Source organism: Magnolia sinica, chromosome 4 (assembly GCF_029962835.1).
Source record: "Magnolia sinica isolate HGM2019 chromosome 4, MsV1, whole genome shotgun sequence".
NCBI classification, from domain to species: Eukaryota; Viridiplantae; Streptophyta; class Magnoliopsida; order Magnoliales; family Magnoliaceae; genus Magnolia; species Magnolia sinica.
This window is the reverse complement of record NC_080576.1, coordinates 72,486,883-72,558,971: the sequence shown is the minus strand read 5'-3', so window position 1 is coordinate 72,558,971 and position 72,089 is coordinate 72,486,883. Positions and strand designations below refer to the sequence as shown.

Genomic DNA, 72,089 nt, shown 5'->3' with positions numbered 1-72,089 from the left:
AAAGGCCAAGGAATTTGCCGCCAGGAGATTTGAGGAACTCCAGGCAACCCACTTGTAACTCAACCAATTAGTCAAGAATTTTTCTTTTTTTTTTGTGTAATCAACTGGCCTCTATTTCAGGGCCTTCTTTATTAAAGAAACACAATTTTCCAACTTGGCTTGTTCCTTGATCTCTTCCCACAACAAGGGGATGCGAGGTTTTAAGAATCAACCATTAATTGGAGCTTTTACGATCTTCTCATTGATATCCCTTAAAACATATGCTCCTCTTTTAAGAACTTGGAAGACCACTAAGATCCATCCTATCTGGGAGACCATTTCTTACCGAGAGCCCAGTCTTTCTAATCTATAGATAGTATCATATTCCATACCATATCTCCTACCCCAAAGGATTTTATTTTCACCTTTTTGTTATAAGTGTTGAGTGTCAAATATTGCATATTTTCCCTAGTTTATATCTTGGTTTTATGAACATGATAATGCTTAATGGGTATATTTTATACATGTTTGTATTGTTAGGTGAATCTGAGAGCTTGGATTGAAAAGAATGTTAAAAGCATGGATTTGATGCTCAAGAATCACCAAGGCAAGGGATGGATCTTAGAAGACCAATATTGAAGATTTCAAGACCTCAAGATTCAAGGAAACCAAGTGGAGAATGAAGGAAGTTGAAAGTGCAAAGTGCAGAAATTCACAGAATTTGAACTTCACTCTCTATGTCATCGACTACCAGTCGATGACATCGAAGCAAGTGTTCGACGACATCGAACACGGGTCGATGACGTCAAAGAATTACATGAAAATCGAGTTTGGTTTCTAGACAAATTGGATGCATTTCTCGATGACATCGAAGCCATGTTCGATTGCACGAAGACCTATTCGATGACATCGAAGGCAATTCTATAACAACAAGATTCTTGCTGATTTCTAGAGCAACTCGCTAGAACACTCTAGACACATTCTCAATTGATCGAACACCCTTCGATGACATCGAAGGTCTGTTTGATGACATTGAAGGTATGTTCGATGACACGAAGAGTTACATAGTGCGAAAGGCGTTACGCAGTGCAAAAAAGGCACGACTTCTAGTTTTGACTTACGCTCGATGACATCGAAGGTGTGTTCGATGACATCGAAGGTGTTACGCAGAGTACATAAATTTGAGGTCGTTTCCAAAGACGGTCGAACTAAGGCTATAAATATGGGTTCTTTGAAGAGTTTTATGGATGAATGAGGTTTCCAAGAGCAAAGAAAAAGAGTGGAGCAACCTCCCAAGAGTTTTTTCTTCTTTCCTTATTTATTTTTAATGTTTTGATTAAGGGTTTTAGTTTCAACCATGTCTACGGTTAAGTAAACCTCTTAGCTAAGGCTAAGAGGTGAAGCTTGTAGCATGTTGGGATGTTTATCTTGCTTTGATTCTTGTTTATGTTGGACATCATTGATTTCTAGTTTGATATTAAAGGAATATTTTCAGTTTTCTACGATTTATTGTGACTCAAATTATAATAGATGTTGTAATAGCTTTGAATATTTTCTTTCCTGTTTTGAGGCTGTGGAGATTGGTAAATCCTGTTATTCACCATTGTCTCCTGGGCATGGTAGGATGACGGAATCCCTTCCAATCAATGCAATGGATCTTCATGTGTGAACTATCTCAATGAAAGTTCAGATTGTGCTTGAATAGTTTATCTTCCATTGAATAGGGTAGGACTCCAATTCCAGTTGTGTTTCTTGAATCAAGTAAGGTAGCATCTTGATAGCTACAAGTGGATCCTTGGCACCCTAGTTCCCACATTTTAATTGATAGTTTAAGTCAACATTATTCACAATTACTCCAACTATTCCAGATCTTATATTTATTTCCGATTCTAGTTCTACTTCTAGTTATTTTCAGAATACATACAAGTTTAGTCCCTATGGATTCGACCACGATCTCACCGATTTATAATACATCACGACCCTGCACTTGGGGTTGTAAACAATAAGCACGAGCAACAACCGCTTTGTGGGCGACGAACAAGTTAAGGGTTTTCATTCGAACTTCATCTAGTCCTTCAAACTTGGCCAACATCGCCTCTGTAAATTCAAGAGGGGTTAATCTAGCTTGATAAACAGTCCGCAAAGATAGCACAGTGATCTCCAAAGGCACCACTGCATCATGTCCATATGTCAATGAAAATGAACTAATTCCAGTACTTACATGAGGTGAATTTATATAGGCCCAGAGAGCTTCTAATAACTTCGTGTGCCATTCTCGAGAATTCTCTTCAATCATTTTCCTTAGGATATTTTTAATTACCTTATTACTATCCTCGGCCTGGCCATTAGCTTGCACATAACATGGTGTTAAGTGCAAATCTTTATTCCATAATCATCGGCCATCGCCTGCACTTCCTTGGCCTAGAAATCTACACCTCAATCCATCATAGTGGATTCTAAAATTTCAAACCAATGGATAATAGTATTATCAATTAATTAATAATTTCTCGATGGCCGACCCCTTTCATGGACTTTACCTTTGGCCATTTAGTGAAGTAGTCAGTCGTAACAATTATAAACGAATCCATTCGCAATAAAGCTGGGTGGATTTGTCCTATCAAGTCGATTGCCTAACCTCAAAATAGCCAAGATTTTATTATAGAATGTATTTATGTAGCAAGTACGTGTTGGACTGACCCATTCTTTTAGCAAACCTCACAACCCCTAGCATATTGAACAAATATCAGCTTGATCCAAAACTTCGATGGCCCTAAAAGATTTCAATGTTAAGTGCTTAATACACGCTTCCTTCTTTTGTGTGGTTCACCTGAACTTTGGATCTACATTATTTTTTGGTCCGTGTCCTAAAATATCTAACAAAATAGGTGAATTGTGAAGATATAACACATACATCATGGCGGCACCACAAAACTTGATAACGTTAGAAAAGAAATAAGAGCAATAGTTGTGGAAGGGATGTCACGCCCCAAACTTGGGAACCGGGCTCACAGAATTCCCGGCTGCCGAATCTAGTGCCAACAGCCTCTGTAGTACCCCATTATTGGATCCTAGCTTCCATAGCCAGGTTCTAATCCTGGGATCCCACAAAGAGAATTTTTAGGGTGAATTTTTTTTTGTAAAGGAGTATAACCACAAGTGTACCCAAGTCACAAACATCATCACCACATATCCACTAATATAATCTTTTGAGTACAGTGCTGAAAGGAAAATACATGATATAAGAAACCTCCAAATGATCGCACAAACTCTACCATATTCCATTCTTCTATCATCAGCGGAGCTGCAAATGTTATAGTCTTCTTGTGGCTCAATGCGTCCGCCATAAGGTTGGCCTTGCCAGGATGGTAGGAAACATCGAACTTGAAGTCCTTCAAGGTTTCCATTCACCGTCGCTGCCTCATATTTAAGTCTCTCTGTGTGAATATGTATCTGAGGCTCTTGTGGTCGCAAAAGAGCTCGAACTCCTCTCCGTAGAGGTAATGTCTCCAGAGCTTCAATGCAAAGATGACTGCTGCTAATTCTAAGTCGTGCATAGGGTAGTTTTTCTCGTGTTTCCTCAACTGTCACGATGCATAGGCGATCACTCTGTCCTTCTGCATCAGAACACAACCTAAACCAACACGAGAGGCGTCTGTGTATATCGTATACTTGACCCCTTGCTCTGTCAATACTAGCACAGGGGCGGACGTCAGCTTGTCCTTCAATTCCTGAAAAGCTGCTTCTGCCTTCTCATTCCAAGCAAATTTAAGATCCTTCCGAGTCAGCTGTGATAACGGTCTGGCCATCTTGGAAAAGTCTTTAATGAATTGACGGTAGTAACCTGCCAAGCCGAGGAAACTCCTCACTTCAGTAACCGAACCGAGTTGTTCCCAGTCTTGAACTACCATCACCTTAGCAAGGTCCACAGCTATGCCTTCCTTGGACACCACATGTCCCAGGAACTTGACTTCTTCTTTCCAAAAGTCGCACTTCTTATACTGCGCAAACAACTGGTTCTTCTTGAGCGTATCAAAGACTATTCGCAGGTGCTCCTCATGATCCTTCCGACTCTTGGAGTATATCAGGATGTCATCTATAAATACAATGACGAATCGGTACAGATACTGCCGAAACACCTAGTTCATCATATCCATGAACACAGCCGGTGCATTTATGAGTCCAAACGACATCGTAAGGAACTCGTAGTGCCCAAAGCTGGTTTTAAATGCTATCTTCTACACATCCTCATCCCTGACGCGCAACTGGTGATCCCTGACTGCAAGTCAATCTTTGAAAAATACTGTGCCCCTTTCAACTAATCGAACAGATCATCTTTCCTGGGCAAAGGGTACTTGTTCTTCACCGTCACTTGGTTCAACCTGCGATAGTCAATACACAATCACAGTGATCCATCCTTCTTCTTCACAGACAACACGAGTGCTCCCCAAGGAGATACACTTGGTCGTATGAAGCCTGCATCCAACAGATCATCGATCTGTCTCCTCAGTTCCTCCATCTCACATGGAGGCATGCGATACGTCGGTAGAGATATAGGTGTCGCACCAGGCACTAGATCAATGGTAAAATCGATCTCACGTTGAGGAGGTAATCCAGGTATCTTCCTGAACACGTCCGCAAAATCTTGAACTACTGGCGTGTTCCCCAGTGCCGGTCCATCAACATTCTCCAGTAAGGAAGCGTAACAACTCATGCGATAGGGCAAACTGACCTAAACTGGGAAAGTAAAGGTCGTGCCCTCAAGTGTACGGGCTGTCACCACTCTGGTATCACAATCGATCTCTGCCTTCATCTCGGTGAGCCAATCTATAGCGAGGATAACATTGTAATGGTATAATGGGGCAACGATCAGGTCAACGAGTACTGTCCTGCTTCCTAAGTCTATCGAGCAATCCTTACAAATCTTGGTAATGTCTGAAAAGGTCCCTGTGGCGGTAAGGATTCTCACCCCCTTCGTAGGAGTTGTTTCCAACACTAGTCGCTTGACTGCTACGCATGATATGATCGAAATAGTGGACCCGGTGTCCACCAATAAGAAGACTGGTGTACCTTGAACATGTGTTGTGACTTCGAAAGCATTAGCGTTGTAAGTGCTGTCTCGGATGCCTCAGCTGAAAGCGAGTGCACACGAGCTTGTTGAGAATGGTTCGGCTCTGGTGCCATAAGTCGTTGAGGCGGCCTAAATCGAGGTGCAGGTAGCCTGTAAAAAGGCTGTGCAGGTAGTACAAAACGTAGAGGTGGAGCTGAGATAGCTGGTGGCATCTGCCGGTTGATCCTCTGAGAAGGCATAAAGCCGTTGTCCCTCATCCTGGTGAAGCAAGAAGTGTTAACATGGCCCGACCTCTTACAGTAGGTGCACCATATATCAGGTCGCCTCGGCTGTGTCTATGGAGCCATAAGCCGAGGAGGAGAATCTGTAGGTGGCCTCTTGCCGAGGAACGGCTTGCTCAGTAAATCTGGTTGAGGCCTAGGAACCATAGGTACACGTGTGCAGGATAGCCTGTCCCTATCTTGCTCAGCTCGCAGAGACATGTCCACTAGCTCAGCATAGTTGAGTATGCTAGCGCAACACATCTTCGAGCGTATCTCGGGTCGCAGACCCTCAGAAAATCACCGCATTCGCATCGGCTGGTCTGCTAATATCAAGGAAGCATATCTGGCCAGCTCCATGAACCTGTTCTCGTATTCCGCCACAGTCATTCCTCCTTGTCGAAGGCAAAGGAACTCTCCCTCCTTCTCGTTACGGTAGGTGAGAGGGAAATACTTTCCGTGGAAGCGCGTCTCAAAAGCCTCCCACGACGACACGTAACCAGGAGCAACAGTCCTAAGGACGCTGTCCCATCAGAGAATGGCCTCCTTCTCAAATATGTAGGTGACTAGCTCTGCCTCAATGCAGTGCAGCGGCTTCAGCATCTTAGAGATGTGGTTAAGCCAATACTAGGCCTCCTTAGGTCTGTGAGTACCCGCAAATGTAAGAGGTCGAAAGCGCTGAAATCATTCAAACAAGCCACTAGCACCCACGTTTTCAGCAGGGTGCACATGTGGTGCAGGTGGAACCGCACTCATGTTCTGGGCAAGGGCCCCAGTAATAGTAGTCCAAATCTGCTGCTACTACTGCATAAGGAGTATCATGTGCTCCAGCCTATCAGGAGGAGAAGCCGCCAGAGGCACATAAGGCGTCAAAGTAGATACACGGTTCTGCTCTGGAAAAGGTGGTGCAACAGGTGTCGGCCCATTCATGGGGTCAGTGGCCGGCTGAGAATCCGGCATAGTGTCACTGTCAAGGCCCAAACTGGGGTCCATGTGGCTATCGCTTTGGGGAGGTGCCCCGTCAAACGATCCGCCAAGTGCAAGACGTGTTGTAGTCTGAGTGCCTTTCGGAGGCATTCCCTATACACAATATAGGGTACAACACGTGTAAGATTTTTGCATAAAAACACGCAATTTCTCAAGCATTATATACATTTCATAACAAAAGGAGCTGCATGCATTTCATTTAACAAAATTTGTCACAATACATGAGATATGGCATTACATGAATTATGATAGGAAACACATGTGAGTTAACCTAATCAAAGCCTTAAACACCAAACACACCATCAAACCTACCCTACTACTAAGCTTATCAAGGCTATAACACAGGAAATAGGAAAGCAAAGAAAACCCAAAGACGACTACAACGTGGGACTAGTCGTCAGAGTCTGGTGATGGAGGAGGAGCACCCTTGTCCTGCATACAACACAGGATAGCCTTCAAGGTGTGAGACACCTTGAATTTTTGTTTCATGAAGGCCATATTCTCCTCAAGCTTGGCCCGGGTCTCACTAACCTCCTATCGCAGGGCAACCTGGCTCACCTCAATCTGAGCCAAACGGGCTTCTAAAGCAGCCCGATCACTGTCACGCTTTCGTAGCAGGAGGAGAGCCCTCATCAGTGTCTTGGGCCTCCTCTTCTTCCTCTTCCTGTTCTTCCTATTCCTCACTTTCTTCCTCTATCTCATCTCCACCTTCTTCATCACTCTCTTCTTCTTTACTTCCTGTCTCACCCTCACTCTTATCGAGCCAGGCTTGACTTGTCATGGCCCAATATTCATGTTGTTGAGAGTAGTGTTGTTGATGAAATGGATCGGCGCAAGCCTTTCTGAGCCAAGTCTGTAGCCGAATTCATGAGCAAGCTTGCATATAAGTCGACCGAATGGGAGTGAAATGGTCATCCTAGGATAGCGCGTGGTCTGAACTATCTGTAGTAGTACATACGTGGCAGGCACAGCTTGTCTCCTTGCCTGGCTCGGTATAGAAAGTCTACCATCAGACGCGTGCATTCGTTGTTATTGCTCTACCTAGGATACACGTTGTGTGTGAAGATGTAGTAAAGTAGGCGGAAGTCAGGAATCATCCTGGACGCCAAGAGGCAATTGCCTGGATTCCAGTGGACCAGTCGGCCATAAAGAAATCACGTGCAGTGATCTTTTTCACGCGCACTCCTGAGGTTCTTCTCGCTGGCATGAACCTCTCCACGCGGCATCCCCATGATCCAGGCTATCAGGTCCACATTGACAATGGCTTCTCGCCTTCCCATGAGGATAGAGAACTATAAAGGCTTCAGCAGTGGCTCTCATATATGGGTGTAGAAAGCTCGGACAGTGCTCTCATTCGCACGAGACTTGACCACAAATATGGGACCCACCCGGCATCCAACAAAAGATCCATCACCAGATAAAGCCCAAATAGTTTCTCGTCCACGTGTGCTTCAAAGAGGATCCTACGGCCTTAAAATCTTCCATGTGCCATATCCGCCAGTAGAGCTCTCTCGAGAGGAAGTTGGGGATCGAGATCCCGCTTCATCCTGATCTCTCGATTGACACTTGAACTTGCTTCGGTGCCTTTCTGCCTCCTCGAACGGGTAGGGCGGCTAGGCCCGGCTTCATCCATGGAAGCCCTCTTCTTCCCCATGAGGAAAAGGAGTGTGAAAAGGGGGAAAATCGCCGCCACGAGCTCGAAAAGAGCCATTTGAGTGAAACAAGTGAAGGGATGGGATGCATTGTTGGGCCTTGAGATCTTTCAGACACAAAGGAGGGTCTGTGTGATCAAATGGGAGGAAATGAGGGAGATAAGAGGTGGGTTTAAGAGGAATGGTGGGAAGTGTGTATGGAATGAAGAAAATAAAGAAGATATGAAAATGGAGGAAGGACTAGAGAAATAAAAATGGGATTTTCAGAGGCTTGGAAAGCTTAGAGGGGTAGGAATGGAGGAAAAGAAGTAAATGGGGTGATATAGGGGTCTCCACATGATTTCATGGGCCCCACTAGCATGTACACCTATTGGCCCGACCGGCTCGGCACGGCCCGATAGGCCCGTTGTCCGTGGACGGTGAGGCCTCGCCGTTGGGGCCATGCCATCGCCATCCACTGCACACATGGGCGACGATGCTATCCCCCCCCCCCCCCCCCAAGGTGTTAAAAACATGCAGGGTCCACTTTGGATCCCCCCGATTTGCACCATTTAGGCCCCCGAGTCCGCTTGAGGCATTTCGGGTCTAATCCCACACATATTCACGCTCTTCGAGTTATTTGAGCGTGGAATACGTCGAATTATGGTCTAAACCCATCGATTGGCGGTCTGAAAAAGGATTGGGCCATCCCATATGATCACAGATGCATACGGGTCCCATTTCTAAGGTCAGTTTCGCTTCAACGGTCATATGATCACTGACGGGTGAACTTGGAATCCTACGACTGTTTCTACATTTCATCGCTCCCTCCTAAGTCAAAGTACATCAATGTGCATCGTGTGTCCATAACCCAGGTCCAGTTTAATCCAAATCATGCTTTAATACCAACTTGTAACACCCTGAAAAGCGGGAGTCGAGCAAAAGCCCAGCTCCTGAGTTCCAACGCATCACTTATGCAACATAGATAATGATAATTAAATGTTGTCTGTATTAGCACATTAAACATGAATGGGATTATACTAAATCAGCATATCATACTCCAGAGACAATTAGATTACGCAAGTGGAAGACTGTGATAGATATATAAAGCATATAAGTGGTAAGTCCCCAGAGTATCAACGTGTTGCCAAGTTAAATAATTACATGAATAGTTTCAAAATATACAAAAATGATAAAGTGTAATGTCCTCTAATCCATATCCCTGTAGCCCTGGTGACGCAACTCTAGGTCTATATAGACCCGCTAGAGAGTTGCAAATAGGAGAACTCCTCGTCATCATAGAAGTCAAGCTATGCCTCGTAAGCCTCGACATCACCTGAAACTACAACAGAGTCTAATTGGTGTTTTAAAACACCGTCCCAGAATGGGAGTGAGTGATCAACTCAGTGGAGCTATAAGGCAAAGGTTAACATGTTATCAATTTAATCAAGCAGTAATGATAAAGTAGTATAACAATCATATCTTAAATACTCTTGTTAATGCAGGAATAATATGATGTGATGATGCATGCCCTTGCCTGCACTCCCTCTACGACATCATCTCACGATCGCGGCATGCAACACTCCCGCTGTACTCAACTCCAATGCCAAAGGCACATGCAATGCGGTGTATATGTGTGATTAGCCAAGTTCTTACTTAGACTTATTCATACAACAGGTTTGGGAAGCTAAGATACCTCCCTTTATATCATTGACCCAAACAATGATCCATCTAGGGTCGTCAATCCCAGTTAGTCGCATACGATGGCATTTTCAGGTCGCTACGGAGAGGCTCATCACCTCAGCGCAGACTTAGTTTATATTCAAAGTCACTACAGAAAGGCTCGTCACCTTAGCGTAGTCCCAATGATACTCGAGGTCACTACGAGAGGCTCGTCACCTGATCGTAGGCCGACAGCTCGAATACAGTTTCTCATACTACCGTATTCGGCTCACGAGTTTGGTTTGTTCACTGGACACTACAAGGAGGCTCGTCACCCCAGCGTAGGCTGATAGCGCGACCATGGTGTCCCATACCACCATGCCTGGCTCATGAGTCTTAGCGGATCATAGTATCAAGGTTAAACGGGCTTTTCAATAGTAAGTTGGTACCTTAGATTCAAGCAGTAGCGTCCATATATGGTGAACATACATTAAGCCAATCGGGTTACTTGACAAGCTCGACTGGTATGAGCGCACATTGAATTAATCGACATGGAGCATGTGAGCACTCCACATGGCCTAACCATTGTCGACAAACAGTGTACGACTTGAATTCATCGAACGTGTCCGTGATGGCTAAACTGATTCAGCCACTCGATTGGAAGTCGTTACCGATCACCTGGACTACCTCGTAGCCCCAATCACACTCCAAAACAATTTCATTCACATATGATAGTCAAAGACAGCATGTGACAACCAATTTAAATATAAATCTCATTTGAGCATTTCAACAAACACATGGTGCACATGTTATTATATATAGGCATTTCATCCATAAATCACGTAGTAGTAAGATAGGTTACATAAAGGAAACTGTAACTATAGATAAGGGAATTGAGAATCCTATCTCAATACCCTCATTAAATACATTTCAACAAGCATTTTCTCATTCAGTCATTTTATCAAACACTTAGACTATACATATCACATACATGTAATAGATTAGTTAAAACATATATTATAGCAAATCCTTTCACAAGGGAGTTGCCACACGTACAACAATCATATATTCTCAATCGATAATCATGGCAAGCACAAATCCTAATTCCATATTCATTCAAACATTTTAACAAACACATGGAATGCATTAAAATCAACATAGTTTACATATATGTGTAATATAGGGAAAATCGTATCAAAGCACATGTGATAGCAATCAAGTCAATCATAAATCATTAACTGACATTAAAAGCCTTGAAAACCATAACCTAAACGTTTATAGTCTGTACCTTCCGTCGGTAAACTCGTATCGAACTCAGTTCGAACACTATGCTTTCATCTACGGCACAACGGCTACCTGAATCACGAAATAGGTTAGCTATTTCATCGATTCTTCTACCTGGATATGTAAAACAGATTAGGGTTAGGGCTTCTTACCCAAGAACGGAGTCGAAATCACCGGTATAGCGACACGGGTAGGATGATTCGGCACGTGGAGAAGTGGGAATGAATCCCAGCAACGATCTCTCACTCTCTCTCTCTCTCCTCCTTGCTTTCTCCTTCTCTTTTCTCTCTTCTCTCTCCTAGGGTTAGGAATTTCGTATGGAATGAGAGAGGGGTGGATTAAGGCCCTTATATAGGCCCAGAACTAGTGTCAATGGCCCCAAGGCCATGGTATACTTAGGTTATAGCCAAAGGGTGGCTGTTTCGGTCCGACGGAGCTCATCTGGAGGCCCATTTTCTACATACGGTTCAGAGAAAGTTCCCTGACAATGGATCTATGTCAGGTTAAGTTTTCAGTCCGATTGGGTTTGTATATTGACCGCGGAGGACCTATTTTAGTTCAACGGTCATCGTCTCTCGATCAGGGCCACAAGTGCACTGACATGTGTAGGGAAATTTTCCTGATCCAAGGGTGTAATTGGGTCAGAATCTGACGGTCTGAAACCTTAAATTTGACCTGCAAGCGAACAGCCCAATTCACTTAAGTTTGCGTCTATTTTCTAAAGATATTCGCGTTTCTCACATACTTCGCTCCGGGCTCAAGTTGTGCGTTTCTGGATATTATTAGGACTTGATTCCTGCGATGGTTGTCAAGCCCAATAAGGCAGTCATAACCGTATAATTTCGCATTACTCGGACTTTCGACGTGCGGTACAAGTCCGATACGGAGTTTCAAGATGCTCCCGAGAGCAACTGGGTTTTGAGATTGATCGTAGGTTTTTTAGGTAATGTAGAGTTAGCGATTCTACTGGTTTTGGGTCTTGCAGTTCATATAGAAAGCAGTTCAAGCTAATCTGTTTATCAATTCAGTTTAATAGTTAATTAATTTTTGTCTAATTTCTAAAGGATTTGGTCTTTAGTGATTTCTGCCTGAGGTGGTACTCAGGTCTTTGTACGGATTTTTCTGAGACGTTACACATATGGCCAAGCTAAAACACGCAGCAAGCGAGCCACCTGGTGAGATAAGACACAAGCATCATGTTAGGTCCATGCCTGGACAGTATGGATACAAACTATGTACTATGTACATTTGAGTGGGTCCAAAGCATGGACGGTTCGGACCAAGCCCAAAATCAAGGCGGTCCGAAGGGACGACTAGAACATGTGCAAATACCATGGTGGGCCGTGAGAAACATGGATAACACATGCATATCAAAGTGGACCCAGGGGTTGGGGATGACCCTGCAAGCCAGGATGGAAGGCACATACATCAAGTGGGCCCAACAGTTTGGGACCAAATCCAATACTGGTGCATTCCCTCTAAACATGAGGAAAGGCAAAGAAAACACTATGGTGAGATCCTCAAACTACATGTGTGAGACCCACCCACATCTGTGTGACCCTATGAACAAGTAAGATGGCAAATAAATATTACAAATGGGTCCTAAAAAGGTTCAACGGTAGGTGTCTAACCACCACTATTTCTGTGGTGTGGTGCACCTGAAATTTTGGATCTTCCTGGTTGGTGGGCCTGTCCAGACCTATCCAAGAAATGAACGGCCTGGATAGGCCATCTGCGCCACCACGAGGGCCCAAAGGAGGTTTCAATGGTGGACATTCAACACCCACTGATTCCTGATGTGTGACCCACTGGAGCTATGGATCTACTTCATTTCGAACCCATGCAGTAAAATGAATTGGGAAAACTGATGGACAGGTGTGAGGGCCCCACACGACACATGTGGGCCACACAAAAGATGGCTAGCGTAGATATACCATTCATACAACAAGGTGGGCCTGCGACCAGCTGAACGACCCACCTATACTGCTGGATCTGATTAAATCAAAACAGATGGACGGCTTGGTAAAACACATCAATCACAGTGTGCCCCACCTGGGGAAGGTCCACAGGGGGGTGGCACCTGTCCTGGGTGAGCCCAACAGTGAGTGGACCAATTGAATAAAAGATAACATCAAGGGTGGCCCAGTGGCTACTAGAACTGGGTCCACCAGGCGATGGATCTGCCTGGATTTTGGGCCTCCGCCACGGGCAACATGGGTGAAATACGTACATCATGGTGGATCCCACAGGGATGTGGCACACCTGGGAAGTGGACCCAGCCCAAGTGGCCCCAAAACAGATGGCCATCGTGGATAAAACACACATCAGGGCGGGCTCTGCCAACCGGACAGACCCTCGGCCCTAAAGGGTGCATGGATCCGTCTTCCCCTTTTCTTTTCTTTTCTTTTTCTTTTTTTCTCTGTTTTTTTTTTTTTAATGCCCTTAACTGATCTGATAAAAATAGATGGTTGGTGTGCAATACACATACATCTAGGTGGGGTCCAGGTGCGTGGCCCACCAAGCTTGGAGATCAAACTGATATTTGCATTTTCCCTTCAATCGGGCCTGTGTGATCGATCAGTCACATAGGCCCCGAAATGGGCAGCAAGGTGGATCCACTTGGTGGACGGAATGGATAAACTACATACATTATGAAGGCCATTCAGCAGGAGAGAGAAAGAGACGTGAAATGGGAGGGCCCCGCCACTATGAGCCCCCCTTGCGACGGAAGCACGACATGGATATACAACATATACATCGAGTTGGATCCCATCCTCGTGTGGACCCTCGAATCATAATCAAGGGTGGGAATCCCATCCCCACCAAAACCAAAGGTCTACGTGACCTTCTACAAGTTGGATGGATATCAAATAAACATCATGGTGGGGTCCATGGTTAATGGCCCCTCATGGATGAAGCATACATCACGGTGGACTACCGATCACACCTTGGGTCCCAAGTAGGATCCATACCATCAACCAGTGGGCCCCCACTTGAGCCCCAGCTCAATTCCAACACCTAATTCATATGGGACATGTACACCCACCTTTCCTTCTCTTCTTTGGCTCCTTGGACTCATCTCCTCCTAAGCTAGCTCTTTAAGGGAGGATGATGAGGTTTGGTTGGTTGGATTCAGAGTTTTGGTAGTGGGAAGATGGTTCCTCTTCTTAGTTTTCTTTCTCTCTTTTATCTTCTTCTTCTTCTTTTTTTCTTTTTTTTTTTTTCCTTTTTTTTTTTTTTTTTTTTGCTTGAAAGATGGAAGGAGAATGAGAGGGAACCAGAGAGGGATGGAAGTTGTAAGGATGGAAGGCATAGGGGGTTATGGGTGAGGAATGTGGCTTGTTGACTTTATGGGCACGAGGGGACATGGGGCATGGGTAGCATTACATTGTTGGCATCAAAGGCATGGGAAAGGTATGGGCTTTGTTGACTAGGTGGAAAGAGATGTGTGGGTTAAAGGCATGATACAAATTCCATTCTCTCAACCATGAATCTTTTTGGAATCGGTGCATACGTTGCACACGGTGTTTCCTCGATTCACTCTCGAGCCCACAACTCCCATTCTATGTATCGCATTGGGGTGCAAGATGTGGAATTGAAACCGCGAAGATGATGCGATCGTGAGGGTATAACTTTCCGGCTGAGTCGACTCAAATTTTTAGGGTATGCACTAAGGTCGTGCGCATTCACTTTCTTCAGGTCATGGGTCACCGGAATTCAATGGAAGGATACTCAACAGGAATACGAGTTTTACAAGGGAGCACCGCACAAGTCCCCTACCCTAGGATTCATAGGGGAGCATTATATATATATATATATATATATAGAGAGAGAGAGAGAGAGAGAGAGAGAGAGAGAGAGAGAGAGAATGCTAAGCTGTGCACCGGTTTCCATGAGAACTCTTTGAGAACTCATTTATGGTAATATGAATCCAAAATTTGAGCCACGCACCGGTTGCAGCACCCCATGAAACCCCCAAGGCCCAACTTTTACTCTGAGTCAAAACTTTGGTGGTATATGACAAAAGAGAGGCAAATCTTTTAACCATGGCCCACTAGAGTTTTAGATCAGGGTAAAATTTGGGCCTTAGTAATTTCATAGGGTGCTGCATCAGGTGTGCGGCTTAGATTCTGGGCTCGTATCATTGGAAATGAGTTCTTAAAAAATTATTATGAGAACTCGTGAGAAGCTAAGCACTCTCTCTCTCTCTCTCTCTCTCTCTCTCTCTCTCTCTCTCTCTCTCTCTATATATATATATATATATATATATATATATATATATATATCCATGACCTCGTGTAGGCATATATTAACTCAAATTAAAACTAAATTACACAACCCGTTGCTACTAAGTAATCCTCTAAACGATAATCATGTTTGAACAAACTTCATTGAAATATTACCCTTGAATATTTCTATTTTAACCAAAGAAAAATGTCCCCTAATTTGATATTGAAACGAGCACAACTTTGGTCCATAGTACATCTAAATTAGTACCCATAGTTTGAATAGTTTCAATTAAATTTACATGCAGGTTTCAAGTCATTTTTAAGTTCCTATTTATCATCCACCTTGCACTGCCAAAGTATCAAAGATTTCTCTCAAGCCAAACAAACCTAGTGTCCTGAAACTAGAAACTATTAAAAACCTAAAAATTGCGAGTGCACACCCTAACGTATCACTTGCACCAGTCATGACTCGCCCGAGTTTTGCCACTCTGAACAAGTCTCAAAGTCAAGAATTTGGGAGAACTCGTTCGAGTTGCTTGCTTTGATTCGTACACATGACCAGCACAATCCAATCCAAAAATAGTTTTTGGCTCGAATATAATCGTTCACGTGATGCGTGTGTTGGACATGTTAGAGCCGAATGTGACTTGAATCGATGTGTGTGTTGGACATGTTAGAGCCGAATGTGACTTGAATCGAACCTAACTCCTTGTGACCCCAGGCACTAGAATAGACTAGTCAATACCGAAGTTGTGAAGATCGACCATCTATCCAACCATCGATTGAACAAAATTAGACAATTTGCAAAGGAGATGGTTCATCTTGTTTCTTTTTTGTTTTTCTTTTTTTTTTTTTTTTGAGTTAGCTTGTTAGTACACACCCATGTCAGTACACACACTCCATGTTAGCCACCCCCTCTAGGGTTAGCTTGTTAGTACACACCCATGTCAGTACACACACTCCATGTTAGCCACCCCCGCTAGGGATCGATACCAAGACCTCAAGTGTTGAAACGAGGAATCTCCACACTCAATTTGCCAGTTGAGCTATGGATCTGGGTGTCATCTTGTTAAGTTCTTTTTACCTTTACAGAAAGGACTTTCAATTAAGCATATAATAGCTTATGCTATTCAATATTAAAATAATATAACTTAAAATAAGTAAATTAGGGTTAAGCTGATAATATTAATAATATAAATGTATTAACAATAGACTAAAAATGAAAATAAAAAGAATAACTAATGACAATTTACTCGCTATCTATTAAAATACTAGGCTACATAGGCAACAAGGTCATTAGGCATGAAAGCAAGATGGCCCACATAGCTGCTTTAAAGCAAGACGATCATTGGAAACGAAAGTCCATTCATTGTGTGGCTAGGATTCATTATGTGAGACAATCATGATTCGCGTGAGAGATGGTCGTCCATTTGTCTCTCAATTGGCTTTGTAGAAAAGCAGTCATTAGAGACAACTGCTTGATCATTATGTAGGTCCAAGTTCCATGGCAAGATAGTCGATGACAGGCATATTTTTTATGGCCCATTTGTCACATGGCTGGGCTTCATGACGAGACAATCATTTGAAATGATAGTCCATTCATTAACCTGCATAGTTGAGCTTTGCAGGCGAATCGATTGTAGTTAGACGATCAACGACCGTTCGTCACTCAACCACGTACTTCATGGCTCTTAGGAGTTTGTCATGGAACGACTAGTTGTTCATCGCTCGATTGGGCTTTGTAGCAAGGCAACCATAGTTAAACAATGGTCTGTTCATTACTTTGATCGAAATTCATGACAAGATGGTCGAGCGAAATTTCTCTTCACATGGCAGTATGGCCCTATTACAATTTGTTCGAGACTTAAGGATCTTCTTAGGTCTAATGATGTAATCATGGGCATAGGATGGTGAAGCTAACTAATTCTAACATAATTGACTTGGGCTAATTTGCATCATGGCGATGACCAACAATGTAGTTAGATTGAATAATAATTATTATAAGTGCCCATGGTGAATGAAGGATCAACAGCATGGTGATGAAAAGAGTAGTATTGGAGTGATGTGGGCCCTAAGCTCTTCATTCTCTGCTGAATTTATAAAAGTGTAACATTGTTTTCTAGAGACTCATATTGGAATCAACTTCCACAATCTTCTATAAGTTAATTGGCTAATTAGTAGATATGACCAATTATGCTTCTAACTCAAGATAAGTCTTTGAGATCTTTCTTTAATTGGCTAATTGTCTCGCAAGCATAACTGTCTTTCTATCCAAAGAGGTGTCTTCGTGGTCTTTGCATAATCAACTTGCTTTCAGATATCGCATAACCAATTATATCCTGCAACATGTTATTAGTGATCATCATCGCTAATCATGCATTTTAAAACAGCCCACGTATGCACAATCACTTGTATTCTGTCATGTGTGGTGAGAAAAATCATTGACAGTTAAAACAATGACGGTCAACATCCTCGCTATCCATTATGGAGCCTATCGCCTTTCTACTTTTGTCACGAATCGTGTGACTGCTTTTATTCAAACGTGTTGACATGTGTCTCATTGTGACAATTTTCTTTGTGCTTAACGATCTACTTTACCAATAGCATCAGTTGTGAGGATCTTGTCTTTATCTTCCATAATGGTACTGACATGTGTTAGCTTAGTTTTCTTTCTCTCTTTTATCTTCTTCTTCTTCTTTTTTTCTTTTTTTTTTCCTTTTTTTTTCTTTTTTTTTTTTTTATGCTTGAAAGATGGAAGGATAATGAGAGGGAACCAGAGAGGGATGGAAGTTGTAAGGATGGAAGGCATGGGGGGTTATGGGTGAGGAATGTGGCTTGTTGACTTTATGGGCACGAGGGGACATGGGGCATGGGTAGCATTACATTGTTGGCATCAAAGGCATGGGAAAGGTATGGGCTTTGTTGTTTAGGTGGAAAGAGATGTGTGGGTTAAAGGCATGATACAAATTCCATTCTCTCAACTAAGAATCTTTTTGGAATCGGTGCATTCGTTCCACGCGGTGTTTCCTCGATTCACTCTCAAGCCCACAACTCCTATTCTATGTATCGCATTGGGGTGCAAGATATGGAATTGGAACCGCGGCGATGATGCGATCGTGAGGGTATAACTTTCCAACTGAGTCGACTCGAATTTTTAGGGTATGCACTAAGGTCGTGCGCATTCACTTTCTTCAGGTCATGGGTCACCAGAATTCAATGGAAGGATACTCTACGGGAATACGAGTTTTACAAGGGAGCACCGCACAAGTCCCCTACCCTAGGATTCGTAGGGGAGCATTATATATATATATATATATATATATATATATACTCTACTTGATGTATTTATTATATCCACAACGTTCATCCATATCTCGAGATCATTTGGGAGCATTATATATATATATATATATATATATATATATATATATATATATATATATATAGAGAGAGAGAGAGAGAGAGAGAGAGAGAGAGAGAGAGTGCTAAGTTGTGCACCGGTTTCCATGAGAACTCTTTGAGAACTCATTTATGGTAATATGAACCCAAAATTTGAGCCACGCACCGGTTGCAACACCCCATGAAACCCCCAAGGCCCAACTTTTACTTTGATTCAAAACTTTGGTGGTATACGACAAAAGAGAGGCAAATCTTTTAACCATGGCCCACTAGAGTTTTAGATCAGGGTAAATTTTGGGCCTTAGTGATTTCATAGGGTGCTGCATCAGGTGTGTGGCTTAGATTCTGGGCTTGTATCATTGGAAATGAGTTCTTAAAAAATTATTATGAGAACTGGTGAGAAGCTAAGCTCTCTCTCTCTCTCTCTCTCTCTCTCTCTCTCTCTCTCTCTCTCTCTCTATATATATATATATATATATATATATATCCATGACCTCGTGTAGGCATATATTAACTCGAATTAAAACTAAATTATACAACCCGTTGCTACTAAGTAATCCTCTAAAAGATAATCATGTTTGAACAAACTTCATTGAAATACTACCCTTGAATATTTCTATTTTAACCAAAGAAAAATGTCCCCTAATTTGATATTGAAACGAGCACAACTTTGGTCCATATTACATCGAAATTAGTACCCATAATTTGAACAATTTCAATTAAATTTACATGCAAGTTTCAAGTCATTTTTAAGTACCTATTTATCATCCACCTTGCACTGCCAAAGTATCAAAGATTTCTCTCAAGCCAAACAAACCTAGTGTCCTGAAACTAGAAACTATTAAAAACCTAAAAATTGCGAGTGCACACCCTAACGTATCACTTGCACCAGTCATGACTGGCCCGAGTTTTGCCACTCTGAACAAGTCTCAAAGTCAAGAATTTGGGAAAACTCGTTCGAGTTGCTTGCTTTGATTCGTACGCATGACCGGCACAATCCAATCCAAAAATGGTGTTTGGCTCAAATATAATCGTTCACGTGATGCATGTGTTGGACATGTTAGAGCCGAATGTGACTTGAATCGATGCGTGTGTTGGACATGTTAGAGCCAAATGTGACTTGAATCGAACCTAACTCCTTGTGACCCCAGGCACTAGAATAGACTGGTCAATACCGAAGTTGTGAAGATCAACCATCTATCCAACCATCGATTGAACAAAATTAGACAATTAGCAAAGGAGATGGTTCATCTTGTTTTTTTTTTTTTTTTTTTTTTTTATATGAGTTAGCTTGTTAGTACACACCCATGTCAGTACACACACTCCATGTTTTAAGTTTTAGTTTTTTTTTTATTTGGGTTAGCTTGTTAGTACACACCCATGTCAGTACACACACTCCATGTTAGCCACCCCCGCTAGGGATCGATACCAAGACCTCAAGTGTTGAAACGAGGTATCTCCACACTCAGTCTGCCAGTTGAGCTATGGATCTGGGTGTCATCTTGTTAAGTTCTTTTTACCTTTACAGAAAGGACTTTCAATTAAGCATATAATAGCTTATGCTATTCAATATTAAAATAATATAACTTAAAATAAGTAAATTAGGGTTAAGCCGATAATATTAATAATATAAATGTATTAACAATCGACTAAAAATGAAAATAAAAAGAATAACTAATGACAATTTACTCGCCATCTAGTAAAATACTAGGCTACATAGGCAACAAGGTCGTTAGGCATGAAAGCAAGATGGCCCACATAGCTGCTTTGAAGCAAGACGATCATTGGAAACGAAAGTCCATTCATTGTGTGGCTAGGATTCATTATGTGAGATAATCATGATTCGTGTGAGAGATGGTCGTCCATTTGTCTCTCAATTGGCTTTGTAGAAAAGCAGTCATTAGAGACAACTGCTTGTTCATTATGTAGGTCCAGGTTTCATGGCAAGATAGTCGATGACAGGCATATTTTTTATGCCCATTTGTCACATGGTTGGGCTTCATGACGAGACAATTGTTAGAAACGATAGTCCATTCATTAACCTGCATAGTTGAGCTTCGCAAGCGAATCGATTGTAGTTAGACGATCAATGACCGTTCGTCACTCAACCACGTACTTCATGGCTCTTAGGAGTTTGTCATGGAACGACTAGTTGTTCATCGCTCGATTGGGCTTTGTAGCGAGGCAACCATAGTTAAACGACGGTCTGTTCATTACTTTGATCGAAATTCATGACAAGATGGTTGAGCGAAATTTCTCTTCACATGGTAGGATGGCCCTATTACAATTTGTTCGAGACTTAAGGATCTTCTTAGGTCTAATGATGTAATCATGGGCATAGGATGGTGAAGCTAACTAATTCTAACATAATCGATTTGGGCTAATTTGCATCATGGCGATGACCAACAATGTAGTTAGATTGAATAATAATTATTATAAGTGCCCATGGTGAATGAAGGATCAACAGCATGGTGATGAAAAGAGTAGTATTGGAGTGACGTGGGCCCTAAGCTCTTCATTCTCTGCTGAATTTATAAAAGTGTAACGTTGTTTTCTAGTGACTCGTATTGGAATCAACTTCCACAATCTTCTATGAGCTAATTGGCTAATTAGTAGACATGACCAATTATGCTTCTAACTCAAGATAAGTCTTTGAGATCTTTCTTTAATTGGCTAATTGTCTCGCAAGCATAATTGTCTTTCTATCCAAAGAGGTGTCTTCGTGGTCTTTGCATAATCAACTTGCTTTCAGATATCGCATAACCAATTATATCCTGCAACATGTTATTATTGATCGTCATCGCTAATCATGCATTTTAAAACAGCCCACGTATGCACAATCACTTGTATTCTGTCATGCATGGTGAGAAAAATCATTGATAGTTAAAACAATGACGGTCAACATCCTCGCTATCCATTATGGAGCCTATCGCCTTTCTACTTTTGTCACGAATCTTGTGACTGCTTTTATTCAAACGTGTTGACATGTGTCTCATTGTGACAATTTTCTTTGCGCTTAACGATCTACTTTACCAATAGCATCAGTTGTGAGGATCTCGTCTTTATCTTCCATAATGGTACTGTCATGTGTTAGCTTACTAGCCGTTAGATGTAACAAGATCAGATCATGTGTACGTACGAGTGATTTTCAATTTCGATGCCCTCCAAGTCAACACCACTTTTAACTGGGTACGCCTTTCAAACCATATCAACTTGAGCGAGTCCCAAGTCGACTAGATGAATCGACCAATTGTGCCATTGACACACGAGTCAACCCGACCATAGGCCATTGATAAGCCAGTCCTAGTCCAAGTCTAGAGAACTATGGTTAAGAACAACCGCTGCTAATAGACCAGGCTGGCCTGATAACTTTCGGGCTTAGCCCGCTTTTGGCTCAATTTGGGTTGAAACACTCAGCCCGAAGTCTGGGCTGGACCCAGGCCTGAAATTCAGCCCATTTATTTATCAGACCACTCATCAACTGTATTAAGAGCAATCAGCCCAACCCAACCTGGCCATCGTAATATTGCAGTGGCAACTTTTGTCATCAAGCATTGTTGGTCACACCCATTGAACAGCCCAGATCTTGCAAAAAAAAAAAAGGATGGCGTATCTCTGGCCCAGGCCATGCAGAGTCATGACCAGCCAGGCTAAGGCCTCTTTAATGTTGACCTGTCAAAGGCCTGGGCTAGGCTCGGGCCTGGGTTTTACTTTGCGGACTGAGCCTGGGCAGACCTCTGACTGGCCTGAATTGGTCGCATTAATGGCCTTGGTAAAAATAAAAGAATTATAGGTTATCACACATATGGCATCTTAGCATCAATAGTATCCAGATGTGCCAGCTTGTACATGTAGGCTCCTTGATTTGGGGTTGTTGATCAATGGTCTAAAGGGACCAGTAATGGATTGATGATTCCTTAGGAATCTCCTAGATTTGAAGATCCTAAGCTTTTGATCAGTTACCTAAAAATAATGGGAGAAAACACAACACCAGTTCAAAATTATAGCCAATCAATAAAATCATCATTGTTGCAAGACGTCTCAATCCATCCAAGGTGGAGGCCATCATATAAACAGTGTGGATAATTGGATCACAATTCCATTGACTCCCACTTCTACAAAAGGGGTGTAACCAGCCATATCAGCTCATATCGTCTATGAATTAGATCCAGCGACCAGTACATTGCACCAAAACCGATTTCTAAACATTGTAACAGCATATGCCCCCAACCCATTGTAACAGTATACGCACTAAAACTGATTTCTAAACATTGACAGATACATGCCACATTACACATAAATATACAATTGTAATTGGCTTCGATCGGGTTGGGCAGCTCAGGTCAGGTCTGGCAGGGTTCAAGCAGTGTCCAACCAATTTTCTGGCTGAAACCTGGCTCGGAAGTGGGACGGACCAGTTGACCCGTGCGCCACGCCAACCCGACCTATAGCCACCCCTTGACCATCGATAATAAGGAACTTAGACAACATACGATCAAAATTCTTACAATTGCCCATAGTGGATATGGAAGTCCTTACAGCTGACTCATCCAAAGCAAATATTATGACTTGGGCAGCTCCTTCAATAGCTTAATAAGCTCATATGTCCTCACATCTCGACCCGAATAGAGGCAGAGGTCCAGTGGGGTCAAACCATCCTGCAGCATGATTGAAACTAGTATTAGTGTTCATAAGGGATTCTAGAACAAATAATCATTGCGTATTGCAAGCACAAGAAGAGCATATGCAGATTGGAAGGCCAAACCCAGAGACAAATTGGGTTTAAGAAAAGGTAATAAACTATCCGTAAATGCTAACAGAACATTGGAACATGATATTGTACAGGCCCAACAAGTGAATCTACATTGGATGTAGTAGAGGTCATGGCATGCAAGGATTTTTTATTCATCTGTTGCCAATAGACCCCACAGGTCAGTGAGAGGTGCATGACAGTTAAAATTATAGATCATTTATCAAGGACACTACATTTTCTATAAATCTGTCATGTCCAGACCCAACCTTCATAGCTTTAGAGCCCCTTATCTAGTGTAAGGCCCTTACAAATAGGGCAGCGTCTAAGAGAAAAGGGGAAACTGTTTAGTTTGTGATTTGATGACTTTAGATTTTCTCTGTAATATAACTTCCTCTTAATATGTCTGTTCTTGTTCCTCAATCTTTGGAGAATGTGGAACTTGGAGAAGATGTTTGGAGAACAAAACTTAGGTTTATTAAACGGCAACATAGTAATAACTCTTATATTTGAAATCTTGCATAATGCACAATGCAAGCGTGCGCATGCACACGCATGCATGCTAACGCAAGCGCCCACACACACATCCCAGGTGTTGCTCTCACTTCATAATCTCACTCGTGCCCACATCCCAGCTGCTGGCATTTTGATAACCACCACTTCACTGCTTTTGTAACCAAATTTTCTGGACTCCCATTCACAGTCCACAACTATGCTCCAAATGTGCAAAAATATGAAAAAGGTATCACCTTTAGTAATATAACATTGTAATCAATAATATGAACTTTTCTTACAAGCCCCTGCAAGAAGCAGCTCATCTTTCTCCCACTAGTTTAATGTCACTACCAATAATTGCTGACCATTTTAGGGAATGAGAAACCATCCTCAAAGCAATTGACGATATAACCTAGCAAATGTTATAAATGAACTTTGTAGCCCCATGGTAGAAAGTGCATTTCAACATTTGAGGTCTTGGATTCATGACCAGCTAATCTATCATATTATGTATGTTTTTCTTTCTTTATTTATTTACTTAAGCACAAGATTAAATGAATGAGGGGCCAGAGAATTACGGGACCCTCACAAAACTGTCATTCCTATCGTGTAAGAGAGCATTCAATTCTAAATTCTTACCATGTGAGAGATTATTTTATATACTCTTTTGGGATTGAATATCTTACTAAATAACAAGATATCCACACTATTAAGTTAATATCTCTGAACTAACTGTATTCAAAGTGTCGACTACAATTGCAGTCCTCATTACTCACCATTACTTCAATGCATGCAATTAAAACAAGAATTGTCTCAACATGCTACTTGGAGTATACAAATCAAAGCCTTAAAAGTTAAAAGGTAAACCACCAAAACTTCTTTTTAAAAAATTAAAAATAAAATAAAAATAAAAATAAAAACAAAAACACCACGAAAACTGAAATACTCAATAAATAAAAAACTTAACTGTCTACATACATATACATGAAGTTGGATACCTGCCGGTAGCTATTAGTTTGCTGAGATGAAACTTGGTAATTTCACCTATGCTATTGCAATTGATTCATCTCAATATATGTGCATGGAATTTGAAATGCATGTTTACATTTTTCCACTGACTTTTTCTTAAAAATGTTTCCACTGATTGAATGTTTGTAAAACAGGACCCGGAATTAGATGCCTTGCAATTATATAATATTGTGCTAACTTCCATTTCCTGGTTTTTTTAATTTCCAAATTCGACACGCACATATATATAGGCACGCACGCGCGCGCGCGCGCACACACGCACACACACACATATATATATATAGAGAGAGAGAGAGATACGTATGAGCATACATATATACAAAGAGAGAGAGAGAGAGAGAGAGAGAGAGAGAGAGAGAGAGCAAGGCATTCCACAACGGTAATGGTGGCCACTGTTAATCCTTTTTTTTTTTTTTGAAAAAAGCTTTTTTTAATGAAGTCAGGATGTCCCCGCCTCATTTCAAGGCGAGACTATTCCCTGCAGATGCATGCAATCACCTGCAAACCTTAAAAAACATATTTTGGCCCTGTAACGGATCACTGCAGGCTTGGTTCTGAATGTCGGTATCAACGGACATATCGGTCTAGCAAAAAATGATATGATACACCGTCATGTATCGGCAATGAGGCTGTATCGAGCCATACCGTCCTAGATTGGTCAGAAATTTTTTTAACAGCCAAAAAAAAAACTGAAAAATAGGAAAATAGGAAAAAAAAAATGATATATCCAAGAATCTATCTTTTTTGGTGTTTCGATTATATATTCAATGGAATATCAGACCATCCTTTAGTAAGAATGTTGTCTCGACGAGTTGACCTACTGTAAGGTGTGGTATTGATTTTCAGAAACATGTATTGATATTTGATAAGAGGTGAAAAAGAAGAAGAAGAAAGTAATATCCAATCTGATTTTCGAAAATTTAAAAAAAAAAAAAAAAAACTTTTGAAAGTTGCCAAAAAAAAAAAAAGGCAAAAATATGTTAAAAATAAATTTACAGCCTCTAAAATGTAAATGTGTATTAAAACAACTTTAGATCTATGTTTAAATAACATAGATCTATCGTTCCCCCAAAGAAAATTTGAAAGAAAAAAAATCAACATAATACTTAAAAAATGAATAAAAATGGCACGAATATAAGAAAATAATTTAAATCTAGCTGTAAATGGTAGATCTATGTTCAAACTAAACATATATTAAACTAGATCTATCATTCACAATCATATCATTTCGCTGAAATTATTATTGAAAAAGGTTCAGAAAATGCCTAAAGATGTCAACCTGAAAATTTTTTTTAAAACAAATGTAGAAAATATTATTTTAATCAATGCATGTGTGAAATCATTAGATCCATAGTATTAGAAAACTCCTCAAGCATCATAACAACAATCTGTAGAAAAAAGATTTTTTTTTTACAGAAAATTCTTGCATGAATAAAAAGAAAAAAAGATAAACCCCTTTATTAGTTTAAGGCATGGACAGAGAGACAAAGCCTTCATATTCTTTACCTTGGCATCTCTAAGCTAATTATGACTTACATTTCAAGTATGGCTATTGAAGTTTAGGATGAGGAAGCTCTATTTGCGGTATCTACTCTCTTAGGAAATGCACCTAGTTGCCCATGCGATCTTTTTCTTCATCTCCTACTTTGAGTGTTGAGCCCAGATTATCACAAGGTATCACAAAAACCTCATCCTAAAGCTTGCAAATGCGCCCTTGCAAGCTACCACTCGGATTGTCACTTCCATCAAGTTAGTTGGTATCCTTTGACGCTTCCTTGTCTTCGCCCCAGTTTTAAGGCGAAGCTGGCCTTCCCCTATCCCTGGCATAGGGTGTGGGTCTTCCATTTTTCAAAGTTGGGTGGTATTCTTCTTCTTTTTTTTTTCTTCTTCTTTTTTTTTTCCTTTTTCCTTTTTTGGTTTTCTTTTCAACCACAATTTGATTGAAATGGTTATTAGCTTTGTTACTTTTTTGGTTTTCTTTTCAACCACAATTTGATCGAAATGGTTATTAGTATTGTTTATATGGGACTCCAATTTGAAACAACTAAAAAATATATATTTTTACCTTTTTTTTCGATTTTTGCAAAACCAGGCTTGGTACTTGAATCCTTCTATTTGATGAAAAAAAAAAAGGCTTGGTTACATGAGTAACTTCACACCTGGGGATCCAATTTTTCTTGATGGATACGAGGAACATGAAGAAAGCACACACAACCAAAGACTCAAGGACGATTAGCAAAGATAGGTTGATCGAGCTGTAAAACTTGAAAGGGTGCTGATGGGGCATCACACGCACACGCATGCCCCCCTACACACGTACGAGAGGAGGGCCCCACCATCGATCTAGATCGATGACAACGTCCAAGGAGGGCCTCCTAGTTAGAGGACTGCGTTTTGGTTCATTAGAGTGGACCCGATAATCATGTGAATCCCACCATGGGTTCTCATGATCATGGCCCACTTTCTAATTAATCTAGTAATTTGGATTTTGCTTATTATTGTTATTAGGAGTATCATGGACAGTTTAAATTGCTTTGATTAGTTGTTATTTTTTATTACTTCGTCACCAAGTAATAAGTTGCGCACATGGCGCAAGTTTTGGGGTATAGGATTTTATTATAAATAGGCACCCCTTGTAGTCTTTTTTATTCATTGAATATTAACAAAAATTTTACGTTTTCCTGCTCCTTTTCGAGTTACGAAAACCTAATTGAGTACGAAACCCTCCCTTCTTCGAAGAGTTAACTACCGTGGTGCGAAGCCACACCTATCCTGATTCGCCCCCACCTTCTTTCATCCATATTTCTCCTCCTACAATCATCTACGATTCAAATCCATCCTCTATTGCAGTCATTTTTCTCTCTACAGCAAATTTTCAAAATCTAGCCCTGCAGGAGGGCTGAAACTTCGACAGAGCACCACGCACAAACGGTGCATCGGATCGAGCTGATATTTGGGGGTTTTCGAGTCCACCCCTGGCCGACCAGGGCCAAGCTGACCTTTTTCTAAATAGTGGGCCCCACACACGTGCGGTCGGGATCACACGCACGTGCATCTGCACCATTGCTGTTGTCCACACGTGCGGTACTTCTTTAGTTCGTCTCTCTCCTCTCTTTCACTCCTCTTTCACCCAAAATCCCTAAACCTAACCCTAAATTATTCAAATCCCCAATTTTATGCCCTTTCTTCAACCTTAGGGTTCCCCGAATTGAAATTTATGAATCCCTTGGATTGGGGGAATTATTTACGTGCATGTGTGGATGAATTTACCCTCCTTTGATTCTTGTTTGGTCTATAATTTTGATTGATCCGACCCTAGCATGTGTAGGCCTGGATCCGCATAAGATTCCCCTTGATTGAGTGTTTGAACTTTTGTGTGGGATGTGGAATTTTGTATAATTGTTTCTGAACTAGTGTGATCTAAAGCCTGAAAATCTTACACATCATATTTAAATTTCATGTCCTGCATCAAATTTGGTATCAGAGCTTAGGGTTCTTGTTGGGGAATGTTTTGCATGTTTAGGGTTTAGTTTATTTGTGTCCATTATGCATTAAGTATCATCATATAGAGTTGTTTAGAGGTCCATAATTTCTGACATAAGCTGCTGAATTTTCTGCTATCAGAAAATCCGCATATCTCTTTGCTGGATTTTCTATCAACAGATTTTTTGGACAGATAGGTTGCTAGAAATTGAGTAGAAAATCTATCGATAGAAGGTCCTATCTAAACATATATGCGGAGCATTTAGTCCATATAGAGTCCTATAGGTGCATTTAGTCCTATCTAGGCGCATATAATCGTAATAGAGGTCCTTAGGTTGAGTTAGTAGTTGTATGCCCACACGTACGGGTCTTAATTTTGGCTTGCACCCTACACTAAACATGGAGCAATTGCAAGAGTCAATGAACAAGCTGACCCAGCAGTTTAAGTCTTTGGGTAAACGCTAGGAGCAACATATGAACCAACACTTTAAGCAACTTAATGTGCACGTTGCCCGACTAGAGACCTCCATCGAGGCAAACCCCACCATTGGGGAAGATGTCCAATCTCAGGCAAGTGATCAGGAGGTTAGACCAAGGAATGGAGGTGGCCAAGGAATTGGTTATGGGTGCGCACCCGTGCACCCACCCTACGAGGGACATCATGAACAATATGACCCAGATGCGCAACTCCTCAAAGGAATTGGAGTAGATGTCCCTACGTTTGATGGCCACTTGGATCCTAAAGCCTTTTTAAACTGGTTGGCGGATATGGACCATTATTTTGAGTAGTATGACATGTCGAATGCTCATCGAGTCCGATTCGCCAAGATGAAGCTTGTGGGCCAAGCAAAGAGGTTTTGGGCTACTGTAGAGCGAAAGAAATAAAGTGTGAGGGAGCTCCCAATAGTCCATTGGGGAGAAATGAAATAAACACTCAAGGAGAAGTATCTCCCTTTCTCTTATCGTTTACGGTTGATTGAGGAATGGCAGTCTCTTCGACAAGGTTTCATGAGTGTAGCGGAATACATTAAGAAGTTCGAAGAGTACTTGACCAGGTGTGAAGTTGATAAGGATCCCGTACTCACCCTTGCTCGATTTAAAACGATCCTCCGTACTGACATTAGGAGAGAATTACTCGCCAAAGACATAGACACTATTGAACAATTGTATCAAGTACTGTTAAAGGTCGAGCAATACCTCAAAACACCTATGGGAAGGCGGTTCGATTTTCACGATTCTAGTACTAAGGCTAACCCTTCTGGGGCTAAGCCTAGCACTGAATACCAAGACAAACCTTCCAGCAGTTTTCAGTCCAGGCCCAAGGATGATAAGAGTAAAGAGGTTATCGGGTCTAGCTCGTATAAGAGTGGAGCAATTAGGTGTTTTAGGTGTCAAGGGTTTGGTTACTTTGCCCACCAGTATGGCACGAGAGAGGGCACCAAGGTGTTCCTTATTAATGGGCAAGTAGAAGTAGTGCACCCAGAAAGTGACGTGAGGAGGATGAATATGAACCAGTAGAAGCCCCTAGTGATGAGGAAGAGGGAGCGCAAGAGTCTACGGCCCTTGCAGTTGTGCGTCGCGCCTTTACACAAGTAAATAATACTGATAGTTAGCGTCGTTGTTTTGTTCCTATTCAGTTTGGGTCATATAAAGCCACATTTTAGTGTAATATTATTCCTAGGAAGTCTATCGATCTTGTCCCTATGTCACGATCCCATAGGCCATCAATGTCTGCAGAGTCCCTTGTGCATCATATTCATTCATGGCATCAAGAAATCAGGCAGAAGACCATGACTAGTAATGAACATTATACACTTTTTACAGATCAACCTAAACATTTCAAGAAATTCAATGTAAGGGACTCTGTGATGGTCCACATCAGGCCAAAGCGGTACCCTCAGAGAGCCATTCGTAAATTACACGCGCATAGCGCTGGACCATTCAAAATTATAAAATGAAACGGTCTCAATGCATATGTGGTAGATCTTCCACCTTCCATGGGAATTAGTTTCACATTCAATGTGGAGGATCTAGTTACTTTTCAGGAGATCACTGATACTTTGTCCGGCCATTCGCCCAACCATCCTGATTCCCTAGACTTTTTCCTTGATCCATGTTCCTTTCCTGACCTATCTTCCCAGCCCCTACCTCCCATACCTACCCTTCCGACCCATTGTCCCAACCTCTACCTCTTATACCCATCATTTCCGACCCATTTTCTCAGCCTCTACCTCCTATACCTACCCTTCCCACACCCAGAGAGGAGATAGAGGATATTCTGGATCATCAGATAATATCCATGTCGGACGGCAGGTTTCAGAAATACCTGGTTAAGTGGAAGTCACGCCCAGCTTCAAACAGTACGTGACTCACTGAGGAGGAGTTTCAGAGACTTGATCCTGACATCTTGGAGCAGTTCAAAAGTTTTATTTCGCCAGTGGCGAAATCTTCACAGCCGGGGAGAGTTGATGGGGACATCACGCGCACACGCACGCCTCTTGCGCACGTACCCGAGGAGGACCCTATCATCGATCTGGATCGATGACGACGTCCAGGGAGGGTCTCCTAATTAGAGGACTGCGTTTTGGTTCATTAGAGTGAACCCGATAGTCATGTGAATCCCACCATGGGTTCTCATGATCGTGGCCCACTATTCTAATTAATCTAGTACTTTGGGTTTTGCTTATTATTGTTATTAGGAGTATCATGGATGGTTTAGATTGTTTTGATTAGTTGTTATTTTTTATTACTTCGTCGCCAAGTAATAGATTGGGCACATGGCGTGAGTTTTGGGGTATAGGATTTTATTATAAATAGGCAACCCTTGTAATCTATTTTATTCATTGAATATTAATAAAATTTCTACGTTTTCTTGCTCCTTTCCGAGTTATGAAAACCTAATTGAGTGCGAAGCCCTCAGGGCTAACTACCGTGGTGTGAAGCCACACCTACCCCGATTCACCCCCACCTTCTTCCATCCATATTTCTCTTCTCCTACAATCATCTACGCTTCAAATCCATCCTCTATTGCAGCCGTTTTTCTCTCTACAGTAGATTTTCAAAATCTGGCCCTGCAGGACGGCTGAAACTTCGACGGAGCACCACGCACAAACCGTACATCTGATCGAGCTGATATTTGTGGGTTTTGGAGTCCACCCCTGGCCAACCAAGGTCAAGCTGGCCTTTTTCTGAATAGTGGGCCCCACACGCGTGCGAACGGGATCACATGCACGTGCGTCTGAGCCATTACTGTTGTCCACACGTGCGGTATTTCTTTGGTTCGTCTCTCCTCTCTTTCACTCCTTTTTCTCCCAAAATCCCTAAACTTAACCGTAAATTATTCAAATCCCCAATTTTATGCCCTCTTCAACCTTAGGGTTCCCCGAATTGAAATTTCTGAATCCCTTGATTTGGGGGAATTATTTCTATGCATGTGTGGATGAATTTACCCTCCTTTGGTTCTTGTTTGGTCTATAATTTTGATTGATCCGGCCCTAGCATGTGTAGGCCTGGATCCACATAAGATTCCCCTTGATTAAGTGTTTGAACTTTTGTGTGGGATGTGGAATTTTGTGTAATTGTTTCTGAACTAGTGTGATCTAAAGCCTGAAAATCTTGCACATCATATTTTAATTTCATGTCCTGCATCAGGTGCTTTCCTCCCAAGGTCCATGAAGGCATGCAATTGATCAAGTAAACAGCACTTAAACTGACATCACGCCATAGACTTCACGGAATATTCTGACGCAGGGATGAACGTGATAATGTCGATCACCGTCTTCCTCAAGGATAACTACTCCGAATCCACGGGCTTCTCTGGACTCCTCACAGAGACTTCTCGAATCCACAAGGAAAAAAGCAAGAAATATAGAAATAAATTCTATAAAATTCGTAATTTGATTGATGAATTTACTAATGTGTCTCCTTACACCATTAATAAAATAAAATATTAAAAAAAAAAAAAAATCATAATTCGTAATTACCCAAAATAGTAAATTCTAACTCTAATAAAAATCCTATTTCTAATAAAACTCTTATAAAGCCTAATTCACGCGGGGATGAACGTGATGAGATCAATCACCGTCTTCCTAAAGGATAACTAATTCGAATCCCCGAAGCTTCTCTGGACTCCTCACAGAGACTTTTCGAATCCACGAGGAAAAAGCAAGAAAATAGAAATAGTATTCATGAAAATTCGTAAATTGATTGATTGATGAAATAAACGAGTTCACAACCCTTTAAATAGGGATACTAAGCAATGGGAGAAATTTCAGAATCAAACTACAACTAAAACTCCTAGAATTCGCAACTTACTATAAATAGAAAATTTTTCTATTTATAGTATGTGTATTATGTGGCTTAACCACGTTATTCTCTTAATTTTTCTAAACACTTTTCATGTTGGACACAACTCCTAAGGCCCAACGGATGAAGAGTTGTAATCAAACTAAAACTTACTAAAAACAGTAAAAACGGAAATAAACATGGAATTTGACCGTCAATATGATGGAATCTTGCAAATTCGGCGTGGGCAACCCAGCATAGCCAGGTTGGTTGGCTAAAGTAGCTCGTCCTACCCCAAAATCATATATGGTACGTCGAGTTACTCATTCTGGTTTGCGAGATATGCCTGTTTTAAGGTTCTGACGGTCTTGATGAGTTCCGCCTCCAATCGGGTCTTCTCTGGTTCATCTTGGACATGAAAGTGCCTGCGACCCGCTCTACATCATATTCATTTCAGGTAGAGGAGCACGAGCAACTTTGAGAAGGTGTCGATTCTCTCTCAGCTACTGACTTTGCTGTGGTGTGTAGGAAATTGTGGCTTGAGACACAGTCCCATTGTCCAGTAAATACGTTTGAAATGTGGTTAAGGCATATTCCCCACCACTATTGGATCGTAGGTTTTGATTACGACATCAAACTGGCTGGTTACCATCTTATGACAAATCCGGAAGATAGAGAACACAGTATCTTTGGACTTCATAAGATAGACCAAAGTAGTTCGAGTCATATCATCAATGAATGACAGAATAATAATATTTAAACCCAAATACAGAAGTGACTGTAAAGGGGCCCTAAATATCTGAATGAATAAGCGCAAAAGAGCATGAAATTGTCCATTGGTACTATTCGGGTAGGATGACCTATTCACATAATAACATATTCTCATTCTTAGATTAGAATAAAAAATGAAACAGTAATCTCAAGCTACTAAGAAAAGAATATCACACCACAGTTAAGAGACTAATTAAGGCCAATAACAAACAGTAAATTAGTAGGATAATGATGATGACACATTAATAGTACCTATCCCCTCAACCTCAGTGTAGGAACAATCAGCAATCCTGACTCTACTATGTGATGAAGAAAAATAGGTCTGAAACAGAGTGTTCTCACTAGTCAATGATTGGCAGCTTCGGAATCAATGGTCCAAGATGGACTGATGGAAGATGTGGACACTAAATGGGCGTAATCAGATGTACCTGATTAATGAGTGGTAAGATTATGAGAGGAGGCCCCTTCTAGAATAGCTAGGTGATGAAGGAAATCAGCAGTTTCATGTGCTGAAGACTTGGTAGAGCCACACTTGAGGATACCGGAATATGAGAATCAGCATGCACACCATCAATAAGTTCAGTAGTACCTCTACATGCAGTCTTTGACCGATGACCAATGAGGTCTCAACTCGTATGACGCATCCGCCCACAGTATGTGCAATGCAATTTATCCTTCTCATACCACAACCACAGTCAAAGCCATTGCAGTGCAGTCACAACCGACATCACCACAGCCAGCACATTGTGTACTTGATCCAAATCTACCAGTCAGATTAAATCGTCCAAGAATACAAAACCATCTCTACCAAGTGCCCATGTCCGACATTTTAGGAACTTGCGAGAGCAGAGCACTCATGAGTACTGGGTGGCAGTATCTAACGTAACTTTCATCTGCTTTCCTTCCATTGAAGGAACTGTCCCAATACGAAGAAGCACCCTACTAAGAATCTAAGTTGGAGTGGTATCATATTCAGGATTGTGCCTGGCAAGAAGAAAAAAGATTTTTTGCTCATCTATTTTGGCTCGACATTCTTGAGCATGACAAGATCAAACAAGTCTATGATGTCCCAACTCTAACCATGTCCCTCTGACCGCAGCGTAGTTAGAGCTGGACACCGAACCAAACCGAGTCGAGCGTGGCACAGCTCGGCTCAGTTCAGCCAGCAGCCTACCTCAGCTCGAGTTCGGCTTGGCTCAGTCCTCGAACCTGACTGGCCAGCTCGGCTTAGTTCGGTCAGCAACTCGGGCCAGCTCAAGCTCGAGCCGAGTTTGAGCTTTCAATCCGAGTTTGAGCGCCCAAATAGAGAGTCAAGAGAGAGAGAGTTACCAGCTTGAGTGCTTGGATAGGGACGGACTGCGGGACAGGGAAGCTTGAATGCTCAATCGAGTGCTCAGACAGGGACGGTCGAGTGCTCGGACAGGGATGGACGGCTGGACAAGGACGGTGGAGTGCTCAGATAGGGAAGGACGGTCGATTGCTCAGACAAAAAATGACGGCCAGAGAGAGAGTCAAAGATTGAGAGATTGATTTGAGATTGAGAGGGAGAGAGAGCCGATCGGGTCGAAAAATTGAAATTATTAAAAATAGTAATTATATATATATATATATATATATATATATATATATATATATATATATATATATATATATATATATATATATATTAAATGTATATACGTCGAGCCAAGTTGAGCCAAACCAAACTGAGTCAATTTCGGGTCGACTCGAAATTTTTTCAAACTAAAATAATATATATATATAAAAAAAAAAAAAGGCTTGACTTGGCCTGAACCCAGCTTTCGATCCAAGCCAAGCCAAGCTAGCCCGAGCCGATTCGAGCGAATTAACCGAGCTAGCTTCGAGCGAATTAACCGAGCTAGCTCAGTTCATGTCCGACTCTAAGCTGCGTAGTAATCTCCTAACAACTTCTCTCCCTTATGAAAATTGGCAATTTCTCGTGCGAATAGAAACACCGTAGCTACATTCTTCTTTTAAATATGAAGCCACAATGAAATCCCATATTTCTTTGGCCTTTTCACAGTACATTAAGGTCCCAATAATTTATGGCTTCAAGGAGAGAAGCAACCAAGACATGACGGTCATAACATTCGCCTCCCAATCAGCAAGGCTAGAATCATCCTTAGGAGGCTCCTAAATCATACCATCCAAATACCCTAACTTTTTTAGGCCACCAATGTACATACAAGCTGATTTGGACCAACAAAAGTAGTTTTCACCATCAAATAATGTGGTAGTAATCTGCCATCCCTAATTATCACTCATCCCAAGAACACCGAACTCCCCTAAGTGTCGTTGGGGAGTAGAAACATTATTGGTTCTTGAAGAACTTCCCTCCATGAAGACCTTAACACCAATCAAACTGCTAATCAAGGTGTTCCGTATTCGTTACGATACGCCCATAAATGCCAATACGTATAGGTAACGGCGGCCATGACTATTACACAATACGGGGGTGAAACGGGGCAGTTGATTTTTTAGGATCGTATCGGCCGTTACGGCCGTAAAAGCTATTACGTGGCATAACGACCATTACCCCCATAACGGTTGAAAAACAGTCACTTTTTTTTCTATTTAAATCCATTTTTCTCCCCTTTTTTTACTTTTCTCATTCCAAAAACTCTCATATATCATTTTATAATAGATTTCGATCACTCTTACTATAGTTTTTAATATTAAAATCGTAGATTGAAGTGATTTGAGGGAATAGAAGCTCCAATGGCCTTTTTTTTTTCAAAAATTTGAAAAATTAGTATTTATGCAATTTTTCTTATTTCTAGTTTTAATGCTTGATTGTGATGTGTAAACATTAGATACATATAATCATGTTCACAAATTCACTAGACAACCCAATACAACACTCTCACCAAAGAGTGGACCATTCCACTATCATAAACATGTTCAAAACAAAAATAAATAAATACATATTAGGAATATTTACATTATTCTTGATTTTCTAAATATTTTTTCAGAATTTTTCTGGCAAAAGAGATTTTTCGACCGTTACGGTGGTCGTAACAGTCGTTACGCCCCCGTATCGACCATTACAGCTGATAACCGTATCAGTAATGGTGGTGACCATTACGGCCACCGTTACCGATACAGAATACCTTGCTGCTCGTACACCACTACCACTGACCCAAGTACACTTCGAAACACACCAACTAAATGAGCACCATCCTCAACATGAAGATACATCTCACTTCACAGACTCGCAGCTCAGACCATGAAATCACAAGGAAATTTCAGCAGAATATATCACGAAAAAACATCACAACATACCCAAATCTAAATGGAATTTTGAGATTCTTATTTCTGGTGATGGCAACGACCAATTGCGAAGAAGAAGAGTTTAGAGCAATAGGAGCCCATGGGCTAATACTCTATATATAGGATAGATTAGATACTCCACATACTTAAAATAGACTACACATGCATCACAAAAAGGAAAAACAACTCCCTGCACCTTTGCGCGCATGTATGTGTACATATGTATGTATATGTATATATTATGGGTTTTGCTAATGTCCCCACCTTTATGTGAGCGTTATTAACGTCCCCAAACTTTTGAATGACAAGTGGGATGCCCAATCATTGATCAGGACGGTTCATTCAATATTACCAATGAGATCAAGCCATGGTGCAAAAAATCATGTTGATCGGATGATCGTAACCCATTGAATGGGGCCAATTTGTTACAATCGTCCGTTCTTTACGAGCCATAGATCACATGGATAGAATCATCAAACCAAAGTGCTACTTTGGAATCATAAGAAATACATAATGGGACTATCTAGTAGATGTTTCCAGATGATAATTGGAGTTATTTTGTGTCTCCAGTCAATCTTAGTTGTCCGCTTTCCATGCTATATTGATTGGACGCTTAGGATCATCCGATTGGTGTAATTATTACATCATGGCTTGCACCTACTTGTATCAATGAATGAACGAGTCAGATTGATGATGGGTCACCCCATGTGCCATTTAAAAGCTTCGGGGGTGCTGCTAATGTCCCCATGAAGGTCGGAACGTTAGCAAAACCACACATGCACACACACAAAGGAAATATCACCTATGGTCTGCACTGCAAGTGACCTTTCCTGCAATCTGATTAGGATTGCTCTGCTGTGATGTCCTGATGACCACCACTCAAAAGTATCACCCCGTGTTAGGCCTAGGGACCAAAACTTTAGGCCAATGCGTGATTCAGGTTGGCCACACGATAGGAAATAGTTGGAGAAGGGACGCCCAGCCTTGATTCTATACAGGGCCCACGTGATGTTTGTGTGGAATTTAAACCACTCAGCCTCTTCATCTACCGTGGAAGAAGGGGCATGCGAAAAAATTAATAAGGGCTTTTTGCACATCAGGTGGGCCCCATGAAATCAAGGGTAGACACTCCCTCACAATTGTTTCCCTTGGTGTGGCCACATGAATCACTAATTGGCCTGATTTTTGGGCCTTGGGCCTAACATAGGGTGACGCATCTGATGGTTGAAGTGGCAAACAGACCGCACAAGTGGTCTGTGGGATAACAGACCACAAAAGAGCAACTCCCTCCCCATTGTGGTCTCAAGTCCAACCAGTTGGACAAGTTATGGGCCACCCAGAGAACCCTATCATGTGCAAGTGCCATCCAAAATTTCCAATAGGTTCATTCTTCCATGAGGATCACCTAGAAAAAATAAGTTCCATCTACTCATAAGGTGGGCCACACCATGGAAAACAATGTCTAGCCATTGATAAATAGCAAAATACAAGTTTGGTCTACTCGGTGAGTGGATGTGGCCGATTTTTACACAAGGTGATCCTCATGTTGAGCTAACCAATAATCTGACACACATGGAAAAGTTGGAAGTTATTCACCGGGTGGACCGTAACCAGTGATCCAACAGGTCTCCCATTGCCAATCCGTCTCATCCAAGCCATCAATTTTACTTTAAAAACACCAAGTTCAATTCACAAGTTCTAAAACACTGGATCTGTTCAAGTCCATTAGAAGTCAAGATTATAAAATCAACTGTCAGATTCAAATTGTAACATGACATCAGTAGGTCAATTACCCGATTCTTCAACGTCTTATCAGCTCCTTTTATTAACAAAAGCCTAACGACATCAGTTCTTTTGTTTTGCACAGCAAGATGCAATGGCGTCCATCCATCCTGCAGGGGGACAAAACAAGAGCACTTCCATGATGGATGATCACAACTGGGGAAGAAAAAGGACCAGAATGGAATTTGTGGACATACATCATCAGAAAGGTTAATGTCAACATTATATAATAGAAGAATCTTGATCATCGGACTGGATGCAACTTGGACTGCATAATGCATCAAGGTGGCACCTTCCTGTTATGAGCAGAAATGGAACATCAATGAGCTGGCAGAGGTATAAATCAGTTTATGGGCACACAAAACACAATTTTCTCATGGTATTATACCTGTGTTCTTTCTTATTAGAGCCGTTTATAAACTCCCAAGCTATGAAATTTTCAATATGCATTAAGGTTATAGTCTTATGAGAATAAAATCGGTTTTCCATCACACACACACACACACACACACACACACACAAAAAACCCAGCATAAAAAAAAAAAAAGGTTTGACCAGAGTGAAAGTTCATCACTATTTTACAGATCAACATGCCTGGGCCACCATACACATGGGGCAATTAGGACTATCCATGTGGATCTCATTGTGGGTGGAACATATCACAGAACTGATCAAATGATCTTATCCATTTGATTTCCCATGCTAGATTGGACCACTCAACATTTAATTTTTAAGCATCAACAGTCACACATAGGATGGTTACGATCATTTGATTAGGATGATTTTCAGGCTATTTTGCACCCACAGCTTATGATTTGGGCAGTCTGGACTGAAGCTCATGTATTCCACATGTATTACAACTTGAAGAATGGCTGCTGAACTACCTCTGCAGCTCTGTCCTAATGAAACCAAAGCCCATTGTATAATTAAGAGAAATAGTCTAGCCCGTAGTACAATTGGATGGGATTGTGTTGCAACAGGGAGATTGCAGATTCAATCCCAGCTTACTGACCAAAATAAGTATGCTTAAGTGAGATGAATTACAGTAGATGTTAAGAACACACTTTTGTTCTAAGGCTTCTATCCGTATCACTCTAGTTAGTAGTAGTGCACATATTACCAAACAAGACGACTAAAAATGAACCCATATTTGGAGATATCCACACGTAGAACTCCTAGATGACGAGGATTGCAACTGACTACATCTTGAACAGGTTCAGCTAAGCTCGGCGTCCATTATATAAAGGAGAGCTGGATATATGCATTGTTTATAATCGATGTTGGAATTTAAAAAGCAGTCAACAATATACTGAGGTCGGTTAAGTTCAGTATAAAATATATTGCAAGAGTTAAAACAACCCCCACAAACGGGAAAAAAAAAAAAACTCCCAACCAAGGTGCCACCTTAATCAAGAAAATTGATTAGCTGATGTTTAGTTCCACCATGAGACCAGATCATATGAATTCCCTTTCAAGCTCTCCAGTAGCAAATGGAAGTTACTTTTCCACCTTACAAATCCATAATTGTGTATCCCCAAACTAGTTTTCCTGGCAAAGGAAATGGAGATTTCAGACCAGCAATTCCCAACCAAAGATTGTAGGCGAAGATTATGGAGTCACCGCTAGCCAATTTTAAAATGCAAAGGTGGCTAGAACATCTTTAATATTCAAAAAGGAAAAAAAAAAATCAAAAGAGTGAGTTTACAAAACTTCTAAAAAGAAAGATTGACACCAAAGGTGGTCTTGAATTAGAGATTCTGCGTAAGGACAATGGCAATGGGGAAAAAAGACATTAGGCACCCTTCCCTGCTTGTGCACATGCAGAGCCATTGGAAGGCAATTCGTATGAAATTTCTGCAAGATTGGATTTGAATTGCTCAAAATAAAATTGAATATATAAGATGACTAAAAGAAAGGGTTGTTGGTCAGGTATGCAAAAACGTAATGTACAGCCGTTACATAACAGAAATGGTGGGCACCGTTACTTGTTACAAGGATGTAATGGCCATTACGGAAAAATGGCCCATAATAGCCTGTTACAGGCCAATATTGGTTTTTTATTTTCCCAAAAGAAAAAAAGGGGTCTGTAATGCCATATCGTGACGGTAACAGTGGCCACCATTGCCCATATTCCGCAGTGTGTGGTTGGAGGTTGTTTCTAAATTTGAGATCAAATGGATCTTTCCTTATCTGGTTCTAGATTTGGTCAGTGGCTGGCCAGTTATGGCCTAGGGTTCACTTGGCCATGTTCTCTAGAAGACGATAATCCACACAGCTCTTTGGTCCTTATGGTTGGAAAGGAACAGGAGCTTTTTTTTTCAGGTAAATCATCCTCAGTCAGATTGAAAACATAGATGTTGACCTCATCTAAGAGTCAAGGGATATTCTACTTCCATGATTGTCAATATTGGAATGAGGTCTTCCAGAGTGGTGTGATCAAGCATAAAGCTAGTTTCTTGGAAGCCTCCTCCCGATGGGTTTTTCAAAATTAATTTCAATGGAAGCTTTCATGGTAATGATAGGTTGTCTGGGATGGGATTTCTAGTGCAGGATCATTGTGGTGCTAGGCTGGTGAATTTTTCAGGTCCAATTGGCATTGCTGATGTTGCAGCAATGATTCAAGCAATTAGAATTGCGATCAAGTATGACTTCTACCCAGCTATAATCGAAGGTGACTCCAAGAATGCAATATCTTGGGGGAAGGGTGGGCCATTCCGAGATTTTTTTTTATTTTTTTTTTCGAACAGTGTTTTCCAATGGAGGATTGCTGACGTAATTGAGGCCCTCGACCGGCCTTCAATGCAGATCGTGATATCTCATTCACGCCCATCCCTAGGGGGGCAAATGAGGAGGCCGATCAGCTGGCTACAATTTAACTGTTATTCACTGGCGTATGGTGCAAAGTCTGGAAGAGTGAAGTCGGTTGGTAGGGTTTTTTTCCTGCGTCTCTGTGCAGTAAGTTTGTGGGGTCTGTAGCTTTCATGTTTTGGAGTTTGGTACCCAGCCTTGGTGGTGGCTTGTATTTTTTTTTTCTTCTGCTTTTGCTTTTTTCTTTTCTTTATTTTCTTTAATAAAATTTCATTGCCCATTAAAAGGAAAACGTTGATCAGAAGATACAACCAGACAATTTTTAAGAAAACAATGACCACGTGACAAATATAACACTATAGCCACAACAGAAAAAATAACAAAACAAGGCCCAAAGTGACTGCTAATGAGCAGTATCTACTAATGAAGGGACAACCAATAACTTATTCTCAATGGTGGCAATGAACAAAACAAATCTGAAAATCCAGAGACATAGCAAATGGCGTGATGCTTAGAGACTGGCACTGGTAAGATTCCAAACTTTCAACGACATTTGTTGTTTCATACTCACTTTATCACGGACAAAGGGATTTGCTGATTCTCTCAAAAGATAGTTAGTGATAGCCTGTTTTTTGCCAAGTATTGCTTTGTGAATTGCCGTCAAACCATCCTGAAAATACAAAGTATGTAATCAGTTACAGAGCTAAAAGAGTTCGCAGACTAAATTAAGCAGCATAGCACCACAGACTCCTAAAATCATGCTCCTCACTAAAAATAGGTGCATTACGGTAAGAAATACCATAAGAGAGTAAACATAGGGGCAAAAGATTGAGACTGTTAACTAGTGATCAGAATACCTACCTTATCAGCAGCATTGATATCGACATTGTGTTTTAGCAACTTATCCACAAGGTAAAACTCTCCTGATGCAGCAAGAGTATGCAAAGGCAACCATTTCCTCTGAAACATCATCAAATCAAAACAGCAATTGATACATTGAAGTCTGTAGCAAGCATTCAAAACCACTAAGTACATGGAAGGAACTATCCACAAAATATAAACTAAAGGCTCCACAAATTTGACATTGAACTACAGAAGTATTGAATAAAGATTAATGCATAAACATGTGTATGTGTATGTGGACACACACACACACACACACACACACACACACACACAAAAGATGTGGGACCCACGTGGTATGTGCATGGCATCCAGCCTGTCCAACAGAGTTGCCCCACCAAGATGACGGAAAATTGCAAAAATAAGGCCAGCCCAAGTATCCGGTGGACCACAACTTGAGTTTGGAGGTTTTGGAAGGTTGTGCATTACCTTCTATGGTATGGCCCAGGCCCACCTGATGATACGATTGACTTGATTTTCGCACTAGGCATACATCATGGTGTGGCGGAACTGTTGGAGAGATTAAATGTCATACACAAACTGGGTCAGCTTCAACTATGAAAATAGGATACCCCAATAATCAGGTTGATCCAACCATCAGGTGGGTTACACCATAGGAAATAATGGACAACCACCCAAAATCCTCCAAATTCACATGGAGCCCACCTGATGATGTTGGATCGGCATGCTTTTTTGGGCATCCCATTTTAATGGTGGGGTGACCCTGCTGCATATGTCCAATGCCATCCACCACAGTGAATTATGTGAGTGGAAAAACATTTATTAGCAATGTTTACGTCTTATGTTTCATGACGTGAAATCAGTGGAGATTTTTAATGTAGTTGGGCATGTTTGGCTGTTGCCAAATTCTACTGGGGCCTTCTTCAAAGAAGTCAAGACTCAGAAAGTACACAGGCAAGAGAAGGAGATCCCTGTGGGAACTAGCACTGCTAGGAGCATAACCTTCCATAATGAATGAGGTTTTCCTCCAGGCATGTAGGAAGGTTGTTTCCTGGGCTGAAAGGGGTGCCGAATTTAAGGGGCGCCAAATTTGGCCAGATGTAATTTAGAGTCTATTGGAGATTTGTCAGGGCTGATGACCACCTCATCACTCTTGTGATCACTTGGTTGTCAGGGTGTTGTTTGTCTATTGTTTGTCTGTTGGCTCTCTGCTTAAATAAATTTCATTAATTCTCGAAAATAGATTTTGAAGTCTTAGTTTTTACTTATTTTCTAGAAGAGTAGATATTTTAATAACATTTGAATGTAATTAGAATTGCTTTTGATGAGGCATTGGCAGTTTGGCACCAATTGGGAGTACTTTGAATCCCAAAAGGTTTCCTATGCACACAAGCCTACAAACAGACTCATAAGCCCTGCATGTTGAGACAGTTCCATGATTCTTTTTTGTTCTGAAACAAAATTCTGAGGTCTTTCTTTTTATATAGGATAGTAAAGAAGGGAGGATTGTGGTGTATGCTAGTGTCACTAGTAAGTAGGTTGTTGAACAAATCTGCTCACAGTCCTTTTTTCTATCTTATTATTTCTTTGCTTGTGGATTCCAGATTTCTGCAATTAGACAATTTCAATTCTAGGGACAGCCTTACTGGCCATACTAAGGAATTCTTGGCATTCAAAAAAGTGCTGATGAATGCATTCATACCAACTGAACAAACTGATTTGTCGAGACTTCCAGCATTTTGGTCAGATCCTTGAAGAAAATGGAGGTATTGACCTCTTGTTCCAAATTAAAATTTCAGGATCCTACTACCCACCCTTTTCCCTGGCTTTCGCCAGGATCACCATTACAGACCACGACCAAAAGTGGCTACTAGTTCAAATAAAGAAGAAGAAGAAGAAGAAGAAGACAAAAGACAAGACGGGAAGAAAAAAAAAAAAAAAGAGCATCATCTCGCAGAATGTGATTTTGAGGATCTGTGAACAAGACAGGTTTCATCTCTTTAGTGATGCCCGTGGCAATAGGACATGGTTCCAGTATATGGCTCAGGTGAAATGTGTCTTCTGCAAACAGGAGGTTGAGATGTCTGTTATGCATCATGATTAGAAGTATCTTGATGTTGGGAGTGGTTGAGATGTTTGTTATGCATCATTATTAGAAGTATCTTAATGTTGGGAGTGGAGAAATATGCAATGAGTTTTATGGGGAAATTCTCCTCTGTCGCAGAAGTGGTAAAAAGTATCATCATGAAGGTCCTGCAACATGACTACCCATCAGCCATATACTTCTCTTTGATATTTCATTCCTCAAAGGACAAATCACCAACATAAGTACAATCAAATATATAAAGTTCAATCCCTGTAAATTACACAATCTACAAGACAACCAATCTATCCATTCTACTTCAGAATCTTGCAAATCCAGCAAAATACGTATCTTGTTTGGGAGATAATTGGATTCTTCTTCTTTTTCTAGAAGATTAACCAGTTAACTCTGCGAAAGAACCATAGGCATTTTCACATGCACTGGAGCCAAACCCCACTTTGTTAATTAACAAACAATATCAGAACCTACAGTCCCATTTTGACGTTGTAACGTGTACAATCATCGATGGGCAACAATCATGAAGTTAAAGATCAAATTATATCCTTCAAAAGTCAACATTTATCTGAACTTTGGGTCAGAAGGGCCCCATAATTGAAGTTGTTTATCTACGAGATCGCATGTTGTTCGAATTTATGTTGGAAGTTTTAGCATAAGTTTGATGCCTGCTGCCAACCTGATGCAACCTTCCTTTATCTGGGCTGGCAATCAGCAATGAGAGCATAAAACCCCCATAGGCACAATGTAATAGACTATTACATGGGTTAGTTACTTACGAACAAGTGCAATTTAATAGTCTATTACATTTACATAGGTTGATTATAAGCCAAATAGATTTCTTTCTACTTTGGAAGACAGAACGATCGATATGACTGCAGGTGATACCGGGAGAGAGTTTGATTGCACAACATAGGTTAATGGTTATGGATGTTTACATTAAGGAATGAAAGAAAGGAAATGAAATTAATAGGTGTCCAAAAAGTAGGTGGTGGAATTTAAAGGAGAGAGAACTATGTTATTCAGAATTAAATTGATGGAAGAAGAAAAGTGGAATGTCCAGGAAGTAAAAGATGTTTTAGGAGCATTTAGAAGGAATAAGGAAACTTGGTAGTAGAATGACGATGTATAAAAAGCTATTAACGAGAAACATGCATGTTTAAAAAGCCTGATGAGGGACTAAAAACAATGAAAATCTTGAACAATAAAGAAATGACAAAAAGATTGCTAAGAAAGTAGTAAGTCACTAAACTTAGGGCTTATGATGATCTTTACAATAAATTGGAGATAGGTGAGAAAGATGTCTTCAAACTTGCAAAAATGAGAGAGGAAGGGACCTAGATCATGTCTTATGCACTAAGAATAATGACCCAAGGCCGAGGGTGCTAGTCAGGGACAATAAGATCAATGAAATGTGGAGAAGCTATTTTCAAAACTTGTTAAATGACAATCACTCTGAGAGCATGGAAAAAGAAGGAACCATAAACTCAAATAACGTCAGAGTCCATACATACTTTCATAGGATTTGGATATCTGAAGTGAGAGAAGCTTTAAGAAAGATGAAAATAGGAAAGGTCCTTCGACCAATGGTATACCAATAGAGGTTTGAAAGTGTATGGAAGATTCTATGTGATTTTGATTTACAAAATTGTTCAACAAGATTGTAACATCGAAGAGAATGCTAGACGAATGGAGGAAAAGTACTACAGTGCCTATTTATAAGAATAAAAGACACATACAGAGCTGCAATAACTATCGAGGGAATAAACTAATGTACCATAGTTCCATAATATAAAACTTTTGGAATGAGTGATTGAGAAAAGATTAAGTCATGAGACGAATGTATCAAAAAATCAGTTTAGTTTCATGCCATGGAGGTCTACCACTGAAGCTATGTTCCTACTTAGACAATTGATGGAGAAATATAGCAACAGGAGGAAGGATCTCTATATGGTCTTTATTGACTTAGAGAAAGCCAATGATAGTGCCCCTAGAGAGTTAATATGGTGAGTGTTGGGAGAGGTGTTTCAAGAGGATATATTGACATGATTAAGGATATGTGTGAGGGAGCAATAACAAATGGAAGGACCACTAGTGGACAGACAAGTGAGTTCCCAATTAGTGTAGGCTTTCACCAAGGGTCAGGATGCCCATACCTTTTCACATTGGTTATGGACGAGTTAACAAGGCACTTGTAAGAAGAGATCCTATGGTGTATGTTGTTTGCAGATGGCATAGTTTTGATAAACAAGAGAGGGGGGTGGAGGTGCTTTAGCATCTATAGGATTTAAAATTAATCAGACAAAAACATAGTACATAGAATGCAATTTTAGTAATAAACGGAGTGGGAACGAGGAACTAGTAAAGATTACTGGCGAGGAAGTTACCCGAAATGACTACTTTCAATATCTTGGGTCGATGATTAATGACAGTGGAGAGATTGAGAAAGATGTTGCCCATAGAGTTCAAGTGAGGTGGAAGAAATGGAGATGTGCCTCTAGAGTTTTATGTAAACATTGTGTACCACTCAAATTGAAAAGGAAATTTTATAGGATGGCTATAAGACCAGCATGACTTATGGTACAATTGGCAATTAAGGAACAATGTGTCCATAGGATGAGTGTATCTTAAATGAGGATGTTGACATGGATGAGTAGCAAGACAATGGTAGAATTAGAAATGAATGCATTAGGAGTAGCCCCAATAGGTAACAAGATGAGGGAAAGTAGACTTAGATGGTTTGGTCATGTGCAATGGAGACCAAAAACTGCGCCAGTGAGGAGTGAGTTCGTACAAGTTGAAGGCTCTAAAAGGGCAAAAGGAAGACCCAAAAGGATGTGGGTGGAGGTAGAAAGAAAATACTTGATGACCTATGGTCTAACTAAAGTTATGGTCCTTGATAAAGTGGAGTGGCAAAAAAGGATTCATGTCGCCCCAACCCCTTTACACATAAGAGCACCTGATTCATGTATATCAGGTGGTGAAAGCTGTATTTGTGGCATCATCTAATATGTGGAATAGGGTTTATGACCCCAATTAGTTGGGAAGGCTGAGACGACGATGACGACGACGACGACGATGATGACGACGACGACGACAACGATAATGTATCAAATGCATTTTGATATATTGGAAATATCCCTATCATTCCCATGGAGCACACAGAAGCCCCCACTCAATCTTCAAGCACTCAATATCATTATTTGCAGCTTCATAGTTAACAACTTAATGCATTATGAACCATACGATGATACGAATAAATTATATGTATGATCCTGCTTGGTACTGCATCAGCATATAGGAGTGGGTGTCGGCATGTCACTCCCATCAATGGAAACAACAGGACCAAATTCCTTCAAGACGGATCATAGTCATTAAATGAACAATCTCTATTCAACTTTGAAGGGGAGATTGATTCGTGGCACGGTATCAGAGCATGTAGAGTAGTTTCCTCATTTTGGCAGATTCAGACCATACATGACTTTAACTCTATCAGGTAGCGAGAAACCAAAGTCAGTCCCCAAACTTTTTGCAAAGATAAGACCCAGTATGAGTGTTTGTCATTCTCATTGCCTAGAGTGACCTACTTTCCACAACCAAAGTTCCCACCGTGACCTTATTGCGTAAAAGATTTCTTACTATATTTTCACACAAAGAAAAAAAAAAAAGGTGTAGAGGCACAAATGCTCTTTGGGAGATATTGGATGCAGGTCCCAGATGTAAACGACAAAGAAAGCAGTAAACAACATGTTTGCAACTTTGGCTCTCCGACATATAATATTTCCAGTGTATAGCAGTCAATACCACAATTAACAATGCAATGAAGGTATGAAAACCAAGTCCAAATATTTGTTCAAAATCGTACCAAATATAATATCCAACAAACAGGTATCTAAATATTAACCACACAAAACAAGAACACAGGTGAAATGCATTCAATATAGGGATCTTACTGAGGTAGCATCTGCCAAATTAGGTATCCGTTTGTTCAAGAGAACTTTTTCCTCCTTTGTAAACAACTTACGCGGACCTGCTCATTTAAGCATGCAGTAGCATCTTCAGGGCTCAACTTTGAAGACCAATCCAGTACAAAAGGAAAGTACAATATTGAAAGGAAACATACAGTGCATAACCTTAGTTACTTGATGTTTGTATCACTGGCAGCATTCTGTGCAGGAAGGGTCAACCATTCAATAATTTGGATCATTCTAGTGTGGCCCATTGTGATGCAGAACAAAATGAGACAAAATGAAGGAAGAAAGAAAGAAATGAGAGATAGTGAACGAAAAAAAGAAGAGGAAGGAAACAAGGGACTTATGATAGCCTTGCTAATGACATTCATTTTTAGACTGGTATTTGTTTTCATGACTTCTCTGATGGTGGCGACTCATCTGTTAAGTAGCATACATGCAAATCAATGACTCAATCTGCAGGGAATGTAAATGAAGAATAAGCCAGGAAGTGTGATGAGGATCATTTGATGACCACCAATTGGATGGTTATGGTCATCTGATAAGTGTGACTTTTGGTATATGCTCCGTCCACGATGGAGTCTATGACCTGGACATTCTTGATTAGGCTCATGTGTGCCATGTTGCCAGGCGGATGGTCGGCCCCATTTTGGAAATGGTGGAGCATTCGGGCAGCTCTTGTGAACACCACCTACGTCAATGACACATAATTATGAGATTCAATAACACAATCAGGAGGGTCCAAATTTCAAGATACCCTTCTTCAAACCCATAAGATTTTCCACGATTTCACTCTTCCGAAACCTTTACAACTACCAATCATGGTTGTCTCTGATTGTTCATTGAAAGGGAATATTGAAGAATTAATATGTGCATCAGATTCTTTTCATCTTTCAAGAGCAATATGATTTCCCTTGCCATCACCAATAAAAAAATCCATGAGTTTTCTCTTTGGTCGAGCATTTTCTTGCATAGACAGCATGTGGTCCACCACAGTCAACTGGATAGGAACACATTCTCTTCTTCTACTACGAGGTCATCTTTCATGGAGGATCCATCCGTGAAGTCTGGACATGATGGTTCTACATTGTCGGTTGTGATGTCATGGATTCTTCATGGGATCCTCTTTCAAGGAGGATCTTTTGCATCCTTAGTCAATTCCAAAATCCCTTCTGAAGTCATATTTCCCTTCACAATATGTCTTTGTTTGTTTAGAGAGAAAATGATGCAGGACAATTAACCACTTGCTCTAAAAGCTCAAACTGAAAGCGCATGGCAAATCAATCACTTTATCTCATAGCCCAGGCCCCACATCCCATGGGTTAGGACCTCAGCCGAACTCCCCTCATGGGCCCCAATTCAAATGGGTTCCGCTTCACACGTGCCACCTACCTCACACGGATGAGGCCCACCTCACACGGGCCACCCACCCCGAGTGTGCCCCTACATCCCACAAGCCACCCCACTCGAGCCCGATGTGAAAATGCCTCTGCATTAATCAACCCCAGTGAGGAGTCTTGAACACAAGACCTCCCGCTCTGATACCACTTTGATGCAGAACAATTAACCGCTTGCTCTAAAAGCTCGAACTAATAGAGCATGGTGAATTAATCCATTTATCTCATAGCCCAGGTACCACATCCCATGGGTTAGGACTTCGATCGAACCCCCCTCGTGGGCCCCACTTCACACGTGCCACCCACCTCACACGGATGAGGCCCGCCCACCCCGAGTGTGCCCCTACATCCCACAGACCACCCCACTCGAGCCCGGTGTGAAAATGCCCCTCTATTAGAAAACAGAAAACCATGGAAATGAATAAAAACTCTCCCAAAGCAACAGGCTTCTTCTCTTAGCTTAAATAAATAAATAAAACCATTTCCTTTTTTTTAATTAAAATAAAATAAAAACAATTGTCAAGTGTATATTCCACAGTTATAAGAGATAGTTCATGTTGTTTGACTATTGACTATTGGTAGACACATATTTCTAGACAGTGGGCCCTCTCTCTAGACTATGGGCCTTCTCTCTCTAGACCATCGGCTTTCCCTCCCTAGATCATGAGCCATCTCCCATTTTCCTCTTGTTATTTTCTTTCTTTTGTTTTTCCTCTTTTGCCCTTGGTTCCAGGGGTATTTTATGTAATTTGAGACATCACTTGATATAAATAAGGGGGCTGGACTTTCAGCTCTAGTCAGAGTTTCATCTTCCAAAGGCTTTTTTCTCTCTGATATGATATCAAAGCAAAAAAAGCTTCTATGTTTTTCTCCTATTCCTCCCTTCTTGATCTCACTTTTTTTGTCACCTTTTTCTTCTTTCCTCTTCTTTTCTTTCTTCTTCTCAGATTTTTATCTCGGTTTGAGACTCGTTGCAACCTAATCAGCAATTAAATATGATTAATAAGGAGGATCTTGCGGCAGTTTCTGAATTATTATTTTTTTCAAGGCTTGCCGGACATTCAGTTTTGATCGAGTTTTTGGGGCATTTTCTATCAACTTTTTTAGAAACTGATTAGTGGCAGCTACAGTTTGCTGGATATTTTTGTTTAGATAGTTTTTTGGGTTCTTTTTGTCCCGATTTATATAGATTCTTTTGTAGCCAACAAGAAGGTATTTGAGGTTTGTATTTCTTTTTTAAGATTATCAAGATTTTTTGATATCTAGTGAATTTAGCTGTAATATCCCCCTTCTCATCTTTGGTATTTGGTTTAGAACTACGATCATTGGTGCCTTTTTTGAATTTTTTGGGTCCTCTTTTTTTTTTTTTTTTACTGTGAAAAGTAATAGTTGATTTTAGCAGTTTTTTTGTATTAATTAATGTGAAGTCCTGAAATTTAGTACCCTTCTAATTGTTTGGGATTAAATATCGCTTCATCATCAATATTCGAGACAATTGATCCCATCACCTCCAAGATGAAGAGGTTGGTTGTTCATTTTGAGAATCCTGGATTAAAAATGTCCAGCAATTACCTTCAATAGTAAAAACTTATTGAGTTATTTGTTGGAGGAAAACAAAAGTGATGATATATAGATGGCAGTATAGTGAAGCCTCCTGTGACTAATCATTCTTATGGATAATAGAATTAAATGATTTATTAGTTCTGTCATGGCTCCTGAATTTTATAGAACCAAAGATTAGTGAAAGACTTTTCGTTGTCCACTGCGTGTGAAATTTGGTTGGCTACTTTCAAATTGTATGCTGATCAAACCAATATGGCCCCAATTTATAATATTTATCAAGAGATTAGTCATTTGAGAGTTGAGATAGAAAAAGACATCAATGTCTAATCATTCTACAAAGATGCATGGTTTGTGGCAAAATTTGTATTTCTGGATGATTTTCAATTTGTTTGTTTTATAGATGCAAAAGTATATAAAAGAAGTGTTGAGAAGAAAATGGATATTTGAATTGTTTACAGGTCAAAATTCTGAGTTTGAACCTACTCGAGCTCAGATTCTTAGTTCCCGTACTTACCTTCGCTTAACAATGTATACGCTTTGCTTTTAGAATATGAGAAGTGTTGTCCAACTGTGTGATTGATTGTGGTTACGAAATTCGCCATATTGACGAGATTTAGGAATTTTAATAATATTGGTGATAGCTGATGTAGAGGTACAGGAAGAAGAGGCCGTGATGGTGGCCAAGGTTGTGTTTGTGGTATTGGTCGTGATTGTGGTATGGATCATCTGTGCACTCACTGTGATAGATATAATCATACCATTGATATTATTGGGTCATTCATGGTCAACCTCAAGGTTGAACTGCTAATTCTACAGCTACAGATGGTAAGGATTTTCAGGGTTCTGTTGGGGACATTGTGCTATTAGCAAATTCACTTGTGATTCCATTAGCCAATAATGTGTTTCAACTCTCGAAAAATCAGTATGATGCCTTACTAAGGAATGCCACTCAGAATAAGGTCTCTCCATCTACATCTTTGGCTCAGGCAGGTAATACTTTCATAACCTTTCACATTACTTCTACATCAAGTCCTTGAGTAATTAATGCGAGTATTACTAATCATGTGATAGGTACATCTATTTCTTTTTCTTCATTTACCCCAAATACTAATTTAGGTCTTGCGAAATTAGCAAATGATATCTTATCACCTATTGGGGGAATGGGTATTGTTTCCATTTCACCATCGTTCTCCTTGTCCTCCATTTATTAGTTCCTAATGTTGCTTATAATTTGTTGTTCGTTAATCAGATCACAAAGGACCTAAATTGTTGTGTGACATTTTTTCTTGATCATTGTGTCCTTCAGGATCTGAAGATGAAGTAGTTGCTTAGTGGTGGACCTGAGAAGGATGGATTATACATTCTTCATTTGAATTCTTCAACTTAGTTTAGTGGGTATCTTGGGTGAAAAAGGAATAACTTTATATCAGGCACTATCAATGTGGTCATCCTTCTAGTTTAGTTTTACAGTCTTTGTTACCTCAGTCAGTTGAATATAATGGTATCAAGAAGTTATAATGTGAAACTTGTGTTTTAGTCAAAGATCACAAGCCTATTTATTATCTTATCGAAAAAAAAGTTGAGTAGAACTTTTTCTTTGGTTCATGCTGATGTATGGGGCCAATTCCCATAGCTTTAATGGATTTAATTATTGTCTCTTTTTTCATAATGCTTCTCATATGACGTGGATTTATTTGATGAAAAATAGAGATGAGGTTTGCTCTATTTTTAAAGTTTCTTAGTTGGGTTAAAAAATCAATTTAATACGAATATTTTAGTATTCTTCGTACCAATAATGCAAGGGAATATCTTTCCCATTCCATGATATCTTATCTTCAGGTGCATGGTATTAGTTCTCAAACCATTTGTGCGTATACCCTGCAGCAAAATGGAATTGTTGAAAGAAATAGCAGACATCTCTTAAAAGTTAATCGTGCTCTTCTCATAGATATGCATATTCCTAAATCTTTTTGGTCGGATGTTGTCCTCACTGCATGGTACTTGATTAATCGTTTGCCTACTTATGTTCTTTCTGGTCGGTCTCCTATTCAATATTTTTCGGCATTCTATCTTATCCTTGAATCCCATTGTGGGTCTTTGAGCGTGTTTGGTATGTCTATAATATTGATCCTGGTTGAAATAAATTATCAAATCAAGCCATCAAATGCATTTTCTTTGCATATTCGTCATAACAAAAGGGGTATAAGTGTTTTGATCCGGTTAGTGAAAAGTGTTGTCTTTATGGATGTTAAGTTTGTTGAATGCCCTCTGTATTTTTCTGCGAGCACAATTCTATGGTTCTTGTTCCTATTCTTCAGTTTGATCTGATTGTTTATGTTCCTTCTAAACCTGATAGTATTAAAGATAAGATTGTTTTTTTATTCACAATCGACTAAACTAGACGTAACAGTGTATGAAAGAAGGAATGTTCGTACTCCAATTCTTCTTTAGGTCACCACGAAGCATGCTCCTTCAACAATAGGTATTGATAGTGTTCCTATATGCCTACTTATTTATATTGATCTATATTTAGGCTCATCCTTGGATTTGCCTGTTGCTATCAGAAAAGCCAAAGGACGGTATATTGCTCATCCTATTGAACGGTTTGTTTCCTATAATGCTGTCTCCAGTTCACAAGTCCTTATTTCTGCCATTGAGTGTTCTTCTCCCTCTATTCCTAAAAATCTTTAAGAGGCTCTTAATTCACCTCTATGATTACAAACTATGGAGGAGATGGCTCCTCTTAAAAGGAAACATACATGGGAGATGGCCAATTTACAAAGTTAGGAAGATTCTGGTGGAGTATCGTTGGGTGTATGCTCATAAATACAACCCTGATAGTAGTGTGGTTCGATATCAAGCTTGTCTTGTATGGTTTACACAGACATATGCTAAAGATAATTATGAGTCTTTTGCTCTAATTACTACGATGAATTCGGTAGGGATGAGGAGGAAATAAAAGTATGTTGTCTTAAGAAGGCTATAAATGGTTTGAAGCAGGCACCTTAAAACTTATTTGAGAAGTTTAGTGGGGCCACAATTCGTATTGAATCTACTCACATTTACCCTGATCATTTTGTGTTTGTTAAGCAGCATATACAAGATACCATCATTGTGAGTGTATATGTGGACGATATCATTGTTACAGGTAGGATGATGTTAATGCAATTTTTGAGCTGAAACTATCTGAGTAATTTTTTTTCATCAAAGATTTGGGACCACTAACATACTTTCTAATAATTGAAATCTCTCGCTCTAAGAAAGGCATCCTTTTATCTCAACAAAAATCCACCCATGATTTTTTTTACTTCAACTAGTAATCTTGGTGTCAAACCTATTGACTCTCTGTTAGAAGTTCATAAGAAGCTTTGGGTTGATGAAGGGGAACTTTCTGATGATCCTCATATGTACCAGCATTTGGTTGGTCGGTTGATATATTTGACTATTACTCATCCAGATATATCTTATGCAGTGAGTTTGGTTAGCTAGTTCATGCATGCTCCTCGATCAAATCATCTTGAGACAGTTCGTTGCATGTTGCACTACATTAAATCTTCTGTAAGACGTAACATCTTGTTTCATTGTCACAATAATCTTGATATTGAAAGCTATCCTGATGTACATTAACATATTAGGCAAGTTCGTCAGATGATTGACACTTTATAACAAGATATTGTACTTCTTTTCGGAGGTAATCTTGTTACTTGGAAGACTAAAAAGCATACAATTGTTGCATGATCCAGTGTTGAGACTGAGTACTATGCTGTGGCAAATACTACATGTGAAATTTTGTGGTTTAAAAATTTTGTTACTGAATTGGAAATTCTAGTAAAGACTACTATGCTTATATATTGTGACAATCAAGCTATAATTCATATAGCATCTAATCATATTTTTCATGAGTAGACAAGACACATTGAAGCCGATTATCATTTTATTCATGAGAAAGTTGTTGCTGACATTATTTTTATTTCCTTTCCATCTACTGAACTTGTGGACATCTTCACAAATGCTCTTACCATTTGAAGTTGGACGGCACATTCTTGACAAGCCAGATAGGATTGATATCTATGCCTCAACTTGATGGGAAGTGCAAACACATATTTATGGACTGTGGGCCCTCTCTTTGGACCATAGGCCTTCCCTCTCTAAACCATGGGTCATCTCAGTAATGAAGTGAGAGATCTCTAACGTGAAGGGAACTCGGAGACCAAAGTTGGAGCACATGGATACATAGGGGAAGGTCTGCACAAAGGTCCTAACCAACAACAGGTAGCCCTGACTTGTGAAGACACCAATCATCGAATCCTTCTATTATTGGAATGTGACAGAGAACCTAAAATTAAGGTAGAAATTTTAAGATTCCATGGTCGGTTGCATGTTGGTAACTTCACTGATTGGCCACACAAGGTGGAAAAAGTGCTCGATAACAAGGAAATCACAGACAATCAAAAGGTTGCATTATTAGCTATAAAGTTTTCTGATCACGCATTGGCACGGCGAGACTATCTCCAAGCTAAATAAATCCATCAAGGTAAGGAGAAAATAAATTCTTTGAAAAAGAATAAGAAGTTTAAAAAAAAAAAAAAAAAAAAAAAAAACGAAAAGAAAAGAAAAGAAATTCCTACCCGCAACTTTGTATGTGGCCCCTATTAAAAATATTCCAATTTACATCGAAACAAATCGATAATTGTATACACCGAGGAGTTTCATACATTAACATCAGGAGAAAGCTTTCGTGAGTATGAAGACCAAAGGATTTCAAGACATATTAATGATCTTAACCCAGACATCAGAAATGAATTGGATTTCAAAAATGTATTTAAGATGTCCGATGCATACACACTTGCATTAAAAGCCGATAAGATAATTAATTTGAGACTTAGGAGACGATTTGGTACCCCATGAAGATCGTCATCAACGTTGGGGCATTACACTAACTTCCCATGTAAGGCAACCACAGGGCCACCCATAAGTTAGGAGACAATGGCCAACGTTCAACTATGAAGCCAAACCCCAACCCAGGGTGAGATGGTTATGGACAGGGGGCTAGTTCGCCCAAGACGGGGCAAAACAACATTCATTTCATGTCCTTTAAGAGTGGGCAACCGAAACATTATTCTTTTCACTGCCTTGAACATCAGTCCACAATTAACGTAGCCTAAGGAAGGAGAATATGTTGAAGATACTCCCGACCACAAGCAAATGAAAGTTGAAGATGACACAAAATATGAAGAATACAAATATGATGATGGGATGCATATTGGGGAAGATGCAGCAAACATGTATGGCAACAAGGGTGAGTCATTACTTATCCAATGAACCATGCTATCAATGCCTCGAGTGATTGATGAGGGGCGATGGTTGCAACATGTAGGCATATGTGCGTGTGGACCTATGACTGGGGCCACATGTCCAATGTGGGGGCCTTATGTATTATGGGCCTTAATCCTTATCTCTTTTCCCTTTTATTTTTACTTTTTGCTTTCCTTATTTACCCCTTACTCTTTCTTTAGTCTTTCCTTCATATTAAGGGCATATAAATAATTGTACTTTTTCTCCTCTTATTATTAATAAGATAGGGCTAGGCGTCCCAACCCTAAGTGCTCTTTTTCTCTCATACTCTCTCTTTCTCAAATTCTCTCCTCCTCTAGGAAGAGACTATATCTTTCACAACACTTACACTTCTAGTGGGAAGATATGCACAATTTTAGTAAATGGAAATGAGAACATTGTCTCACAATAAATTGTAGGTATTAAAACTCAAAGAACACAAGCATTCACACCCACACCAGATTTGTTAGTTTAAGTAAGGAAGAGAAACTTTTGTTAACTCCTTAGCTTCGTTCTCTACTAGACCTTAGCACAAGGATGAGGTGTGGTGTGATGCGGTCCCTATGGATGTGTGCCACATTTTTTTAGGGAGATCATGGTTGTGGGATCAGATATGGTGTGTTTGACACTTCGACTCGGGCTAACATCTATTAATTTGTCAAGGATAGTGTTAATATCACATTACACCTAGTGTTCTGAGTATCGATGATATTTTTTTAAGAGTGATAATTTTATTAGAAAGCCGCTTGCAAAAAACTAGCAGCAAAGAATACAATGAAAAAAGAAAGACAACCCGCCAACCACCAGAGGTGGAAGCTTACACCCGAGCCGAACTAGAGCCTTTCCAATCAGCAACCAAAATTAAAACAACCTCTGCCACGTACTCAACTGAACGAGAGGAGTCCTGGAAGTGCCTGTTATTTCTTTCAACCCAAATCGACCACCAAACAACCAGCAATGTTAGGAGCCAGCTAGAATGTGGTCTTTGTTTCCCTCTTTCCCCCGTGCCACGCCCAAAGGAGGTCCCGAATTGAACCTGGCATAACCCAGTGAACCTCGAAAGCAGTTGAGGCATGATTCCATATGATGGTTGTGATTATCGATAATATCGTCGATATAATCAATATCGCCAAGTCAGCGATACTGATAACACTATAAGTGCATTTTTTCCAACTATCGACGATATCTTCTTGGTGAGATAACGTTATGTATTAATATCGTTGAGATATCGCAATTGTATCATGTGAATAAATTCAAGAAGTCGACTTATATCAGCAATATTATCATCGATACATGTCGACCCCTTTATATGGACAGTGCGCATGCATTATTTAGTAGAAAATAAATAGATCGAGTTTTTCTCAAATACTTCTCTAGATCTAAGGTTTTTCTTTTTTTGGGAGGGGGGGGGTGGCGGGGGGTTCTAATCTCCCTTTTGGGGGATAAATTGAGAATGAGGAAAAAGTGAGTAATACTACAGATATCAAAAGAAATAAATAAATATATCTGGTTGCCAAGTGGATTTCAACCACTCCTCTCTAGTGTTTTCGAATCAAAAATTTGAAACAAGAGAAAACGTGCGTAGATACTACAAAAAAACAGAAAAAGTTTTGAAAAAATAGGAAATTCAATTTTATTTTATTTTTTGAAGAACTAGTTGGGGAATGGTTTTTTACCACTCGTCTCCAGTTTTTATGAATCTAATCCCTACATTCAGGGGAAAAATCAAGAATGGGGGGAAATGTGCGTAAATACTATGAAAATTAGACAAAATTTTCAAAAAAATAGGAAATTCAATTTTTTTAGATTTTTTTTTATATGGTTGGGGAGTGGATTTCAACCACTCCTCTCTAGGTTTTGTAAATCAAATACTTGATTTTGGGAGGGGGAATCGAGAATGGAAAAAACTAGTGTAAATATCGTGAAAATTAGAAAAAATAGAAAATTAGATTTATTTATTTTTAAGATTTTTTTTTTTTTTTTTTTTTTTGAAGATCTGGTTGGGTAGTGGATTTCGACCACTCCCGTTCCATTTTTGGAATTTTTAATTGTTTAAAATTTTGATAATAAAAAATTTTATTCTATTTAAAAAACAATGATACTGTTTCATGAAAAACGTATTCATTTTTGCAATTTATGGATGAATTTGGAGTTCTAAAAATTATGAAAAAAAAATCATGTCTACTTCTAGAAAGTAATTATTTTATTTCATAATTATGTATGCATGTATGGATAGATAAATGGATGTTTTATTGATGGATGGATGGATGGATGGATGTGTTGCACATGTATGGATGAATCATGGATTCATGTTTGTATTGATGGATGGATGGATGTATCAAGTATACATATGCATGAATGGATGGATGGATGGATGGATGAACGTGTATGGATGTATGTACGTATGCATGTATGCATGGATGCATGCATGGATGGATCGCGTATTTGTGTATGTACGGATGGATGGATGTATAGTTGAATGGTTGAATGGATGGATGGATTGTTGGTTTAACGGATGGATGGATGGATGGTTGGAAGTTGGATGGATCTTGCATGTATGTCTGTATACATGGATGGATAGATAGATGTATATAATGTATGGATGGATGTATTAATGTACTTACGTATGTATGGATGTATGTATGCATGCATGCATGAATGCATGGATTTATAACTTCTTTTATTTTATTTAGAAACAACTTTAAGTAATTATTGTGTTCAATAGGATATTATCGGTATGAAATAAACTCATTTTGGTTACTATTGCACTGATTTTTTACGACAACACATGCTTTAGGCCCCTATTAAATGGAAACTTATTATGTGTCGTTCTTTTTTGAAAAAAAATTATTCCCAAATATGTAAATATGTATATTTAGCATCTCCTGAAATTTCATTGAAAAATTCCACCACTTAACCCCATGTTTCCCATTATTTCCATCAGTTAGCAATACATTTCTGGGTATCAGTGATGTTATCAGCGATATTGATATAAGTTTCTGTATCCTCGGTCAACAAGACATGTAATGACACCAATACTACAACACTACTTGCACCTAATGAAACATCTTCCAACATCCGAATCTGATAAAGGTGAAAGTCAGAAATCACTCAATGTGGAACAGTTTGAAGAAGAAAGTAAAGAGACTGGCATCATTTATGTCTTGGTTGCTAAAGAAGACACAAAACAGTCAAATGCTCTACTTCCCATACAAGAGCTCCTTCATGAATACGAAGATTTGGTGCCCGAAGAACTCCCAACTAGACTTCTTCCTATGAGGAATATTCAACACCACACTGATATAGTATCAAGTTCAAGTCTACTGAATCTTGCACACTACTAAATGAGTGTAGCCGAACAAACCAAGCTCCACAAATAGGTTACTAAGTTGCTATAGAAGGGTTTCATTCAGGAAAGCACGTCACTATATGTTGGTCCTGCATATGTTGCATGTAGCAAAGGTCTTTTCAAAGATCGACATGAGAAGTGAAGATAATTATATATGTATATGGACCAAGGTTGAGTAAAAGACAGCATTTAAGACTCAAGACGAGTTGTAGGAATGGCTCGTCATACCATTCGGCCTTTCAAATAAGCCAAGCACTTTCATGAGGCTGACGACAAAGGTACGTTTCCCCTTAATAGGAAAGTCATTAGTTGTTTGTTTCAATGATATTCTTATTTTTATTCGTGACTCATCCATTCACCTTGATCACTTACTGCAAATATTTGATATACTACAGTAGGACTGTAGGAGTCACTATTTGTTAACTTGAAAAAGTGCTCATTCCTTGTTGATAGTGTTATGTATTTTGAGTATTATTGTGTCTACAAAAGGGCTCAAGGTTGACTATGAGAGAATTAAAACCATTAAAAAGTGGCCCACCCCATGAACCCTTTTAGAGGCCCGTTCTTTCCATGACTTTGCAACATGTTACTGGAGATATAAATTTCAGTACAATTTCGCACCTGTCACCGATTGCATGTGCCAAGGCAAGTTCAAATGGACTAGAGCGACAGACCAAAGCTTCAATACCGAAAAAGAAAATAACAAAGGCTTTAGTTCTTGTGCTTCCGGATTTCAATAGTCTGTGAAGTTTAAAGCAACGCTTTAAATGTTGATATTGGCACGGTGTTGAGTCAGGAAGGAAACTCGATCACTTTCTTTAGCGATAAGTATAATAATGCACGGAAGAACTACTTCACATATAATCTCGAGTTCTATGCAGTGGACATGGCATTACGACATTAGATACATTACCTGATTCATCAGGAATTCATTTTATACCCGTACCACAAGGCATTGAGATATTTCAACTCCCAACAAAAGTTGACTGCTTCTTATGCGGAGTAGATAGCTTTCCTACAGGAATATACTTTCCTTTTGCGTCACAAAGTTGGAAGTCAAAACAAAGTGGCAAATGCTTTACGTAAGACATGGGTTCTACTAGGAACACTCGCCATGGAGGTCGTGGGATTAGATTGCATTAAAAGGGCAACACAAGTAGGTCCTCATTTTTGACAAAGTGCTCAACAGATCTGTGGATGGTCGAGATCCAAAGTGTGAATTCATCTCACACAATGGATATTTATTCGAGGATTCTCGCTTATGCATTCCTGAAGGATCGTTGTAAAAGATCCTATCTGAGCTACAAGGAGATAGATTGGGTGGACACTCTAGAAGAGATAAAGCATTGGTCATGGTGGAGAAAAATATAGTTGCCCTGTCTACACCGCAATGTTGAACAACGTGTAACATAATGTTGTCGATGCAAGGTCTCCAAAGGTCATGTGCAGAATATCTGGCTTTATACGTCGCTTCCCATTCCAATCAAACCATGGGTGAACATTTCTATGGACCTCATTCTGGGACGTCCTAAGAGTCAAAGGGGAGCATATTCAATTTTCATTGTGGATGATTGTTTCTTAAAGATGGCCCCACTTCATTTCATGTAGAAGAACGATGGATATTACACATATTGCCAACATATTCTTCATCGAACTTGTGCAACTTCACAAGGTACCAAAAACAATAACTCTGGACCGTGATTTGAAGTTTGTGAGCACTTCTCGTGCACTTTATGAAAGCAGTTGGGGACTAGGCTTCAATTCTCTAGCGCACGCCATCCTCAAACAAATGGCCAAACCGAGGTATTCAACAAAAGCCTTGGTAACCGCCTAAGGAGTATTGTAGGCAACAACGTATCTCAATGGGACTTGGCTCTACCCAAGCCGAGTTTGCCTACAACAGATCAATATATCGTAACAATGGAAAATTCCCATATGAGATCGTAAATGGGAGAAGTTCATATCATGTACTTAAAACCATTATCGGTATAATATCAAGTGAGTGAAGATGTTGATGCCTTTGCCAAGTACATCCAAGACTTGTAGGCTCAGATGAAGATGAAGATTGATGAGAGCAACTCCAAGTACCTAAAATCTACAAATGAACACCAACACAAAAAGATATATAAAGAAGGTGATTTAGTTATGGTTTATCTCGGCAAAGAAAGGTTTCCAAGGGGAACTTACAACAAGCTCGAATCCAAAGCATCATGGCTTGGACATCTTTGGCACTTCTGGACAACTTATGAACCTGGCTCGAGAGTTGTGGCGTGACGACGTTGTCTCTGAGGCTTGATCTGAGCCTCGAACCTATTCCAAGCCTATATTGATGTCCGATCCTTTTTTAAAAGAAGCAAGAGATATCGTCTCCTCACGACACATATGCCCCCACTTCTGCTGAGATGTTGACACATGGTGAGGGACCGGATCTCAAACTCGTCTCTCATGCAGGAGAAGCCTCTCTTACGGCATATGTGCTAATTATTCACACAAGAGACACTTTAGCTCCTTCTATTTCCTTAAAGTGCCCTCCTTTCAAAGATTTCTCTTCTTCTGGAAGCCTAAAGACCTTTGAAGTTGAGATGTGTATTGTTGCTGCGAAGCAAGTCCCGATCTTCAAGATACTATGGGAGATTCAAGCAAAAAGTCCCTACACCATGGTCCAACCAGCATAATGACGCAGAAGACCGAGATGACTATTAGGACAAGGTATTAGGCTTCGGCGATGAATCTAACACTGACGACATGTCAGAAGAAGAAGAACCTCTAATTTGGAAGCCATTAATCCCAAGGACTGCTCGCTTAAAGAGGCCCTAATTGTAACTCCACTGTGCACAACGAAAGGACCGGAAAGGAACACAGCCAATTCTCTCTCCAAGATTCCGACGATCCCTATCGGTTCCGCGAGCCCCAGAGAGAGGTTAAATTATGAGGCACAGATCACCTGGTCCAAGGACATCCCTCACAAAGTGGGAGGGATGGTTGGTATGTCGTTTGGCATCAGAAACGAAGATGTGTATGATTTTATTCAGATTGTCAAAGGGAAAGGAGATCAAAAAATCCACGAATAATTCGAGTCAATCTCAACAATAATCCACGAGCTTGACATGAAAGAAGAAGCAAGTCAGCTTTCAAAAGAGGGAAGGATCAAAAGATTAAAGCTATCAGCTAAATACCCCCTCTTTCTTTAAAGAAGAGGAAATCAAATGGCTTCAACAATCTGGAGTTGTATGGTTAAAGGAAAGGGATAAGAATGTTTCTTCCATAGTATGGCTAGTGCCCATGCCCGTGCCCGAGTTAACAGAATCAACAATTTAGTTGTTGACGATATTCAAACTACCAAAAAAAAAAAAAAAAAACCCCAAATACTTTACTCTTTTGTGCAGTTCTATTAAAGTTTGCTTTCTTGTGATTGTTGGAGGCAGTCGAGGCTAGATAATCTTACCTTCCCTCACCGATCTTCAGAAGATGCAAATTCTCTTGAGAAACCTTTTACGGAAGAAGATGTTAAATTTTCTTATGACTTTATATGTGGAGATAAGGCCCCCGACCCCAATGGTTTCCCAATGTCATTCTTTCAAATGTTTTGGCCGTTGCTCAAGAAGGATGTCAGTTTATGTCTGAATTTTTCGACGGAAGTTATCTCTCTACGGACCTTTTTTCTTTTTTTTTAACACCCACACACCCACGCACGCCGTAGTGGGATTTCACCACCTACGGGTTTCGAACCCAAGACCTCGTGTTGAAACTCCTCAGAGTCTACCACTCGGGCAAGGACTGGAACCCATCTCTCTAAGGACCTTGGAGCCACATTCATAGCCCTTATCCCTAAGATTGAAGAGGTGGATCTATTGAGAGATTTCAGACCTATTAGCCTTATTGGAAGTCCGTATAAGATCCTAGCAAAAGTTATCGCCACAAGATTCAGAAAGGATCTTCCAAAAATCATCTCAGAAAATCAAAGCGCCTTTATAATAGGCAGGCAAATTCTAGATACCGCCCTAATAAGCCCACAAGTGTATCGACTCCAAACATAGAGAAGGAAGGAGTAGTTTAGTGTGCAAGCTCGATATTGAAAAGGCATATGATCATGTTGATTGGGAATTCCTAGACTATATGCTCAATAGGTTGGGATGTGATTACAAGTGGAGGGTTGGATTCAAGCTTGCATTCAGTCTCCATCTTTTTCCATCCTCATCAATGGGTCGCCCTTCAATTTCTTTCGGGCCCCGCAGCATACGACAAGGTGATCCTCTATCTTCATATCTCTTTGTGGTAGTTGGGGAAGCTTTTAGTTGGATGCTCCATATGGCAGAGGAAAACGATTTAATCAATGGTTACAAGGTCGCGGACGCAGGGGTGCAAATTAGTCACCTTCAATACGTGGATGATACAATCCTCTTTTCTGATGCAAATATGACTAAAGTCAACAAACTTCGGAAAATTATAGCATACTTTGAAGCAGTTTCGAGTAAATGTTAATGCAAAAGCGAAATGTTGGGAATCCATATCAATCAGGAAGATCTTACTCATATGGCGAATGTCTTCAGGTGCAAGAGAGGCTCCTTCCCTTCCATTTATCTTGGTTTGCCCCATTATCAAATGGCGAATTTGGTAAGTTCCTTTGTTTGCTCAACCTCCTTAAGCCCTACGTGCCCTCTTTTCATGACGAGGATACGATGGATTGGAGAGTTCATGTCTCCAGGTCTTTCTCGGAAGGTCGTTCTATAGCTTGATCTCTAAGCCATCATCACCTTCTTCTTTCCCTTTCCTTCAGTGGCATTACGGAGCCCCTCCAAGAATTGTGGCCTTTGTTTGTCTTATGGGAAGAAAAAGAGTGTTAACAATAGATAACTTGCAGAGAAGATCTCTTATCCTTCCAAACATTTGTTTGATTTGCATGAGGGATGCAAAATCGATAGATCACCTCTTTATACATTGTCGTTTCACTTCAAAAGTCTAGGAGTATTTCCTCAGCTTGTTCCATGTCCTAGGTGTCACCTCTTGTGGGCCTAGCATGGAGGTGTAGTGGGTTGAGAGGGAAAAGTAGTTTGGCGCCTTGTAGCAATGGGCATATTTTCGGACATTTGGAGGGCTCGTAATAGCCCCTGCTTTCAAAACAATGACATTCTATTGTGGAGTTCATTCATTTGGTCAAAGTTGATGTTTCAAATTGGGCCATATAGGTTAAAATCAGCTTTGTTTGCTGATACATCCGAGTGGTTATTTCCTAATTTTATTGTGTATTCTTTTCCGTCTTCTGGCAGCCTCTTAATAAAATTTCAGTAACCTCTCAAAAGACAAAGAAGATGGGTCTATGTCGAGTCACGAAGAAGTTGTGTAACAATGGTTATATTATGATCAAGTTGCCAAATGAGTTAGATATCTCACCAACTTTTAATGTGGGAGATTTGTTCAAGTACTATGACAACGTATCTGATGTGCAAGATGAAGTCAATATCGATATGGATAAGCAGCTTCCGAAGAAAATGAAAAAAGACATTGAACAAGCATTGTGCATGAAGACTATTAACACTCAACGGGGCCAATACAAGCAATATTTGGTGAAATGGAAGCTCAAGTACTGACACTCGAGTATGCCTGTCATAGCAGGGCCCACAAGATGAATGGTCTCGAACAAAGAAGGGAATGCACCTGCCCGTATTCCATACGGACCCCACAGCAAAAACATTGCTAATTGGGGCAGAGCACCATACAATACCAAAAAGATACTGAGAAACACAAAGCATACTCAATGCCTGGAATCCAATTTAGTTGCCCCTGCCCTCAACATGTTCCAGCACAGCACAAGTGTGAGAACCAAGCCGCTCATCAGGCGGAACCCACCATGCAGATTCGATGGATAAAAACTCAGGTGGATTGCTCTTATTGCAAGCTATGAAGGCACACTGATTGTGTAAACTGAGGCTTGCCACATGAGGAAACTGACCTGATATTTTAGCCAAAGCATGTGGGGCCCACGTGATGCGCAGCTTGGATCTCCATTTTCCATCATTCAAGCCAGCTTGGCACATGTATGCGCCAACTATCAGAAAAACACACTCACACCATTGCACCTAGCAGTGCTCAAAGAAACTACCTTGGGAATTCTTGTTTCCATTTGCCCCAGGTTCATAGTCACTGCTCCTGAAAAACTCCGCTACGTCCTCTAAACTACCATCCGCAACTCCCAACCTCGGATTCTTCGGCGCCACTCTACCGCCCGAAGCATCACCCAATTCCCCATCATTGTTACCGGAACTCGTCTCCACCTCTTCCGGAAGGGGATACTCGGGGTGGTCGAGAACGACCGGCTTCAGCTGTGACGGCTTGAACGACTGGCGCTCCTCCATATTCAGCAACACAGCCGGCAGGGCTGTCCTATTCCTCTTCTTCTCAACGCGGCTCCCAAATTCCAACTGCTTGGCAATCGTCCGCTTCTCCTTCTTGGTCATGTTGATTTCCGCATGGGCTTCCATCCATTCGTCGGGCACCAAGCTCTCTGCTGCAACAGGCCTCGGTTTTTTTCGTATAGGGATTCTTCCGTCGTAATCGATATGGAGGAAAGGGTCGTCGAAGATGCCTTCTTCAAAGACAAGACAGTCGCCGATGACATTTTCTTCTTCTTCATCACCATTTAAGGGCGATTGAGAGGAGGAACAAGAGAGAGGAAGGAATTTTTTTGGAAGGGAAAGAGGAAGAAAATGGTGGGTTTTGGTTGGAATGGGAGTTTTGAAAGAGAGGAAGGAGGGAGAGAGGGAAGGAGTGAGAAGGAAGGAGGTTGGGGTTGGCGATTTGATGAGAGAGGGCAGCATTTCTTCCTGCCTTCTGCAAATGCGGTGTGTGGCTCAGTTTTTGAATGGTTGTGGCCCATCATCGGTAGAATGCCCAAATGGTTGAACGTTTACGTTGTCCGTAAATGGTCATGCCCAATCAACTCTGTGATTCGATTGTCCGGCCAACCTTAGCAGACGAATTTCATCGTCCATTATAGTGAATCCGTTAATTTGGACCGTTTAGATTGACGAAAATGAGTACCACGTGCTCTTTCCTTTGCAAATTTTACAAAATAATACCTCATTTATACTATATCTACGTCCCGGTTCCTTTCAAAATAAATTTTCGGAGTTACCTCGTTAATCAAGATAATTGTAAAGGATAATTTGTTCTCATTTCTGTCATATTTTTTCATAAAATGAAAAATATATATATATATACTAATAACTATCTTAATGATATAGCTTAATTACTTAAATGTAAATACCATATTTACAAGGTATTTATTATTTATAATTACTAAAAAAGAAAACACCTATGGTGAAGCCATCATTCGTCGGTGCTCTGTAGGCCCCACCATGATGAATGTCTTTAATCCACGCCATCTATCCATGTTTACGGGTCATTTTATGGCATCAGCTCAAAATGAGTTAGATTCATATCCCAGTTGTACCACATCACAAGAAACAGCTGTCATTGTGAGCCTATCATTAACAGCTTCTCAGGGCAACAAAAGTTTTGGATCAAGCTGATGCATGTTTTCCCTTCATGTGGGTCATTGTGACCTAATCAATAGCTTGGATGGCAAATAACATTACGGTAGTCGTTAGGAAATTTTTAATTAACACTGTTTTCTGCGGAGTGGTCCACTCAAGAATTGGATCGCACTCATTTTTATGCCTATTCCCTTTAATGATCCGGAAAAATGGATGAATGGTATGGATAAAACACATAGGGGCCGGCGACGCGCCCCGGTCGGATGCGGAACGGCGACGAGCCGGTCTGCCGCTCGGCTCGGGGCGCGGACCATTGCGGGCTGGGGCGGCAGCTTAAGCCAGGGCGCGCTGCGCCCTTGGAGACGCCGTGGCCCCGGCCGAGGCGAGAAGCGCGCGCCGCACGGCGTGCCGCTCCCGGCACCGGCCCATGGGCCCCCCATTCGGCCCGTCTTGAAACACATGGTGGGGGCCACAAAGAACCGACCAATAGCCATATTGCTAATAGGCAATCCACATTCCATCTTTCCCTCCTCCACGTTGATTAGGTGGTGTTGTCGGGGAGTGGATTAAGTGCACCCCGCCCTCACCCGACATGGGCATGGCCCTGACGGTGAGGCCTACCCTGATGTATGCATTCTATATCCCGTTGTTCATTTGTTTTTTCAACTCATTTTAGGGCATGAGCCCGAAAATGAAGCAGATCCAATTCTTAGGCGGACCACACCGAAGGAAAGTGATCTTAGGTGGACCATGCCAAAGGAAACAGTGGTTGTTTGTACCAAAATATGTCTAGATCATATTGATGGTATGGATAGTGCAATGTGGCATATAAGATATTTGAAAAGCATGTGCCAGATTTTCGAAGGACATGTCATCTTTTCTGAGGTGTTTTTTATATTTAGCTTATCTCTGAATAAGGGCATGGAACTTTTTCAGCCACGTCAACTCTAAAGCATGTTTCTGAGCATCTAACGAAGATAATATCATGGTTGATAAATGTAACTGCTCTTTCCCAACTAGTTACACGTGAAAGCACCACTTGGATTGGCATTTGTTCTCTCATTTCTCTAGAGAGAAGCTATAAATTGCAGGAGCATATCCAAACCTAATACCTCCTCTCTGAATCCAAAATCAAACTACAATCTAGCACAATATTGTGTATCTAGATTTAGTTATCCACTACTCATCAGCAATGGACCCTTAAGGTAGTGTTGTACTCAATTTATGACTATTCTGAAAGAGCCAATAGGAGGGCAACACGTGGTATTGCATGAGGAATAGGAAGTGGATAAAAAGATCTTCAAACATTTGAAGCACTTTTTACGGGATTACAGCTGGCGTAAATTTAGTTCTCCACATCAGCGGATGGTCAACGGAGTGTTGCGGTTGACATACAAGAAATATGGTCAAGCTGTTTAAGATATAAAAGGCGGCCGAGGGTAACAAAAACTTGGCCAACAGAAGTGAAGTGAGCAGTCGAGAGGTGTTCAGAAGTAGAACGGACAGAGGAAAACGTGTCAAGAAGGAAAGTGGGATTTGAAAAACTACATGGCAATAGTTCAGATGTTATATTAAAGAGAGAAACATCTAGAAAAATTAATATTACATGTCATCAGATGACCAATGAAAGCAATGTGGCCGATGTGTGGCCAATGAACGATTAACAACCAAAGCAGAACTTGGTCGAGAGAAGACAAACAGTCAGGAGGAAGAACAGTCACCAAAAAAGGATCTAGAAAAGAGAATGATTTAGAAAGACTTTTCGACTACTATAACTATTGCAGTAATGAATGAAGGATATGGAAGAATACGCTACGGCAGAAATCTATAAATAGCAGAAGAATACAATAGAGAAAAACCCCAATAAAAAACAATCCCAACCAATACAAATAATAATCAATCAAATCTATTAATTTATCTTTTATCTCATCTTATCTTAGGAGTAGCAGTAATTCTTATCCATAATCTTTTGTTGTAATCCAAGTGTAAGCTCATACGTTAGATTTGTTATTTGTCCAATATCAAGCAGTTCTTTCAAGAGATGTATTCTTGCAATTGCTCTTAATGACTGATTGTGAGTTTTTCATTTTATTTGATTTACATTAGTATTCTGAAAGTCTTTTCTTATGGAAGGCACAAGGTAACCTATCTTTAGAGGAAGAACCCCATCATCCGATTATCACCCGATCATTATCAAATTCTGTAAGTGGTCGAATAAGTGACCGATCTTCTCAAAATCTAGTCATATACGTTCATTTTGGTCATATCTACTTATTTTGGCGCTTGGGGTCAAAGTTAATTAATTTGGATCGAGCCAACATATTGATTATGGCACACTCGCACAACAGTAAACAAACCGAGTGTCCAACATTTTCTGGCATGCCCGATGGAACTATAAATTACTTAGTTAACATAAGTATATTTGTCGTGCAGTAATCATTCGAAATCATGGGTCAAAGTGGTAGACGTAATACTTCAATAGTTATTGTTGTGTCTAACGAGCCTCCTACTCACGAGGAGGAGTTGCAAGTCCAATAAGTGCCTAAGCAAGGAAATCCACCACCTAGTCTGGTGCTTGTTCCTCCAAATCCAGATAAACCATTGACATCTTGGGTTGAACCTCTTGAGATTATGCAGTCGGGATGGTTGATATACGAAGAGGGATTCAACACATCACAAAATAGTCACATGTTCACGCAAAACAGTCACGAGTTCAAACCACAATAGATGGATGGCCGGCCACACCAAGAGCATGAATTGATCAGTTTCTTTGTTCGTTGATAGAGTACTTGTTGCACCTCGGCAATATGCCAATGCAAGTTCTTTTAGAAATCAGACACATGCACCACCAATCTAGCTGATGCCACAAACACTTCTATTACAGCAAAACACATCACTTGTTCGTATCCCTAATCCGATTCAAAATGTACGAAATTCACTGATACCGGTAGATTTCAAATGTCCTAAACGTATCCCTATCCAAGATATGAGAAATTCTCTGCCACTGGTAGATTTCAGACGTCCTGAACGTGCAAATAGGAATGTAATTCATAAAGCTAGGAATCAAAGGATGCCAGTGGGCAACCCTTGCATAGAAATCAACTGTATAATGAAGAACAATATCAATATATCCTTGAAGTACCTCAAGTTACTACATAGCAATACTTGGAGCGTACTCAAATTGCTTAATTGATTCATGAATTAGTAGGCCAAGTTCTCGATCAAACTACTACTCCAGTTTATAATAAGTCATATCCTGACTGGTTTGACTGGCAATATCCATTGCCGAGGAACTATCGACCTGGCTTTACATTCTTTACAGGTGATACGAGTCAATCTACCATAGAACACGCAGGTTGATTTACCATATAATGTGGAGAATTAGCCAGTAATGAGTATTATAAATTATAGTTACTTGGTCGTTCACTCACTAGGGTAGCATGTACTTGTTATTCCAATTTGCTACCAAATCATATACAAAAATGGCAATAAGTGGAAGAAATATTTCATGCCCAATTCTTCTATATGGATAAAGAAATTCCCATGGCTGATCTTGCTCATTTTTTACATTTACCAGTGGAATCGGTTGAGAATTATTTTGCTTGGCTTAAAAGAGCAAAAAATCCATGCAAGGTAGTTATGACCGAGGCAGAAATTTGTCTAGTTGGCTCAATATGAACTGGAATTCAAGCTTCGAAAGATTTTTTTCAGAACCAAATTCATAAATCTTTACGATTTGACCAGGAATGTATCTCGATACAAGGCCTTGCTTCAAGAGTCAATGAGGCAAAAGAATTCATCGATAATGATATATTATTATAACCCTAATTATGATGTTGCAATGGTTAAAATAATGGCTAAACATCCATTCACATGTTCACCCTTAGTTAAATTGGAGACAATGACATCCTTTAATCAGAAAATTCAAAGATCCTATGTCTTCGATAGTTCGTATGCATATGAAATCGTTGATATTATGTTAGTCGGCAAATTTATCAAAATTCGGTTAATCATAAGATTCTAACATCCAAATAATTTAAGAACTACTATAAATGGCATGGAACTCGATGACATTCTACTAATAAATTTATTATTTCTAGGAATGTTATTCAAGATAATATCGATAAAGGTTTGCCAAATTTTCTCGAAAATAAAAAAGAAGCAATGTTAATTAATATTGATCCATTTTCATCCAATATAGACATCAATATGGCCACCACAATCCTCAAAGGCTGGTTTAGACACAACAAAAGATCATTCTTGTAGTCCAGATGAATCAACCCAAGGAGCAAAATGGCAGGAGGAGCGTGAGGCCTGAGACTGTTGTAGACCAGACTGAAGCATATCCAGGGATAACAATGTCAAATTATCGTCACCATTGTGGAAATATGCAAGGCCAACTCGATCGAATGGGAGATCTTATTAATTGAAATATCCATGGAGACAATCAGCCAATCAAAATTATGAAGAAAGAAATACCTTTTACCCTCAGAAGGACAAACATGTCACAATTATTCTCGGATTGTTCAAAGGCCAAGGATGGTTAAACCTCGACTTGGGCAAGAAAGTGTTTGGAAAGGTTGAGTCATCCAAAATTCCCAACGATACCCGAGGAGATGACTCGTACTCATAAGCGACACTGGAAGAGATAATAGTCAACAAAGATAAGGCAATTAGTTGTTACTTTGGATCAATCCCAAATGTATCAGCCAACTTGACTGAGGCTGATAATGCCAAAGTCAGAAGGAGAAGAGCATATACTGGCTAATGTGAAATAATCAACCGAATTTCATGAGGATAATGACTCGGTTGAAAATCCTAAGTATGA

General features: G+C 40.3%; 1 protein-coding gene across 2 annotated transcripts; it reads right to left on the bottom strand.

Moving 5' to 3' along the window:
* Window positions 1–22,628: 22,628 nt before the first annotated feature.
* LOC131243214 (ankyrin repeat domain-containing protein, chloroplastic) lies at window positions 22,629–66,647 on the bottom strand. 2 transcript variants are annotated; one of them, XM_058242388.1, is made up of 7 exons: window positions 65,869–66,645; window positions 48,108–48,184; window positions 42,054–42,152; window positions 41,764–41,862; window positions 38,582–38,680; window positions 38,396–38,494; window positions 22,629–23,157 (listed from the first exon to the last, which is right to left on the bottom strand). In XM_058242388.1, exons 1-7 carry the CDS (start codon window positions 66,581–66,583, stop codon window positions 23,062–23,064), a joined length of 1,284 nt encoding a protein of 427 aa, XP_058098371.1. In that variant the 5' UTR covers window positions 66,584–66,645; the 3' UTR covers window positions 22,629–23,061. The 2 variants fall into 2 exon arrangements, with proteins under 2 accessions (XP_058098371.1, XP_058098372.1); XM_058242389.1 differs by lacking the exons at window positions 38,396–38,494; window positions 38,582–38,680 and having other exon boundaries at window positions 65,869–66,647.
* Between the last annotated feature and the right edge of the window lie 5,442 nt (window positions 66,648–72,089).

Coding starts and splice junctions, on each gene's coding strand:
- LOC131243214 (XM_058242388.1), bottom strand. CDS start 66,583: ATGCTGCCCTCTCTCATCAAATCGCCAACCCCAACCTCCTTCCTTCTC. Junction 38,681..41,763: donor ATCCCTTTGTCCGTGATAAA/GTGAGTATGAAA, acceptor TGCTCATAACAG/GAAGGTGCCACCTTGATGCA. Junction 23,158..38,395: donor ATAAGACGTTGAAGAATCGG/GTAATTGACCTA, acceptor ATCATGCTGCAG/GATGGTTTGACCCCACTGGA.